The sequence below is a fragment of the Callospermophilus lateralis genome, chromosome 3, assembly GCF_048772815.1.
Source record: "Callospermophilus lateralis isolate mCalLat2 chromosome 3, mCalLat2.hap1, whole genome shotgun sequence".
NCBI lineage: Eukaryota > Metazoa > Chordata > Mammalia > Rodentia > Sciuridae > Callospermophilus > Callospermophilus lateralis.
The window spans coordinates 129,708,697-129,780,785 of record NC_135307.1 but is presented as its reverse complement, the minus strand read 5'-3'; the positions used below and the strand labels follow the sequence as shown (position 1 = coordinate 129,780,785).

Genomic DNA, 72,089 nt, shown 5'->3' with positions numbered 1-72,089 from the left:
GCTGATTGTTGCACCTAACATTAATGTAACTGATAGCCTTCACACATGCTCATTCATACACAGCAGCTGTCCATTAGCACTGATTGATAAATTGAATCAATATTTTAATATGTTATTTGCTAATATTATAGTATGCTATATATATTACACATACATCATTGTATATAATATACATTTTATTTTTATATTGGATACAAATCCCTCTATCATAAAAGTTACTAGAAATTGTATTTTTGAACAGTTATAGAAAGTAACATCTATTTATTAAATGTATTGTTTTAAAATTTTAACAAGAAAATAATATTATAGCTAAAGATCTGTGCAAAGATATTATGGGCATATTATGCTTTTACATGTTATTATGATATAATATGACAATTGTTGTAATTATTAGCCCTTACCAAAACCTAAACCTAAATTCTAAAACAAAACAAAACAAAGATTTATAATATAAAAACAGATTGTTACTTATTTTAACAATGTTATATTTCCCTATACTAAAATTTTAAAATTAGTTCATTTGTTGATACACTATTTTGCTGTTTCGTGCTTATAGTAGAGTAGTTCCTTATAAAAATTAGAAGCTCAAAATGTCATTTGAGAAAGAATAAAATGGAGTGTTGTTATTAGGTTATTCCATGATTTTAAATGTCTCAATTTAAAGTTTTTATTTTATTCACCTAAAACAGATCATATATTTTAATAAATAACTGAGAAGAATTATACTGGGTTTCTAGTAATTTTTGAAGATTTGAGTAAATTTTTCCCTTTTAGCTTCCTAACAAGAAGGTAGAGAGAATCACTTTACTTCTTAACTAAAACTCACATTTCAGAGGCTGAAAAAGCAATTAAATTTATATTTCCTTTAGTTTTGGTTATCACAGTTTTAGCAAAGTGACATAAGCTCATCCATCCTAACTGCTCAGAGACTCTTTAGTTCAGACTGTTGGATCCACTATCAGAGAATTAATAGCACAGAGGGTAATGGAGCAGATGCAAGAAAAATGACTCTGTCTCAGTTTTCTGTGACCAGGGTAAATTGTCTGAACTCTGAGACACATGGCATCAGGAATCAAGATTCTGTTTGCTTGATCTTGGTCATGTTCTGAAACATGAAAGGAAACATGAGGACCTATCCCACTGAGATCATTATAAGAGTCAAAAGTGTAAGAAGAAATCAAGGATCTCAGCAATTCCAGGGTCTCAGGTTACAGTTTAAAGCCAAATGCTGAGCAGAAAAAAGGCAGATTAGGGTAGCAAAACTTTTTCTTGCCTTTCTCAGATTCTGCCTTGGCAGGAGGGTATAATGTGACTCTGTTTTGAAATCACATCCAAGGGAAGAAGGACATAAGGAAATGAGGATTAAACAGGATCCATTAAGCACTTGTTAACTAACTCCCTTTCTTTGATAGAATATGAACATTGAAATATCTAATTTTTCAATGAGATGACATACGGACACCACCTGGATTTCTAGAAATTGTAGTTACTTGTATTAGTCTGCTGGGCCTTCCATAAAAAAAAAAAAAAAAAAAAAAAAAACAAAAAACAAAAAACTACAGACTAGGGGTCTTAAACAATGGAAATGTGTTTCTCAGAGTTCTGGAGGCTAGCAGTTCATGATCAAAGTGCTAGCAGGGTAGATTTCTCTCACCTAGATTTCTCCTCTATATGCATTGAAGGGCAGGGCGGTGGATGAAGAGAGAGAGAGAGAGAGAGAGAGGAACAGAGAGGAGAAAGACCTGGTGTCTCTTGATTTTATAAAGACACCAATCCTGTTGATCAGGGTTGATCAAGCACCCTTAAGATCTCATTTAACCTCAATTACTTCATTAAAGGTTCTATCTTCAAATAAGTCACATTGGATGTAAGGTTTCAACAAATGAATTTGGGAAAGATACAATTCAGTCCAAATGTAGACTATACATTCCCCAAATTTAGATTTGCTTAAACATTAGAATGTGAAGAATGCTAGAATGCTTTAACTAATTTTTGTTTCAAAAACCATTTTGTTTGCTATTAATATAGAAATACCAGAGTTCTTTTGGCTAGTATTTGCCTGGCTGTATCTTTTTTTTTTTTTAACTGTGCTGAAAACTGAACTCAGGGGCACACTAACACTGAGCTACATCCCCAACCATTTTTAAAATTTTGAAACCAAGGGTTTCACTAAGTTGCCAAGGCTAGGCTCAAACTTGTGATACTCCTGCCTCTGCCCCTTAAGTAGTTGAGATTACAGGCATGTGCCACTTGAGCCTGCCTTAATGAATCTTTTTTCACATTTCACTTTTCACGTTGCTATCCTTCTGGGTCCTTAGGCTGAGGACTGAATCCAGGCCTTCAGGTTTGCTAGGTGAGTGCTCTCCCATTAAGTTGCATCTCCAGTCCTGCTTTTTCTTTTAGATCGACTGCATACCCATCTTTATTCTATTATTTTTGGCCCACTATTGGAAGTTACATACACATTCATATTTTAGGGGTGCATATAATTCTCCATTCTGAAAAATTCTCAAGTTATTTTGTTTAATAAAACAATAAATACTATTAGAAACAAATATTGAGTGCTAAACAAAGAAAATATACCAGCACAGCAGAGTCCAAGTAGACCTCCAGGGATGAATTTGTTAAGTTGCTATAACAAAAAGACTACAAACTGGGTGGCTTACAAACAACAAATATTTACTTATTGCTGTTTTAAAGGCTTGAAAGTCCAAAATCAAGGTACTGTCATATCCAGTGTCTGAGGTAGTCCCTTTTCCAGATAGTATCTTCTCTGCATCCTCACGCTGTGGAAGGAGCAAGGTAGATCCCTGAGGCCTCTTTCATAAGGACAATAATTTCATTCATGAGGGTAGAACCCTCCTGAACTAACTGCTTCCCAAGGCCCCATTTCATAATACCAAGACCTTGTGGGTTAGGGTTTCAGCATATAAATTGGAGAGACATATTCAGATGTAGCATCCAGGAAGTACCTGTCCCATGCCAGCCAGGGCCCAGTAAAATATGGTGGTGGTGAGAGGATATCTATGAAGAATCCTTTAAAGAACCCATAAAAGGACCTTCATGTGAACCCACCAAAACAGGTGGTGTTTACCATCCAGAGGGAACAATGACCAGCACCAGTCAATCATGATAGTATTTTCTCTTTACCTTTCCTCCTTGCCCAGTTTCTCCAGCCCTAAAGAGTAAGAAATATCAGTCACTTGAGGAGAGGAAAAAAAAGTTTTATAAAACCTTTTATACACACACACACACACACACACAAGCAAAGAGAAAAGTAAAATTAAATCTCCTGTGATTTTGTCTTTTCTCTTCCTATTTTTCCCCTGAACTATTACATAGAAAACTTGAAGCACCATAGCATTTCACCAAAATATACTTCCTTTGCATTCCTAAGAGATATGGAAATTACTTTTTTAATATATTCACAATGCTATTGTTATGCTTAACAAAATATAAAGCAATAGAAATTTTGGACATCCTGAAATGAGTCTGCTGTTAATGGTTGAAAGTAAATGGTTGTGAGATCTGTCCAAGATTCCGTTAAAAGATGGAAAAACGTGATGCAACTAAGTGGTTTGGTGAGAGGAAAATAAAGTTGTTTCCAGACTATGCTAAGTTCAACACACCAAACAAACAAATCATTCATGTTTGATCAGAGTGTGCTCTCTGTGTGACTTGTAATTGGTCTAACACAAACAAAAATGGGGCCACCAGGTTGAATGTGTACATTTTTGATCCTTCAATAGGTCAGAGTGCTCTCTATCAATGGGGTTAGCTTCTAGGCATTTCTCTGCTAAAGGCCTCTTCCTTCCCCAATTATTCAAGCCCTCAACGAACTACCATTTAAAATGAGCAGCTTGCTATGGATGTTATTGTTTGATTCTTACTCAATTATCTATAGCTTATTCTTTTTATTGTTTGATTCTTACTCCGTTATATTGTTTGATCTTTCTAACTCTTGAGTTTTTTCATCTATAAAACAGAGCTAAACCTATATACCAGACAGAGCTGTATTAAATGAAAATTTTAAAATGTATATAAGAATATATTACAAGGTCTGGGCATGTAGCTAAGTGGTAGAGCTCTTGCCTGGCATGTGCAAAGCATCCCTGGGTTCAGTTTCTAATACTACGCACACAAAAATTTTAGCAATCCTTGGAGCATAAGTGCTCAATTTATCCATTCATCCATTCAGCAACTATTTTGTATTACTTTTGATTTAGTGGGCTAGGAAGACATCATTCAGCAGGAACTGATCTTTTTAGGAAACTTACTTCTCCAAAGAAGGTGAAAGAGACTACATAAATCTGCTAACTCATCACTCAATTATAATTGTGATCATTTGAAAGAAGAAACAGAAGAAAAGATGACAGAGGAAGCTGAGCTTATCTGAAAATCTGAAAGAGTTTTCTGAAAGTGCTGACAGTTGACCTTTTCTAGTTCATCCAGAGGTGTATTGGAGATAATGCAATTTTTAATATGCATTCCTATAAATATAAGAGGAATGCAAGGCATTTCTTTCCCCTTCAGGACTGGTGAGTTGGAGGACGTCCCATGTGGTTGTACAATTCTAGATATAATAACAAAATAAACCTGAGGTTGTACCAGTTTTCTTCTGCTGTTTTTGAGCTAGGATATACTTGTAGAAATCATATTCCTTTTATGCACAACCATTCATCAGCAGGACTCCTGCACTTTTTGGGTCTCCTTTTGGCCACTTATTTTAAAGTTTTGTACTTGTTAACACTGAAAGGAAGATGTTCCTTTAGGTTATCTATAATTCTTTCTTGTTCTATGTTCTTTTCAGAAAGCATCATTTAGTTACATATGTTGATAGAATATTCTCTGTTAATAGCTGTGGTCCTAAGTTTCATAACCAGAAAGAAACAGATAAATGGACAATTCATTCATTTATTCAATCCATATTGAGCCTTCTACAATGTGACATACTGAAAGCTAGAGATACATGCCAGGCCTGGTGATGTAGGATTGTAATCCCAGGGACACTAGAGGCTGAGTCAGGAGGCAAGTCAGCCTCAACAACTTAGACACTAAGCAGCTTAGTAAGAACCTGTCTTGAAAAAATAAAAAGGACTGGGGATGTAGCTCATTGATGAATTGCTAAAACATCCTTGGGTTCAATTCCCAATACCAAAAATAAAATAGTAGAGATGCAGTAGGAACCAGACTGCAGAGCCTCTTAACAATAACTCTAGGGAGGCAGGGCACACAAATATGTATAAAATAAGACAAGTTTATTTTGATAAGTGCTACCTGGGAATAAACAGGGAGATGAGTGCATGACTGGAAAGTATTTTAGATAGGAAGTTCAGACAGATGTCTCCCACCAGGTGGTGTTTAACAGAGAGATGAGATAAACAACCATGGGAAAAGATAGAAAAAGGGCACTTGGGGTTCCCGGTTGCTCCCTGGGCTCTGACCCCATGAAGTGTCAAAATGTTACAGAATTAAGTCATGAGTTATAAGTTTCATGGTGTTGGTGCTGCCAGTGTTGTACTGGGATGTGCCCAGACTTCATTAGCCTGTGGTCCCAGGCTACTGGGAGTCTAGATGCATGATGTAGTAGGGACAAGAAGGGAAGGTGTCTCTCTGGTTTATCTTGTTAGAGCCAGTGTATGAAAGATAAGCTAATAATTGACTGAAGAAGATATGGCTGGTGATGACTATTCGTTGTAACTTTATCCTAACAAATTTCCCCTAGTTGGGTGATACCTTTTCATTCATCTGTTTAGAAGACAAAGTGTCTGCAAGTCTCTGATGGCATAGAGATGCAACAGATTTCACTTTGTACTCAACAAATCCCCTCTCAAATGTTTTGCAAATAGTTTATCACTAAAAGTTTTGATTATGACCTTTTCTGTGACTTTATGAGAGACTATAACAGTACTTGCTATTGCAAATGAGAATGAACAAACACAACACCCAAGACTGTGTAGCCCTTTTATTTTCCTGCTTTTCTACCAGGTATCTCTGCATGAGTATTGTAGATAGGAAGTTCAGATAGATGTCTCCCAAAGGAATTTTACCACATATCTTTGGGCAGTTACCCAAATATATTCCAAAGGTATCCCAGAGGACCACCCTCTTGACCTTCTAATGGCCTTGCAAAAATACAAGGCCTGCATGCTTACATCACCCCCACCTCCACAATGTGCAAAGAGCATCATCACGTGCCTCTCTCTCTCTTGAAAGGTGACTAAATGACAAAAAGGGTGATTTTCCTCAGCCTATCTGCCTCTCTTAAATATATACACAATGGAATATTACTCAGCAATAAAAGAGAATAAAATCATGGCATTTGCAGGTAAATGGATGGAGTTAGAGAAGATAATGCTAAGTGAAGTTAGCCAATCCCAAAAAACCAAATGCCGAATGTTTTCTTTGATATAAGGAGGCTGACTCATAGTGGGGTAGGGAGTGGGAGCATGGGAGGAATAGATGGAACTCTAGACAGGGCAGAGGGGTTGGAGGGGAAGGAAGGAGGCATGGGGTTATTAATGATGGTAGAATGTGGTGATCATTATTATCCAAAGTACAGGTATAAAGACACGAATTGGTGTGAATATACTATGTGTACAACCAGAGATATGAAAAAAATGTGCTCTATATGTGTAATAAGAATTGTTATGCATTTCACTGTCATATATAAATTTTAAAAAATAACACAAAGGCTCATTGGAAACAGAATTCTACTTTTCTCAGTTCTCTAGTGCCATCTGGAGGTTTAAATTAGAGTCACATCCTGTAATTCAAAACAGGCGTGGGGTGAAAAGGTTCAAGTATGTAATTCATAAAATAAGAGTCCTAATCATACCTATAAAGGTGAAATGAAGCACCAACTGAAGAAATTTTTATGCAGGTTTGACCACATATCTTTCCTAATGTAACATCAAACAACACTGTCAATCATTGTTTAAGTGGTGGGAAAGAATGGACTATGTAGAGAGGCTGTCTAAAGAAAATCTCTCCACTTACTTTGCATAGACTCTAATTTAAATTGCATTATCCCAAGTTCAAGTGTTAGGAGGACAATGGGAAGACATTTAGAGCATTTCCATATAAAAACATGAGTTCTGAGAAGATTTGCTTTGGTTCAAATACTAGCTCCACCATTTAGAAACTGTGTGACCTCAAACAAGTTATGTAAGTTCTCTGTCCTCTATCTTCTTTCCAAAATGGGTTTTAATAGTCTGTACCATGTAGGGTTCTTGTGAGTTTTAAATGGCATAATGTGCATAAAAGTGCTTACCACAGAGGCACTTCAGCAGCATTCAACAAGCCTTGGGATTTATTAGGTGGGACCAGACCTTTCTGTGTACTTAACCTAATGGCCTATGAATCACAAGGTTTTCTGGTCTGAGTGTAGGAGTAAGCTCTAACCAGTGAAAAGAATGAGGCCCATGTAGCAGGCACTTCCTGAAAGGCTGGGGTTTACTGGAACACGCTCTCTCTGGCTTTCACCAGGGCATGAGATCAGGCTAGCCTAGGCAGATGGCTTTGCTTCTGAAAACAAATTGTCAGAGTTCATATTCACTCCCAGAAATCCCATCAATGTAGATTCAACCCCTGGGTCCTCAATGTGATGGATGCTGAGGAAGATACGTTCCCTCTCAACCAGAATTATTTTCTTGCTTTATAATCTAGTTATGGACATCATACATGCACATTCATAATTCATGTTTATTTTGAAGAATGTCATCATGGGCTGAGGTTATGGTTCAGTGGTAGAGCACTTGCCTCACATGTGTGAGGTACTGGATTATATTCTCAGCGCAACGTATAAATAAATTAATAAAATAAAGGTCTATCAACAACAAAATAAATTATTTTAAAAAGAAAGTCATCTCTGTTATATATAAATTAAAAAAGAACGTCATCATAGATAACAGGTAGAAATTTCTGGGTACACATAGGGCAGAGGGAGGGAAAGAGGAGAAGAAGAGAGAAAAAAAAATCCAGATGTTGGTGAGATCAAAATGAGGACCATTGTCCACAACATGTTGACCCCTGAAGCAGTAACAAGGTTAACATGCGACTAAAGAACATACTACTATGGACATTTTTTTTTTCATTTTCCAATTCATATTAACACAAATTAACTTCTGAAACAAGGGAAAATTCTAATTTTGGCAGTGATTATTATTATAATATCAGTAATACACTTTGATAATTGTGCCACATTTTACAGCTTAAAATACCTTTTCTTTTTCATATATATATATATGAAAAAGATATATATATATATATATATATATATATATATATATATATATATATATATATATATCAAGTGAATTAATATATGCTGTCATGTTTTGGATATGAGGTGTCCCCCCAAAGCTCACATGTAAGACAATTCAAGAAGGTTTGGAGGAGAAATGATTGGGTTATAGCCACAACCTAATCAGTAAATTAATCCCTGATGGGGTAATAGAGGCACATGGGGTGTGGCTGGAGGAAGTGGTTAATTGGGGGCATGGCTCTGGGGTATACATTCTGTATCTGGAAAGTGGAGTCTCTCTCTCTCTCTCTCTCTCTCTCTCTCCTTCTTGATCATCGTATGAACTTCTTCCCTTCACCACTCTCCTGCCACCATGTTCAGCCTCACCTTAAACCCCAAGAAATGGACTAAGACCTCTGAAAACATGAGCCCTCAAATAAACATACCTTATATACAAACAGAGATATGATAAAAATGTGGTATAAAGGTGTATTAAGAATTTTAATTCAAAAAAAAATAATAAGAGAGCTCTTGTATAATGGCATAATTTGGTATGAACATACTTTATATACAGAGTTACGAAAAATTGTGCTGTGGATGGATGATTATGATTGTAATGTATTCCATTATTGTCATGTGTGTAAGAAATAAAAATAAATTAATTAATTAAATAAAAAATTTAAAAAATAAACTTTTCCTCCTCTACAATTGTTCTGGTTGGGTCCTTTTAGTCGCAGCAGTAAAAAAGCTGACTAAAATATATGCAAAATACTTTGAATAGTACTTGCCACACAGGTAAGTCTACGTAAATGTTTAACAATAATATTAGTAGAAGCAAATGATCTCCAGTACACTTGGGTCTAAGAATTTCTTCACAATCATGTGCAACCTATAGAAGTGATTTTAAAACACATTCAATATGAGACTCTTTCCTCTTCAATAAAGAAAGTGAATTATTGCCTTGAGAAAATGAAGCTCTTGATGATCAATTTGTTTGCCCAAAACTGAATCTTGATCAATCTTGATACTATTTTCCTGAAATATACTTCTAAGCAGATGTAATTGAATTTATTGAATCATCTAAATTAAATGGGGTACAACATGAAATGATTTTTGTTTTTCTCTAGCATTTGGCTTTCAAACTTGATTAGTTGTTTCTCTCTTTTTCATCTTTAGATGTTTTTGGTAAATCCCATAGCTTTTTCTAGTCACTTTCAGGTACCAAAGTGATGTTTAAAAACCCACTCTAGTGGTTCATTTTAAATCTCAGTCACTCACACAATCTTGTATTGCTTCCCTTCTGCTCTCCAGAACCAGCCAGGCACAAGACAAGAGACTTCAGAATGATCTGTACTCCTCAGCTCCCCTCTGCTTCTCAGTTCCTCTCTGCCCCTCTCCTTTTTTGCTTCTACTTTTGGGCAGGAGAGAATGAGCTACAAATGAGAGGCAAAGTCTTTATTTAACTGATATCATTATAGGTATCTCGTGGCTCTATGTAGGAGGATGACTATTTTGGGGTCCTTTGTGTGTTAGGAGACTCTACAGGTGGCTCCTCCGGGCACATTTTCTTTATTTGAGAGAATCACTCCTGCTTAACCTCTTGGTAAACCTCCTCCATAGCTCTTGGCCCCGTAGGGATGCCCTGGTCCTCATGTTTTCTGGTCAGCCCCCAGCTCCTTCTACCTGAACTGTATCCCTTTTAATGAAGTCCTTTGGAGGTGACTGAAGCCCAGCACTCTCCCATGGTGTCCACTTCAAAGGAGGAAACTACCCACCCCAGATATGGAGGAAGTATTCCAGGACCGCTCCTCTGCCTGTCCTATTGTCTGCCTCCTCAGTTTCCCTTGCTTAAGTGCACACAGAGGACAGGCAAAAGCCAGATTGCTGCCTACCCAGCTGTCTAGCAGGGGATTGAGTCTCTTCACCACACACTTCCCAGACATTATTGAATGTCCAGATCTCTCCAAGTGACTCTTAGAGCAGTTGTCATTTTCTGTGGGCACTAAGAAGCCATATCCTCAGCTTCAACTCTGAAGGCTCTGTTCTCTTCCCGACTTTTGCTCTTACACCTGCTGAGGGACGTGGCAAGCTAATGACATAGGGGCAAGTACTGCCATCTCTTAGCAGCTCCTGGGCAGCTCTGGTTTTGGAATATGACAACATGTTACACCTCCTATTCCAGCTCAGAGGCTTCAGGCTGAAACTGTCAGAGGATAGAAAGAGCCTCATACAGTTATCACATTAAAATCACAGGTGTCATAAAAACTTTTTAAAGGTCTTCTTTTGTTACAAAAGCCTTTCTGTGGGCAGCCAGGGTGGATCAATAGGGAAAAGAAAAATTGTAGCCTTTGCTACACATCTCTTGGTGGGATTGGCTAAAAAAATGTGTTATCGGCAGGCACAATTTTATTATAATCAAAATGTTTACAATTATTGTGAACAGTGAATCAATTTCTGTTTTTTGGTAAATTATGGCTTTTTAAGAGGGGGAAAAAAGAGTATATGGATTGGCATTCAAGAACAAGTCATATTTGAGTAGCAGTGGCTATCTCCATGTTGTAGCTAGGTTTTGTCTTGTTTTTAGTTTAAAATAGAATTTACAAAATACTCTGTTTTAATAAATAGAAAAATTGACCACCAAGTAGCTCCTCTGATAGGTGCACTGCATCATTACAGAATCATGCACCAGTGATCAATTGGTGATCTAATTATAGCATAAAATAGCCACTGGGACATGCCTTCTATTGTCAAAGCATGATTTTCCAAAAAATTTTGAACATTACTCTCATATAAGCATAAAGGGAACATGTGTTAATGAGTCATTTAACTCAGTGAGGAAACCAGCAGCATCCACAGGGTAATTTAAAGAAAAATGAGAAGAACAGGGATTATCTGGTATATTAGAAAAGAAATATCAAAATAACATACTACCTAACTAGTTCATGTTTTGCATTTCCATCAGACAAAAACTAGGAGTTAGCTTGCAACTCCCGAGACTTGGCCTCAATCAACAGAAAATAATAGATCAAGCAAAAGTCCATCTTCTAGAAAATCAAATAGTCCTCAGGTGGTCCTGTTAGACACGGTTCCAGCGTAGAACACTGAAAGGACAAACGGTTCTGGTTTTCTGTTTTTCCACATTTTGGATAATTTTGAAATAATAGTATATGTTTGAATACGTTGTACATCATTGTTATGTGGTGTTCAGTAATATAATCTACCTAAAATTTGCAATGACTGAGTTATTGTTTTCTCAGGTATGATGTTTATCCTTGGTTTTGTGGCTAATTCCACAGCTTCTTGGAAGCATATAACCTGCAATTTTTTGTTTGTTTGTTTGTTTGTTTTTGCTGTGGGGAGTGCTCCCTCATTTGGTCTCCTTCTCCTCCTCCTTTTCTTAGTAAACTTTTTATTTGAGAGAAGAAATTTTAGGGAAATAGTAAGTTGAGACTTCTCACACAGCCCACTGCTGGGAGCCATCAGCCAAGTAGGTATGACAATCTCCTTGCCAGCTTACTCCCATGCTGTCTAGTGGAAGGACTTCTGAAAGGTGACCTTGCTCAAGGACCAGGACAGTTTAGCATAATAGGAGATTAGGGTGTTCCCCCTTTAGAATAGGGCGTATCCTGCTGCTGAGTTCCTCTTGAGTGCTTAGGGTCAGACAGTATATTTTGGGAGACAGAAGCCCATGCGGAGTGGATTTGGGCAGAGAGTGGATTTGGGAGAGAGTGGATTTGGGCAGAGAACGTGGATTCCCCCAGAACGTGTTTGTAGACGGCCGGTGTGAGTTCGGGAATAAAGAATTGCTGTTTGAATCTACAAGCTGTGTGGAGACTCGTGATTTGTGCCCAGCCAGAGACTGCGGCAGCCCACATACAGTTTCCTCTGTTAGTAATATCTTACATTAATAGGGTATATTTGTCACAATTAATGACCAATATTAATGCATTATTATTAATTATAGTTCACACTTCATTCTGATTTATTTAGTATTTGCCTAATAGCCCCTTTCCCTTCCAGAATCCCACCCAATATTCTTTCTACATCTAGTTGTCAGTCTCCTCAGGATCCTCTTGGCTGTAAGAGTCTTTTCTGTTTTCATGACTTTGACACTGCTGAGGATTGTTAGGTGTTTAACAGGATATCCATCAACTGGAATTTATCTATTTTTTTCTCATGATCAGGCTGCTCTCCTGGATTTTGGAAAGGAAAATCAGAGATAAACTGTGATTCTCATCATCTCCTATCAGGGCAAACACCAACATGATCCTATGGTTGCTTGTGTTAACTTGATTCACCTGAGACAGTGGTTATCAAGTTTCTCCACTGTAAAGTTCTTTTCGCTCAACTTCCCTTACCATACTTTATGAAAAGAAGTAGCTCTGTGCAGCCTACAATCAAGACATGGGGAGATTTGTTCACTTTTCTTGAGTCATAGTATCTGCATTAGTCCATGTTCTCAAGATTTATTATAAGGAGTGAGAATGTAATTCTGTAAGGTGACAAGTCAAAATTCTCAGTGTGGGTGGCAGGCTCCAGACCAGGAAAGCCCATGGTTCAGGTGAAATCCAAAGGCAGTCTGCTGGAGAATTTGCTCTTTTTTTTTTTTTCTTGAAACCAAACTCTTTATTTTATTCTGGCTTCAGCAGATTAAATGAGAAATAACCTTGTAATAGAGGACAATCTACTTTACTCAAAGTTCACTAATTTAAATGTTAATCTCATCCAAAAAGTTGGATGAGATTTCCAAGTTGACACATAAAATTAACCATCAGAATATCTACATAAATTATTTAGAATTCTTCTGCTCTGGAAATTTGGGTTCTCTTCTCCATTTATTTATGTAGCCATTTATATATGGCAGAGTGGACTGATATGTGCACGTTATACTTTTGGTTAAAATTCAGTAGTACTTTATTTTGTTGTACAAACTAGTTCTCTTTTGGTTTCCTGATGGCTCATGTGTCCCTTGATTTACCCCTCATTGTGAGCTTTATGTTGTTGTTGTTGTTGTTTATATTTTAAGCACTTCCTTATTTCTGGCACTACAAGATGCTCTGGATAATCTTGTATTATTTCTCCCTCCACTATAGAATCATCCATTTTTTGCAAGGATTCCTGATTGATGATTCTTCCTTTTGGATAATAGTATTAGAAACTAGTATCTGAGTGCCAGATGTACTTGCTACTCAAGTCAATTACATCTAGTGCCTCTCAACTAACAAAGCAAAGAAATACAGTATCCATGAGGGATTGGTTCCAAAACCCTCTGAGCATTTCAAAATCTGTGATGCTCAAGCTCTTTATATAAAATATGTAGTATTTGCCATTTACCAACTGAATTGAATCTTCATCAGTTGGAATTTGCCAAATATCTTTCTCATGATTAGGCTGCTATAACCAGATTTGGAAAGGGTGATTAATAGTAAACTGGAATTCTCATCACATTGTATCAGGGGCACACACCATATGCAGGACTCATGGTTGCTAATTATGCACATCTTCCTGAATTCTTTACATCATCTCTAGTTTATTTATAGTTTCTTATACCATGTACATGTTATATGAATAGCTGCTACACTCTATTATTTAGGGAATAATAATAAAAAATGTCTCTACATGATGCCAAGTTCAGCTCTTCCAAATATTTTCTATCTGTAGTTTGTTGAATTACTGAGTGTAAAACCTGCATATACATAGGACTGAATGTATATATGGATACTAACACGTGTATACACATATGTCTATGAATATTCATGGATAGAAAGCTAAATATGAGTTCATACTGATGTCTCCAACTCTAATTAATTATCTATGGATAATTCAAGCCTCTTCCCTTTGCTGCTCTGGAACTTTCCATTTGAGCAAGGAGACCTCTGGCCCTGACGTGCCATCATACTTAACAACCTCTTCATTTCTTGTCCTAAAATACATCAGTCTTAAACTAAAAAGTTTTTGCTCATTCAAAACAACAGCAACCCAAAAAAACTCTCATTTGCCTCTCAACAAAGATACTGAATTTCATTTGGAAAATTTCACAAACCCTTGAAAGATTTCATAACATGTTTCGGAAAACTTCACAATGGACACAATGGGACTAACACATGGATGAATCCATAATATCAACAAAGTCCACTTTTCAGGTATTCATTGTTATCTTTGTTCTTTCTCTTCTGCTTGTGTGAAATCACCACTCTTGTAACTTCATTGGCTTCTCCCAGTATATACAATTTCCCTTCTCTTTTTCTACTGGTGACCCTTTTATTATTTATACCTATTATATTTACTAGAATTAAACTATTTTCATTAAATTTTAACCATTAAATTATTTAATAAGTCACTTTTGATAATAATTAGTTATAAGTTGGTATGATACATTAAAACACTTTTATTATTTAAAAATCAACTATCAAGGTATCATTTACATATGATAACAGGCACTCATTTCAGGTGTGTAGTTTGACAAGTTTTGACAAATGTACACACTCATGTAACCACTCCAGTCAAGATAAAGAACACTTCCTTTTTCCCCAAAAAATTCCCAGGGTCATGGGCCTCTTTGCAGGCAAACCATCCCCACTTTCCTGATTACTGTCACCATCAATTAGTTTTCAGTACAGTAATTTATGAGTGCAAATCACAACCACTAGAATACAAACAACCTGGAAAACATGAGACCCTGTTATCTGAATGATAGCCAATACCAACTCACTAGCACTGTTCTGGGAGCATCTTAATATATTATATAATAACAATATAACATTAATATCTTAATTTTAGGATACAATAGTTCAGAATGTGAAATGGAATTTTAAAATAATAATTAGTATTACATCTCTAATTGATAAAACATGTGACTTGGGTTGTTTCTTCACTTTCATTTCTAAGACTGCCAAACCAAACATTGATGTGCCATGAGCAATTTGTATTTCACATTTTGAGAAAACTAACTCTGGGAGGCCCCTGGCTTTATAAAGCCACTGGCATTAACTTTTCTAATTAAATGCTAGTAGTATGGGTGGCGGCGGGTGGGAGGTGGAGTAAGCAACAGTGTAGGTACATGTACATCTTTTTTCTGGAGCGAAGGCATAACACACATCAAATCAATGTCAACATGACCTGAAGACTGGATAGGGCAATTAGTCAAGTATAATTTATCTGAAATGGGAGTGTAGTTAAGATTCCCCTTCCAGGCATTTGTGCAGATTTTATCCCTGGAGAGCATGAGTCAGCAGGGGGCAAGGCCCAAAGATCTGGATCCTAAATGAACATCTCAGATGACTCTGATGCAAGTGATCCACTGATCTCGCCTTGAGAAATACTACCTGAGATCATTTTAAAGACCTCACTTCATCTGAAAAAATCTTTATTCCATGAATTTCAGGCACACCCTCTTCATAATGGATGGAAGCTGTCAGTAGGTCAGGGAATTTCTAACAGGTGTTCCCTTCCTTGATGAAATAGTGAACTCACTGGCCTTCAAAACCCTTTCCTATTTAAGAATGTTGCACATCTTGTGAGCACTCCTTATCTCAGATCACCATTGTGCCTGGAAATAAAAACAAGTTGACACATGGAGAAATTGCTGTTCTCTCCAGAAACAATTCAGCCCTCCACAGCACCAGAAAAAGAGGGACACGAGAACAAAAAGAAGAAAGAGAGGAAATTGACTTTCAGATAGCTATGAAGGCAGAGTTTTCTCTCTTGAACATATTCAGCATGTGGTTCAAAACCGAGGGAATGAACCATGGTGGACGATACACTGGATGCTGTTGGGTAGAAGGAGGGCCTGAAAAAGAGTCCAGCCTACAGTCCATGAAGCTATGGTAGTCTCCAAAAAGCATGTTCAGATAGGGTGTGCCCAAGTTCTTATGAGGAGAGTGTACTGAATAGAGGCCATTCACATACTCTCAGTGACAGGAAATGGTCAACAAAGAATAGGTCACAAATAACTATAGGAACTCTCCTACAAGAGTGGCCCTTCAAGAAAAGCTAATAAAACTGGAAAAGACAGTATTGTGAAGGGTTCACTATTTACTTCATGAGAAGCAGGGATATTTTTAGGATGAGCCATCTTCTAGAAAGTATTTGCAATGAGTAGAAAAGATCAAGGATGCCCAACACCTTTCCACAATGATACATCTCAGGATATCCATTCAAAAAAATATTTCTTGGAGTCAGCATGCTAATTGGACAATGTACATTAATTTTTTTAAAAAATAACAAAACAAAGTGTATTCTACACAATAATAACCAATACTCTGAAACTGCATTACTTTTGTTAGGTCTTTCTTTTAAATTTGATTATTTTTCCACTTCAATTTTTAAAAATAACTTCAAGTAATTCATACACATAATTTTAAAAGCCAAATAATACTACAGACTTACAAACAAATAAACAAAATTCTGCAATCCCTTTGACTTCTTTTTGATACCTTCCAGAATATTAGAAACAAAAAGGAAACTTCTCTATCCCCAACCATGGGGTGGGGGCTCATGAGGGTGATCTGAATTAGTTCAAGTGTTCATTCCTGAGCAGATCACTGAAGTCAGGGGTAATAGTAATGGGTTTATACTTTTCAGAATACACACTGCGAGCTGAAGAGAGCTGAAGGAAGGCCAATCTTAATGGCACCTCCTAGGTGCTATCCAATGAACGCACCTGAATGGAACACCAGGGTCCTGGGAACACTCCCTACCTCTTTCCCATGGCAGATTAAATAATGGTTCCCTGGGTCCTAATCCTGGAATCTGTGGAGATTAATTCACATGGCAAAAATGACTTGATGTGATTAAATGGAAGATCTTAAGATGGGAGATTATCGTGTATTATGTGAGTGTTGTTCTAAGAGCAAGGCACAGGGGAGTTTTGATACAGAATAATGCAAAGTGAAAACTGGAGTAAGAATCCACTTTGCTCAGTTTGAAGAGAGAGAAAAGAACTATAGGGTAAGGAGGGCAGGGGACATAGTTTTAGAAGCTGGAAAAGATAAGGAAAAGACCCTCTCTTGAGTAAAAGAATAAATATTTGCACAGTTCACTGTTCAAGTGGAAATCTCTTCCAAAATGGCTGTGGATGAAACTTGTCCTGCTGCATTGAGATAAGCAGGACTTCTATTCCACACAGAAGTCCTTGGACTGTAAATTGACATTTTGTTGCTTGATATTCTTAGGAATATGAAGAATGAATGCAGAACAGAAATTAGCCACAAGATGGAGACTTCATGCTAGTTCTAGAAAACAGCCTAGTTCCTAGAATCTTTCCATCTAACAATGGCAGAATGAAACACCGTATTTAATTTCTATTCCAGCCTCTGACTCCCCATCCACAACATGGAGAGCCTGCCGCACAGGATCAGTTCTCAAAGGATTCATATCTAAAAACGTTTTCTCCTAATTCCCCACCTGGTATTCTTCAGTAAGCATCGCATCACTCTGTTTCCTCCATCTTCTCTGAAAAGAGATGTTGATTCTCTTACATTCTGAAAATCACATTTATTCATGTAAAGTTTTTTTTTTTTTTTTTTTTTTTTTTTGGTCTTCTTTGGCTTTCCATCTCCTTCCATTGTTATGTATCAGACAGCAAGCTTATTTAAAATCATTTTATAGTGCTATAATCCTTGGCCTATGCTTTGTTATCCTTATGATAGAAAGATAAAACTCCATTCCAACCAACTAATATCAGTAGCTACCCTTAAATGCTGAGCTGAGTGCTTGAATCAAATGTGGTCTCCACCTTCAAGGAGCTTTGAGTTAAGGGGAGGAGGCAAACAAGCAAATGAGATGATTGTTGTAAGTGAAATACATGCTCTTTCCATCAGTAGAGAAGGGGGTGGGAGGCATGTGCAATAGAAGACTCGGGTGATCCTTGTGGAAAAAGATAACATGGGTTAGACCACCAAGAAGCCATGAAATCTTATGAGCCCATGACCGGAGCAAGTTATGTAGCCAAGAAAGAAAGCAAACAATTGGGGAACAGAGTTGTGTTAGTCAGAATATGCTCAGTTGTGCAGTGGTATCAGATTACTACAAATGGTCAGTGGCCTAACAAACAAAGGCTTACTTTTCAGTTGTGGTCATATCCAACAAGTGTCAATGGAACTTTACCCCACATAGTCACACAAGGACCCTGGCTGAGATACATACCATCATTCTGCATCTCCATTAGTTGTCATAGTAGAGAAAATTGTCATAGTAGAGGAAATGAAACTGAAATATTATTCATGGATGTTCCAAACTCTTCCTGCCAAAATGGGTATATATTTTCATCACTATGCTCAAAATACCCCACAAGAACAACTTAAGGGAAGAAAAAATTATTTTGGCTTCTGGTTCCAGAAGGTTAGTCCATGGTTGGCTGAATCCATTGCTCTGGGTCCAAGGTGAGGCAGAAGATCATGGCAGAAGGGTGTGGCAAAAGTTAGCTACTTAAGACATGGCAAAAGGGAAGCAGATAAAGGAAAGTGGGGAAGAGGCCACAGGGAAGATGAACTCTTCCAGGGAATGCCCCTACTAACCCACCTCCAGTCACACCCACCTGCCTATAGTTATCACCCAGTCAGTCTGTTAAAACCAGGTCACAGCTCTCACGATCCAATCACTTCATCTCTGAACATCCCTGAATTAACATGAGATCTTTTGAGGGGACACCTCTTGTTCAAACCATAACAGCATCACTCCACTCATATACTGTTGGCTAGAACTGGTTACATAACCCTAACTATAAATATAAAGGAAGCACCTGGACCATTTGATACATACTACTTTCTCAGCCACAAGAATTCAAAAATTGACTACTGTGGGTTTTAATGTAGAAAACCTGTCAAGTCTTGGTGAAAGAAAAATGACTCACCTCAATTCTGAGACCATCAGAATTCTGTTTACCAACCATCCAGGCTTTGTCAGAACTCAAATGTGAGAAGCAAAGCTTTTCCATTGCTGTCCATGAGATTTTTAATTAATTCCGCAAAGAGGCTAGAATGACTTCCAAGGACCTCTCATACCTCCAAGCCACATGATGAAAATCAGATCTGGGAGTTCCCGATACCAGTGTAAACAAAGGAAATAAATTCCTGGGTATGGAAACAGAGATTGGAAGTGAGAGCCACAGATGGTATTTTAGTCAATTTGCCTCGCGTGATGAATGTAGCTGACTAGAACATCTTAGAAAAGGAAAAGTTTATTTTGCCTCACAGTTTCAGAGGTCTCAGTCGTCAGCCAACTCCATGGTCAGCTCTGGGCTTGAAGGAAGGCAGAAGTTTGTGGCAGAGCAAAGCAGCTCAGTCCATGACATACAGAAACAGAAAAAGCTTGCTCACCAGGGATGAAATATAGACCCCAAAGGCTTTCCCCCAGTGCCTTACTTCTTCCAGCCATACCCTACTTGCCTACAGTTACCACCCAGTTAGTCCAATCCATTGGATTAATCTGCCAATTACGTTACAGTTCTGATAATGTAATAATTTCACCTCTGAACATTCTTGCGTTGTCTCACACATGAGCTTTTTGGGGACACCTCATATCCAAGATATAAGAGATGGTTTGCAGTATTTCATATCAGTGAACCTTCCAAAGAATTTATATTTCTCCTATTTTGACATAACAAGGAAAAGCACCAGGATGGCAAAAGACTCAAACTTGATTTGGATTACAATCAAATAGCTGAAAGAACAGAACAATTCTGTGCTAGGACACCAGAGCTCCACCTGTGACAAACCCCAGGGAACAGGTATGGTCTATTTATTACTTGCTTCCTGCCCCCCATGAAAAGCAAAGTACAGGAACTTCATCACAGGAAGGTAGGCATAAAATGCTTGCCTGCCTTCTAATGAAGCAAAGTAAATTTATTTACAAATTCTATTTTTTTAAAAAAAAACATGATAGCATTAAACTAGGAAAATGTTCAGAAGTCTTCTCAAGTCAAAATAAGATGGTTGGGAAAATATTAGTCTATTCAGATGGACTATTCTGAGCTAAAGAATTCTTTATGCCCACAGTTATGCCCACACTGAGTTTGCTGGTGGTGAGGTACATGCTCAGGCATACAGTGAGTATCGTATTGTCCAGATCATGCCAGGACAATAGGGAAGACTCACAGGCATCTGGGAGGAGGCATGTGTGTCAGGCAGATGGGAATCCAGATTGCCTAGTTAGATCAGGGTTAGCTGAAGAGTGGAGCCAAAGGCAGGGCCAGATGCCCTCAGGAGTTTAGACCAGATTTGGAGAAATTCAATCCAAGTAATTCCTATGGGATAAAGGTAACAGCAGTTTATTTAATAAGGCAATTCTAGAATGTAGATCTAGAATGTCCCCCAAAGGCCCATATGTTTAAAAGGCTTTGTCCCCCACCCATAATGCAATTGGGAGGTGGCAAAACCTTCAAAAGGAGGGGCCTAGAGGAAGACATTCAAGTAATTGGGTGTATCCCAAAAAAAGTGTTTGACCCTGATCCCCTCCTCTTTCTCTCTTTCACTTTCTCTCCATGAGTAAAGTTGAGTTTGTTCCATCTCGACACAGGCCTAAAAGCACCAGGCCAACTGATCATGGACCTCCAAACCTGTGAGTTAAAATAAACCTTTTCTCTTTATCAATTGTTTGTCTCAAGTATTTGTTATAGTAATGGAAAACTGTTATTTGTTGTATTTCTTATAGTAATGGAAAACACAGGGATAACAGGCTGAATGTTAGGATCAGTATACAGAAAGAGTAGAGAAGATGCCCTTTCTTTCTGGTCTTGAGGGTAATGTCTTTAGGATGAAATCCTGTAAAAACTGACATAACTTTCTACAGTTATCCTTTTCACCCACTCTTTGCTACTGAATAAGGCAAAGTCTAGGATCTATCACAGGGAATACTGTTCCCAATTAGGAATTATAAATGTGGAGGGAAAATTCAAGCTTTCAAATTTTAAGACAAATTTCTTCAAGTCCAAAATGGTAGAAGACATCTTAATTGTCCTTGCTCAAGTCACTTATCATCACTAAGTCTCAGAGTCTTGAAAGTAAAATGAGGTTGTGCACTTCACACACACACACACACACACACACACACACACACACCCGTTAGTAAACCATAATTTCATCACTGGTATCCTTGAGTCTTTCTTATCTATCTGATTCTTCATCTGCTAAGAGGTCAGACAATAAGGTATTAGTGATCTGCTATAGAACCAGGAAACTAAGGCTACAAATACTTGACTGCTATGCATATCTTAAGCTTGATTCTGAATTATGATTTTGTGGTACAAGTGTTCAGAAAGGCAGAAATGCCAGGAGATACTTGTAATAGTTTGATTTCAGAAATTAGTCATTGTTACGGTTTGGATATGAAGTGTCCCCTGAAAGCTCACATGTGGGACAAGGCAGGAATATCCAGAGGTGGGGTGATTAGATTATGAGAGATGTAATCCAATCAGTGGGTTGATCCATTTGATGGATGAATGAGTGGTAACTGTAGGCAACTGAAGATGTGGGTACTTAAAGGAAGTAGGTCACCGGGGGCATGCCCTTGAGGATTATATTATCCCTGGCTCCTTGCAATCTAGTTTTCTCTGCTTTCTTATTGCAACCTCCTGAGCTATCTTCCTCTGCCATGCCCTTCCACCATGATGTTCTGCCTCATTTGGGCCCAGAGCAATGAAGTTTCCCAACCATGGACTGAACTTCTGAAACCATGGGCCAAAATAAATTTTTCCTCCTCCAAGTTGTTTTTGTTGTGCATATTGATCACAGTAATGCTGACTAACACAGTCACGGGATTATGTTCAAGATTGGCAATTATGAGGATAGAAAAAGGCTAATATTTGGAATAATTAAGAGTTTGAATGTGTTATTGTAGTTAAGGAACGAAAACAAAAATGCAGCGACAGGACATTGTATGACCAGGGAGTGGGATATCATTCATAGTAGAGAAGACTAAGGTGGTGAAAGGGACTCAGAGAAGACTTGGGAGTATGTGGCTGAAGTGGAGTGGCCCTGACATCAGGGGCTTCTACCTGTGCCTTGTTCAATGGTTTCTGGCACTCACTACCCAGGGTTGAGCCAAACTTCACAGGCTAAAGGCACCATCCTCCACAAGACCACCCAAATTTTAGACACCAGCATGTTTTCAGGGGTTCACAGGCCACTCTCACTTCTGACCAGCTGGTTACAAATTTCAGGGGTTCACATGAATCTTTCAGGTTTAATGATTCTTCAGAATAACACACAAAACTAACGAAAATGCCAGAGATTCATGATTGCAGTTCTAGTAGAGCAAAAAGAGATCATTTGGAACCAGCCAAAAGGAGAAAGAGACACATGAGATGAAGTCTGGAAGGTTCTGACACACAGTCTCTGTTTCCCTATCCTCATGGAGGCAGAATGCATTACCTTCATGGCACATCAGTGTGTGACATTATACAGAATATTACCAACCAGGATCGTTGAGCTGAGGTTTTGTGTCCAGAGTTTCCATTGGGGTTTCATTAAATAAGCATAATGGTGTGAATCATTAGCAATGCATTCAAATTCAATCTCCAAATCCCTGTTCTCCCTGGAAATTGAGCTGATATTGCCTGGCTCAAAGCCCCCACCCTCTAATCACATGGTTGGTCTTTCTGCAGGACTAGCCATTATCCTGAATCATCTCTTTAGCATAAACTATTAAGTGTGGTCCAAATGGCCCTCCATGAATAACAAAGATGCTCTCCTATCACTGGGGAAATGCTGAGAGTTTAGATGCTACCTTCCAGGTCAGGGAAAAATTTAGATGTATTCTTTATTACACATCAGTTAAAACAAGGACAGTGACCAGAAATGGCTATGGGAAGTACCAATTTTCAACATTATATCACAGTTATAATGATGAGTTTTTGTTGATATTGTCAGATAAAGTCAGAATGTGGGGCCAAAGTGGGACCAGAGGCAGGATGGGGAAACCGAGACCTAACTCAGACTAAGTCTAAGTATGAAAGGACCTGGGAGAGGGTCCTGTCCTCTGGTCCAAGGAATTGGAATTTCTGGGCTCTTTCAAACGCTGTCATCTTCCATGTTCTTGTGGAAGTCTGTTGGCCTTTAAATCCCCACAATGGGTTCCCAGCTTCTCTTCTCTCAGTTCCCAAGTGCTGACCTCGCTCTTTAATTTTATTGTTGTAGTTGTTTTTCATACTGGGGACTCAATCCAGGGGTGTTTTACCACTGAGCTATATCCCCAGTTCTTTTAATTTTTTTTTTTTTGAGACAAGGTCTTGTTAAGTTGTTGAAACTGGCCTCAAATTTGATCCTCCTGCCTCAGCCTGTTGCTTGAATTGCAAGCATGTGCCACCATGCCCAACCTGACCCTGCTCTTGAAACACACATTAAAACAGTTCCTTGCATCTACTCAGCCCAAATGGGAAAGTTTCTTTTTCTACTCCTACTGTCTCAAGGCTGAGGACTATAAGAAGAAACTTTTCTCCACTTGTATTTTGTCCTGGGCTGGATCAAAAAGGGCACTATTTTTATTCTTATGTATCAGACAAACACTATAAGGAACAAGGAGTTATAGCTCTTCCCTCTAGAACTGCAACTATAGAATTAAGGGGGAGCTTGGAGATTTCATTCCAAAGCGACAGAAATCTTGCCAGTCATTTAACTTCCATTTTTTCATGCAGATAAATCTCTCACTGGCCCATACAATAACCCCATCCCCCAATATACCTGATCATGACTCTACGGTCTGAAGAGACTCAGGCCTGGGCTTGGTATTTTGTGACACAGAGGTTTTAAAGAAAGATTGGTTGTGGGCTAAAGATTCAATGAATTATTCACTGTAGAGTCAGAATTCTGATATGATCTGTGTTGACCGATGTTCATTTGAAATGGTTTGTCATGATCGCCGTTGTCCAGGAGCTAATGATATCATTGGAGCAAGTCCATTCTGTGATTGATAGTCTATGTCTTTCTCAGACTTCATCTTTTTGTCTGGTTTCAATTTGTCTCCTTTTGCTGTATTAAACCTCTGACTGTGACTATAGCACTTTCCTGAGTTCTGTGACCTCTTCTATTGAATTATAGAAACTCAAGTGGTAAAGGGAATCCCTGAAGTTGAAGCCAGCTGGTCAGAAGTAAGAGTGGCCTACAAGCCCCTGAACTTGTGATTGGTGTCTAAAGTTTGGGTGGTCTTGTGGAGGACTGTGCCCTTAGCCTGTGAAGTTTGGCCCAACTCCATACTATTGGTATCAAAAGTCACTAGACACTGAAGGCTAGCTCAGAGAGACACCTGTCCAAACTCCTACCTATTTATCTGCACCTTGGCAAGTGGACACAATTGCATCACTCCCTTTAAGAAGATCATTAAGCACGTGGAAATTTTGGACAGAGGTCAGAATATATGAGATTACACTGAAGGGTTGAGGCTGGCCATTTGGGATTAGAAAGATCCAGAAAGATATGCTTGAAGGATTAATAAAAAGTGTGAAACAAGGCTATAATCCTCTCAGTTGATTATTACTTCTTATAGCCAATGCTCTTCAGGAGATTTTTTTCATAAAATTAAGATAGAAGATCAGCCACATACATAATTATAATTTCACAGTACAACATATATCATGCATTACATATCGTACTTTCAGAATAGAAACTTATATTCCAAGTCTCTAACTGAGCAATACTCCTGACTTTCTTCTTGCTCCGTCCCTTCCATAGCTCTAAGTGACCACACAGCATGGCAATCCCGTGACCTTGTTGTGGTCCTCACTTGGTTTTTCATCCACTGAGCATCAAGCCACTTCCAGGAAAGACTCAGGAATTTTCTTCATGTCAGTCCACAAGGAAGTGCAGAGAATCAGGTACCAAACAGCAAATGCCTGATGAGAGAATAAATGAGTGAGTATGCTAAATTCATTTCTTGTCATCCTGAAATATTCACATGTACCCGCTGTCCCAGCTGTGTCACCTTGTCCCAGAATAAGCCAAATTTGAGAATTCTACTTTGACCTTGAGATGAGGTTGACTTGGAAGGCCAGATCAGTGAGGCTACTAACAGTAGGAGAGGAGTACAAATTTTAAAAACAAAGAGTTCAAAAGATTTCTGCAGAGAGCTGACAGAAGGGAGAGAGAACAGGGGTGAGACTATGCAGCTTTCAGAATAATCAAATCCTGAATTTTAGCAAACAAAACCTCATTAATCCCCCCACACACACCCGCATCTCTGCTAACCACCACCTCTATTTTATGGCCATTTGGAGATCATTTGAAGCCCATTCCATAGCTGTTCTCTTGCTGAGCTTCCTTTATGCAGAAAAATGATAATGCAGTTAGGATGCTTTCAAAAGTCCTGGGGGAAATTAATTTGTTTACAGGATTGTGCATCATATGGTTAAACCAACAAGGAAAAACAGACAGTCCTCTTTCTCAGCCCAGCTGAACTCCTGACTGATGAGGTCAGGAGGCAGGCGACATGGGCATGGTCCCAGTGAGCTCCAACATGAGCTGTCTCTTTGAAACTGTGGTCATCCAATCCAACATCACAGGTCTCAAAAGCTCTCACTGTGGCACCCTTCTCAGTTACAATAGCGAGCTCTCTGCTCCAGGATTTGGTTAGTTTTTTATGGGCCTGATAAGTGCATCACAGAATGTTATTTCTTTGTAATCCATCCCTATTGCTTCCCCCAGAGGTTTCTTCAGAAAAAAAAAAAAAAAAAAAAAAAAAAGTCCTAATGGACCTTTCTCTGCGTTTTGCAACTACCTAAATGGTTTTCTGGTGCCTTGGTGCTATTCTTACACTTTGAGCTCTATACCAGAAGTGACCCAAACCATCCTTCAAGTAAATGACTCTTGGGAGATTAAAAATTGTATTGAAATAAATACAATTTAAAAAATAATTAAAAATTGTAATGAAATTAATGATAGGCCTATATCATCTAGCAGTAATGCTATAATGTGAAGTTTCCAAATGATAGTACTTCGTTGTACATTTTTATTCTGTATCATAGCTTCCAAGTCTGAATTATCAAAGTTTCCAAATTAGTAGAGTAGAAATTTAATAAGACCTTACCATAATCAGTGACAGTTGGTCTTCCCTTTTTAACTTCAGGAAAGATACCACTTAACAAATTTCATCCTTCCTGCAGTCGGGCTGGGACCACATGTTCAATTACACAGCACAGTCTCACTCACCAATCAGCAGGCCTCCCTGAGCTCTGGGAATTAATCCCTGTATCTCTGGGCCTGGGCAGGCGGCTTCCCACATTCAACACCTGCAGCAGGAAGTTCAAACTCCCTGAGTTAAATTCTATACATGTCCCTGGATACAGTCCAAACTTATTTAAAGCAGGAAGGCATTTTTAGAGTTTTATTTGTATTTGAAGCTGGATTAAAGAGCACAGATAGTGTGTCTGTCATGTAGTTAATAAATATATTTTTAATGTTGTTATTATAGTTTGGATGTGAGGTACCCACAAAAACACACATGCCAGAAGGTTCAGAGGAGAAATTATTGGATTATAATAGTATCAACCCAATCAGTGAATTAATTACCCAACAGGGACTAACTGAGTGGTAATTGAAGTGGTAGGGTATGGCTGCAGGAGGTGGGAATTGGGGACATGGCTTTGGGATATATATTTGTATCTGGTGAGTGGAGTCTATGCTTCCTATTCACCATGTGAGCTGCTTCCCTCTGCTACACTCTTCCATCATGATGTTCTGCCTTACCTTGAGCCCTGAGAAATGGAGCTGGCCTTCTGTGACCAACATCTGAAACTGTGAGACCTCAAATAAACTTTTCCTCCTCTAAAATTGTTCCAGTCAGATCTTTCAGTCACAGCAGTGAAATAGCTGACTAAAACAGTTATTTATTAAAAAGTCTCCATATCAGGTTAGTTTTAAAAATATAACTAATTTCAAGCATTCCCACCAAGCTTTTATGATGATGCTACAATAATGCCTAGAGTCATGACAGTAATGGCTATGACAATAGCTCATATGAATTCAAACCATTTTGGCCACGCTTCTATGGTGGAGTTTAACACGACTATTATGGGCATAATGCCAGTTTTTAGGCTCCTACCACGCCTCAGGTCCTGTGTTAGGCCCATCATACATAATTTTGCTAATCCTGAGAAAATTGCAAGGTTATTTCCATTTTGCAGGTAAGAAAAGACTTAGGGGTATGCAGTAATATCTCCAAGGCAATCCAATCTAGCAAGCACCAGAACTGGTATTTAAAGATTTTATGACTTAGCTATACCCCCAAAGCTTAGGTGTCCCTGAAAAGCTCATGTGTGAGAGACAATGGAAAAGGTTTACAGGTGAAATGATTGGGTTATGAGAGTTTTAACCTTATCAGTGCATAAATCCCCTGGATAGGGATCAACTGGGTGTAACTGTGTGTAGGTAGGATGTGGCTGGAGGAGGTGGGTAATTAGGGTGTGCCTTTGGGGTATATATTTTGTCCTTGGTGAGAAGAAAAATCTCTCTCTCCACTTTTCATGTCCTGAGCTGCTTTCCTCTTCCATACCTGCTCACCTCAATATTCTGCCTCACCTCAGGCTCAGAGCAATGGAGTCAGCCATCTTTGGATTGAGAAACCATGAGCCCAAATAAACTTTTCCTCTTTTCCTTTTTTAAAATTGTTCTGGTCAGGTCTTTTGGTTACAGCAGCAAAAAAAAAAAAAAAAAAAAAAAAAAATCGGACTAAAACAAATACCTATGTTCTAAACTATAACAATCCCATGTTCATTGCAACACATCAAGCATTTTGGTTTATAAGCTAGATTCTTAGGAGGAGCAGAGTAAATGTTAGACTCAGTTGTCATTCACTCACACAAATAAAGTCTACATTTTTAAAAGAAAGATGCAAAGTATAAACTGATTTTTTTGTTTTTTAATGTAGTATTGTAATAGTAGACTCCCAAGGAGTAAACATTTAACATCTAGTAGGGGTAAGTACTATTTTAAAAAATTAATATTATAAGCTGCCAGTGAAGAATGTTGGATTTTGCTCTTCTAGCCAGGGTTGCTGAAGGGACTCACCAAATAAAAACAACATATGAGAAGGAATGTGAAGGAAGAAAAGTAGGAGCAACTGAATATGTGAGGAAAGAACATTTCAAAAGGGAACAGACATGCAGAGCCCTGAGGCCAGACTCGGAGTGCTTGGCGCTGCAATGTGGCCAGTGGGACCAGAAAGAGAGTTGACATTTTTTAAGTATGTTTTTAAATATGACATACTTCAAATTTTAAAATAAAGTCACAAATAAATAAATCCAGGTCTGTGACACAAGTAGGTGCCGATCATGCTCAGAGGTTCAGTCAGTTTGAATAAAAGGTTATATTTCATTAATATATTTGCTACTTAACATTTGATGTTGGGAAATTATGTGGCCTCATGTTTTAGATAAATCATTCATAATTATATCAGATTTGGGTTTTTTGTTTGTTTTTGTGGGTTTTTTTGCTGGTAGTAGAGATTAAACCTCACAGTGCCACATCCCAGCTCTTTTTGTGTTCTTCATTTCGAGACAGTGCTTGCTAAGTTGCCCAGGCTGAGCTCCAACTTGTTATCCTCCTGCCTCAGTCTCCTGAGTCGCTGGGATTACTGGTGTGCATCCCCAAACCTGGCTTTTTCTGACATTTGTGAATACTTACTGTGCCAAGCATGATTCTAAGCTTCCTTCAGGTATTCATTCCTTCATCTTATCTTTACAAAAACACTTCAAAGTACGTGTTATTATCAATCTCAGTTTTTAGATACAGTAACTATTAATTCGCTGGTACTGCTATAACAAATTATCATGTTTTAAAACAGAAATTTATTCTTAGGTTTCTGGTGGCCAGAAGTCTGCACTCTGAAGTCTGATAGTATTGCTGGGCCAGATAACAAGCTGTCTGGGCCATTCCCTCTTGGGGTTTTAGGGCAGGATGCTTCCTTGACTTTCCCAGTTTCTGGTAAGTGTTGGCACCTCCTTGTTTTGTGACTGCATCACTTCCATCTTCAAGGCCAGCACCTTCCAATCTCTCTCTGCTCTGTCTTCATATCACCTCCTCTTCTGCATTTTGTAGTAAGATTTCTGGCTTCTTCCCTCTTGTGAGGTACATGCAGCTGCATTTAGGGCCAACTCAGATAACCCATATCTATATCCTTGATCACATCTGCAGACACACACTCCCTGCTCTAGTCACCTTTTTGCCAATCAAGGTTATATTCACAGGTTCCAGGGATTAGAATGTGACTAATTAACGTGCATAAGGGACGTTTTTCAGCCTACCTCTGTGATACTCAGAATATTCTCTGCATCTAAACATCAGCATAGTAGTGTTTATATGTATTGTGGTACACTTGAGAAAATTTTATTATGAACGGAATCCCAAGATCAAACCCAAGGAGCTGGGATTACAGGCATGCACCTGTACATTACAGTTCAACAACACTCAGTTCGAACTTTCATCATTTCTTGATGGTAAAAACACTTCCTCTTAGTAAAGGACTGTGCTGTGGTGGTAACAACTGGTCTTCATTTACTGGGAGGGGCAACTGTGGCAAAGGGCAACCATGGCCACCAACCCATTTACCCATCACTACTATTCAAAATGAAGAACAGAGTATTGCATAAGGGAAATCTCAGCCAGTCTGCAGGGTTTCCAGTCTATATGCAGTGGAATTCTTGAGGAATAAAAAAAAAATTTTTAATTAAAATTGTTCTCAGTCTCAACTAATTCAGTTGTTGCTCAGAAAAATGGAAATAATCTACTCTTGAGTATCTTCCCAGCATAACATTCTCCAGACTCAAAATATATTTCCCAACTTTAAACAAAAGTTCTCAGATTTGCCAACACAATATAACATCCATGTAACTATAGTCCAGAAGTGAGAAATTGTTCTGAAATATCCAGATTTAAAAATTTGAGAAGGAAGCAGGAGCTTGGCACTGCTGATGGGACACAGTGGACTTCACATGTATGCTCTAAGATGTGCCCAGGGATGCTGATGTCTCAGAATAGAATCCACTTAGCAGGAGGAAAAACTCTTTAATTGATGATGTAGGAAATGAATGTTTTTGTTCCTGTAAACTAAGCCATCAAATGATTTCTGTTGAAACCTTCTGGGATTTATAACGAAATTGTATTCCCTTTCCCCTTTTTCTTTTTCTTTTTTGAACTCAAAGAGATGCACATGCTATACAATTAGTCTTGTCCTGCTGCTTCACTCTCTCTCTCCCTGTGTGATTTTTCTTTTCCCACCATATGAATCTTGGAAGCAGTTGGTCTGGGAAATGATAGTCGCAGCCCATTTTGACATTGTTTAGATCCTTTCTGAATTTTATAAAGTAATCCAATTATAAGTGTTTGAGGGATTTTCAGTCATTTTATCTATAGGCATATTTGAGACATATTCTGTCTTACCTTAAAATCACCCAATGCATCCAAAGCTTCTAATCAAATTACCAGAGGAAGTCAAATGCAAGGAGAGTAATTAATCTCCTTGCATCCACAAGGCAGCATCCTCTGGATGCCCACTTTCTGCCTGGCCCTTTGGAGCCAGGACTGGCAGAAACCTTGAAAGGAAATGAAGAGGTGAGGCTGAGTTCTCCCACTGGGGATTAAGGAGCAGCAATCAGAGCCTCACCCTGATCACATGACCAACTCGAGGCCAAGGAGACTCGAAAGGGCATTTTAAAACATCCCCGACCAAAGAAATCATAAGGAGATCACAGACAAATGTGACCATGTCAAAAACTCCTTTTAAGTTATTGTAGATTTCAAAAGAGCCAGAAGAAGAAAGGATTTTGAATGTCCCCAAAACAAAGAAATTATAAATGTTTCAGACAATGGATATGCTAATTACCCTAATTTGATCACTACACATTAGATATATGTATCAAAATAGCATAAACATGTACTGTTACTGTGTATCAATTAAAAGTAATTTTAATGTAAAAATAATTTTTAAAATCTATTTTAGCAATAATAAGATGCGTTGACTTAATATAAACGTAAAAAGGGCAACATTGATTTGATATTTAATTTTTAAAATAATATTCCTTCTCATCCAGTAATTTCACTTCTGTAAAAGTAACTCTAAAGAAACGATTCTCAAAGCAGAAGAAAATCAATGGCAAAAAGAATATATCTGGGAGAATGAAATGGATGCTCAAGAAATGGGCAGAGTCTAGATATTCACTCAATGGCCTGTTGGTAAAGTATTTTTTAAAAATAACATGGGGTTTGCACTCACTTATTTTAATAAATCCCCATAGTACTTTGAAATGTGCTACCATCTTTCTCTACCTTCCCCCACAAAAGAAATATAAGCCAATCCCATGCTAACACACAACAAGAAGGGTAGTGGGGAAGAATAGAATTCAGTGGATTAGAAAAAGGGGAATGGGGGCTGGGACTGGGGTTCAGTGGTAGAGTGCTCATCTAGTGTGTGTGAGGCCCTGGGTTCAATTCTCAGCATCACATAAAATAAATAAATAAAACAATGGTATTGTGTCCAACTACAACTGAAAAATAAATATTTTTTAAAAGCGGGGGAATGAGGGGAAGGAAGGGGAGATGGAAATAAGAAAGTAGAATGATTGGACATAACTTTCCTATGTTCATATATGAATACAGGACCAGTGAAATTCCCCATCATGTTTAACCACAATAATGGAATCCTAATTAGAATAAGTTATACTCCACGTATGTATATGTCAAAATACACTCTACTGTCATGTATATCTAAAAAAATGAATAAAAAAGCGGAAAAAAACATATATATATCAAAGAAGAAACAAAAATGCTCAAAATACTTTAAATGCATAAGATCAATATAAAATATTTTACATTTTCAAGTAAATATTTCTAAGTCAGGGTCTTAGAAAAAGTAGAATTAAAATTCTTTCAAATGTTTAGAAATCATCCATGTAAATATGTAAAGATCTCTAAAACAAACTGATACAACTCAGTAGATCTAGAAAGAATTCTTCTGTAAGTGCCATTTGTCCATTTGATAAGCACATATTTTATAACAGTGTTCTTGGTAGATTATCAGGCAAAATTGCCTCGGGCATATTGACACATGACCTGGTCTCAAAGACCCCAAGGTCTGTTTCTGAGTCAAGGTCAGCTCCAGCACATGACTTTCTGCCTTGTTCCCAGGCCCTGTGCCCTAGATCTGAACACCTGCTTGGTAGCCCCTGTATCCCAGGGTCCTGGGCTGGGGTTCTGGTTCGTCTTTGTATAGCAGATAATAAGAGCTATTGTAGTGGCACCCCCTCCTCCACAGAAAACTTTAATTAAGCTTCTCCAGAAATCTTCACCATAATTGATTTTAGAACTATCAGCAAGAGTCTCTACAAAAAGAGTTCAATGTAGTTAAACTTCCTATTTTCCTAATGCTCTATTTTACTTAGTCACTGACCTGGAAGAGATCTGCACTCCAGGTGCTGAACTCCCCTTTTCTTAGTTTTTCACAAACATTTATCCAGTATAGTAGTTTGGAAAAGTGTGTTTGCAAATGCAAAATGTGATTTAAAACAAACAAACAAACAAACAAACAAAGATCCTTTAACAAGGCCTGAGATGGAGCTTCACGGAGATGTCTACATTTCTAAGATAAGAAAAGTTACCAATTGGGCTCCCTACTAACAGCTGGTAGGGGAGGAAAGAAAGGGGAGAAGAAGCTCTTCCCTTCTCAAGCACTGTCCTTGAAGGGTTAACTTGCCCAGAACACTAAAAGAAAAGGCTGCTTTCCTGTGAAATTCTGCAGACTATGAACTTCTGAGCCCCTCCCCTTACACACTGGGTATAAAGTTCTGAAACTACCTGAACTCAGGGTTCAAGGGATTAATTGATTACAACAAAACTGTGCCCTCTGAACCTGGCTGCAGTCAAATAAAACTGTTTCCTGCTATCTTCAGTGCTCTGCCTCATCTGTCCCCTACAACACTATCTAATGATTTGTTAATCAAGTAATGGAGGATAGAATAAACGGAGTCTCTCCCCACACCTGAAGTTGCTGATGGACTTGCTCTCTGCTCTGTTGTCTGGTAAATAGCTCAGTAATTTAAAAATTCACCCCTTTGTTGAGTTCTTAGTGCATACTATATATGCACTAAGACACTTCTGTTTTCATTCTTGCACTTCCCACTCAGTTGGTGTAAATCTACAATTAACTTTACTACAAACAAGCCACTTCTTATGGTAACTAGCAAATAGAGATTGATATTGTGAAATCACAGTCAGGTCTCGGACTTGGGGTAAAGTCTTTGACTGAGAATCTTAATCCATGGCTAAGAGGGGAAGCTAAAAGTGACAATGGAACAGGGGACCATTCTGCCTGTGGCTGGGGAAAGGGAAGTGGTCCTACCGACTTTTGCCCCAAGGATTAGCATGGGCTAGGCATCCTGTTTTACAGAGGCAATTTACTTTCGGGATCTCTAATCTCTATCATATTCTTCCTTACCATGAAACTCTAGGAAATTCCTTCATTTCCCTTAGACTCAGTCTCATAGAGTCATCATGCTCATGAATGTGACCCCACTTGATAAACATAAAAACATGATGAAATATTAATTTGGTTATTTTTAACACCATGCTCAAGTATTTGGGACAAATCTTTCAGAATATACAGTTCTAAAAAGATGTCATGGCAAATATTCGCTGCAGGCCCTGGACCATGGGACAAAAGCTAAAAGCACTTGATAAACGTAAAAACATGATGAAATATTAATTTGGTTATTGTTAATACCTTGCTCAAGTATTTGGGGTGACCATACCATTATTTCTGCAATGTACTTTCAAATAGTGTGGGGGGTGGGGAAAGCATATAGAAAGAAACAGAAAAGAAAAAAGTCAAAAGGGAAAAATTAAAACCAAGCCATGATGATACCTCTCCTGGACTCTGTTATGTGAACATTGGCATGATCCTTGCTGTCTCTAAGCCTTTTTCTTGAGAGGTAAAGTTGGAGAAATTAAGCCCTGTCTGTCGTATTCCTTAAGTGTTTAATGAATGCCAGCCAAGGTAATAGATGTAGAGTGTTTTGCAAACCATAAAACCTTGAGTACAAGGGGCTATGGCTGGGTTCCATGGGCAGTGCAAGTCATCCCTAGATCACCTGGCCAAGCTCCCCACCTTGGGCTGCCCAGACTCTAGCCAATCAGTGCTTCTCCGGCCACCTTAACATTATATATGCATGATCAGCCTCTGGCTTCTCCCCTGCTCCCAGCGCCAGCTGCAGGCAGGCAATCCTGCTCCTGAGAAGGGGAGGACAGAGCAACTCTGCAATTACTGTTTAGAAACCTCCAGTTGCAACAGACCCTTGCCTGCCAGCTTCCTAGCTCCCTGGCTGACATCAGGGATCACAGGCAGCAGGTCTGTTCCCATGAAAGCCTCAAGGGCATCCCAGCGCTACAGAAGCATCAGGAGAAATGCCAGCCAGCACTACCTCTACCAGGAGTCCCTGCTGCTCAGGTGAGTAGGTCCCCTTTATCACCTGGGCAGAAGAGGCAGGTGTGTGAGAAAGGGATGCATGTTTGTGTCACCTAAGCCAGGGACAACAACTCTCTGGGTCGTGCTTGGTTCTTCAAAACAAACTCAGAAACTTATTCCTACAGGTTTCATACAACTAAGATGGCAACATGAGCCAAGGAAACAGGGAGAGATGGTTCTAAGCTGCTGGTTCTCAATGAGGGGATCAGACTCCCAAAACCTGTATCCCAGACTGGCTTTATTGCTGCCAGTTCCATAAATGTGCTTTGTCTGTTCTCTGTTTACTCAATCAGCAATGCTGAGAGAAAGCAGATAATACATCTGTCACAATAAATAAGATGTTTCTTGGAAAAGGCTTCTGAATAGTTAGAAGTGGGTGGAAGCGCTATTTGAGTTTGTTAAATATTTATAATGAATATTTTGTTAAGTATTATGACCTCTACTTACTTTAGAGAAATTGGAGGAAATTCTCTATTGAGTAAGCAGAAACAATATGAATGAAAATAATAAAGAAAACATTTTCTAACAGCTACAGAAGAATCTTCATCTCCTGAAAAGATTGCATTAAGATTAGCATTTCAATTATTACTGGAAATGAACCTCACTACACATCAAATATTGTTCTTCTAGAGAGTAACCATTTCCCTGACATGTTTTGCTCATATACACTCATTTAGCTAATTTCTTGTTCATAGAAACTGCTGCCTCTGTTATCTCAGGTTTAAAATGAATCAAAGTGGAAGGGCAGAGAAGGGTCTTTGGGTGACTAAAGTTTGACATTTATATATTTCATATGCAGAATTGGGAGCTAAGGAGAAATCTCCAAAATTATTTCAATGATCCTATTAAAAAATTGTTTTGTCTACCAAAATTGCTGCTATTCAGGAATTGCATCATATAAATAAGTCTCCTCTTGCTTCCTTTTGTGTCTTCTGATGGTTTTTATCCTCATTATAATTATACATAATAGTGAGATTTATTATGACATATTTGTACATGCACATAAAATAATTTGATCAAGCTTATTCCCCAGTACCTCCTCTTTCCCTCCCCTCTTCTCTACCCTATTAGCTTTCTCTCCTCCATTGGTCTCCCTTCTATTTTTTCCAATATTATATTTCATCCTGAGAAATTTTTCTCTTTCACTGACCTCAGAAGTAATAGAATCTAAGAAATGTGTTTAAGTGGGCTGCTAACACTGCCAAATTCTCTCTCCACCTTCATGGATCCTTACACACACACACTTCATACAGTTAACCCTGGGGCAGTCAGATGCTGAACTTTCCCCAGGAAAGATGATCTTCACTGGAAGCAATTCTACTAATCAGATTTCCTCCTTAATGCCCTGATCTATTCAGTAACTTGGATGACAGCTTTAATGCTGATGAAACAGGGGACAGCAATGATCCGGAACAAATCTTCCAGAATATACAGTTCCAGAAAGATCTCATGGCAAATATTCGCTGCAGGCCCTGGACCATGGGACAAAAGCTAAAAGCACTGAGGTAAGGTCCTCAACAGCAGTTACTAATTACTGTAAATATGCTTTCCAATAAGCCTCCAGTCCCTGCCCATGGAAACAAGGAGACAGATCCACATGAGAAAGGTGCCCTGGTGGCTCTTGACCTGACCCAGAGAAATCACAGAGGTGTCTGAGGGGTCTGCCTGGTCCATATAGCCAGTGTATGTGTTGGGGGGAAGGGTGTCTATATGGTGTATATATATATATGTGTCATTGTGTGTGTGTTGGTGGAAAGTTTTTGGTCTTCTACCTCTACTCCAACAGTAGGTTTTAATATTGTCTCCAAACTTATAGGAGACAGGTACAAGTCAGAATGAAAAGAGATGTTCATTTTAGTTTCCTTGCTATTACTTCCCCTAGAGGGGGAATACTCTCCATGGGAAGCCACATTATTATACTTAAGAGTCATTTCACAAAGTGTGTTTGTATAATAGTTAAGTGCTAAGGATTCAATGACGGATTTCCTGAATTCAAATACTATCTGTCAATCTCTAGTCATTGGATATTGGGAACTTTTCTTAGTTTCTCCAAACATCAGTAAAGTTGAAGTGTTTACAAGGAATAGCCTGAAGAAATAATCCCAAAAATGTCAACTGCTAAGCTCTCAGAGTACTATTTAAAACTCAAAAGACCCTGGCTGCCCTCAGACCTATTGAACCAAACTGTGGGGGAAGGCCCTCACGTTTTGGGCAGCCACCTCCTCCAACTCCTCTTTCTCTTGTTCTTCTCCTTTCTCCTTTCCTTCTCCACTTCCTCCTCTCCCTTCATCTTCCACTGCTAGAACTAGAGCTTTCACTCAGAACTAGAGCTTCTCACAGGATAGTCAATGCTCAACTGAGCTACACCTCTGCCTTCCCTGGTATTTTAAATATGCATTCAAGTTGATTCTTTCACAAACTCAAGTTTGAGACCACTGACAGCAATCCCTTGAAGGATTTGCACTATATCGAGTAGGCAGTAAGAGTGACTGATGACTGCTTATGCTGATGCCAGGGATCCCAGCAAGGGGAATTAGTAGGATGGCCTCCATCACCTATGCCAATGAGCTACTGTGAACTAGCAGTGCATCCTTGTAGCAAAGCAGTCACCACCCTGGCCATCAGGCAACCACTGTGTGGACAGAACCACTGTCACACCTTGCTCTTTAATGCCATTTTCTAGATGCCAACCAGACATTCCTTTCTCTCCATACCTACCATCTATGGAGCTTACACTTTCCCATCAAGTAAATCACTCTTTCCTTAGGATTCCATTCAACGCACTGTTCTTCCAGTTGGACTAACCTGCCCCTCAGGTGGCTGCAACAGTTAACTAGTCATCCATAGTTTTCACCCTCAGAAGGTTCCAATTAATTCTCCTTAATCAGCTCTCATCATTTCTACTCTTGGAGGTAAGGATAGCCCTATGTTCACTTTTCAGCTCAGAAGACTGACACTCAGAGATGTTAAAAGACCAATTAACCTATGCATGGCTTCTGAGTGCAAGAATTGAACTTTAAACAAGATTTTCTTCTGACGTCAAGTCCAGGGTTCCATGGTATTAAAACACAGGAATTTTATCAAAGTGATCATTGGAGAAATTAATTTAAAAAATAAAAAGAGCATATGTTTCACTAAAACTTTAAAAAAATCATTTAGAAATGATGACTAATTGTTACCTATATGATAGGAAACTAAGCTTTTTTAACCTTAAGGCCAGAACAGAGAAAAGTATTGCTTTATTGTCAAGGCACTTCAGAAACAAAAGATAAAACCAGGCCTTCCACCATGATGCTTGGATGTATGACTCAGCAAGAGCTCCAAGCAGGCTAACGCCAGCCACGCATCAGCCAAAGGTACGGCAGCTTGCCCTCTGAGCACTTCCATCTCTCACCCCCTGCCACACACATCTCTTTTCCATCACTTTAAGAAGCTACTGGAGCAACACCTCACTAATGGGACCTGCTGAGGCTTATCCCGGCACTTGAGTGGAAGCTACAGAAAGCACTGATCCCTGACTGTGTGAGAATTAAGGGTGCATCATCTAACACAGATAAAAAGCCACTGTCTCAGAGGACATGGCACACTCCTGTTTCCCCTGAAGGGAAATGAGTGGTCAGATGGCTGAGATCAACATAGTTCTATGACCCAACCTAGGTCACATCCACCCCTCCTTGCCACCTCTGCACCTGATCACCCCCCTGAAAGAGCACATGCTATCCCACTCTTTCTCAGTCATTGTATAGTTAGATCTTTCATCCTTTCTAAGTGACACACTCTTCCAGGACATTGACTATGCTTTATACATGTATTCTACTGCACTTGATCCAAAACAAGTATACAGAAAATTTTTGTAGGAAAAACATCATAAATAAATACACAAAATAAATTATTATTTAACTTGGATGGGTTCTCATCTTCTAGATGTATTTACCATGCAATTGTATTGAAGATGACCCCAAATATGGTCATGGTGTCCACATCAACCTCACCCTTATCTGCTGTTCTTATTTTGACCAGAATGAAGCCAGTCCCTTGGATCAGCTGTGATAATGAGGACATTGCATTGAGAAGGCAGACGCCAAAACCCAGTACTCAGATTAGGTCATGTTTTGGAGAGTCACCTTGGATATGGAAAAGGGAGCTGGCTAGTTACATGTGTCTCCTAAGGGAGGACTCACAACTGGTGGGTGTTACTGGGAGGTTGTTGGAAGACACACAAAAGAACATCCCAATGAGTAAACTTGTCAAACTGGCAAACTGGCTGATTCTGAAGAACTGAGTTCTTTATCACTGAGTACAATCAAGCAAAGGGTAGTTGACAGCCAGATAAGGAGGATTTTTGCATTGGAGTCACATATATCTAAGTTGCTTTGAGGGGAAATATTCAGTCTGTCCTACAGCACTAACATTTCTTTTCTGATCCTTTTGCTCATTTAATTGTGAACTTAAGCAGCTATTCCAAGGAATTCATTATGTTTTTATGACTCAAACATTTAAATTGAGAAATCACACCAGCTCAACAAAATGATCAATAATGTGTCAATAGTTTGATTGGAATGATTCAGGTTGCTCCTGGCTATCTAAACGCAACATTTTCCTCTCATTAACCAAACACCACCCTTTTCTTGAAGCCAATTCTCTGAAGCCAGGTCTGATTATCACTTCTGAAGACTTGACTGAAAGAGAAAGGTTGATAGGTTGAAGAAGCCAAGATACTCCACCCTGCTACAGATTTCCAAAGCTAGTGATTCCCAGCCAAACTCCCGAATCAGAGAAGGACTTTAAGAAATTCAATTTAACTAATTTTGGCATGAATTCATCATTTTAGGTTAATTCATCTATTTAAGTGCTAAAGAAAAACAATTGGAAGGAGTTTTCTGGTTAACAAAAGTCAGGAAATGAAATATTAGTTTAACTCCACCCTCCCACAGCATCCTACCCTGAAGGTTTGGTATCTATTTCTATTACATCTTCACATATTTTTCAAAAACTAGGTGATAAAATTGTGTTCACTCTCATTTCCCTTTTCTCAGACGAGCAAAGGAGATTGTGCTAAAATTTGAAGGGAGGCTGACCAGGACCCGAGGCTACCAAGCAGCAGGTGCAGAGGTAAAGCACAGGCACATGGGCACAGCCATCCCTTCCTGGGGTCTCCAGGGCTAGGAAGCTGCACTTGCCATTGGACATAGGTTGTGGAGGGCAGGATGATAAGCCAGAAAATCTAAATTCCCCCAAATTTGATTTTAGTCCCAGATGCCATCCCTTATTAATTGTGTGACCCCGATAAGCTAAGATCATCAGGAAAAGATGACTTCCCTGTGAGAATAATCTAGTGTCCATTCTGACCTAACCCCATCCACACAGGTAGGTACTGTTTGCTGTGTCACTGTGTACAGTTGTATCACTGAATCCCTCGCAATGAGAGAGGCATATTCCAGCTCTCACTTTATAATATAGTGTGAAGGGTTTTGATTGTTATTTTCCCCACTGCAGTCCCAAGCAATTATTTAAACTAAACTTTAGTATACCTTAAAAATCATGTTTATAAAGATATTTCATATATCTTTTTAGAAAACAAAGAAAGAAAATCACTTCCATGGCCCCCACCCCTAATATAGTATATTTTTAAAAATCTCATATGTCAATCATTGCATAAATATGTCCTTTTCACCTCAGAGTAATTGTAACTTACACACATTTTTGTTTTGCTACTTTTTCCACTTAATACTTTAAAGTTTACCTATGTTGCTTATGGTCCTTGTTAGACTTAACCGTTTTTAATGACTGTTTAATATTCCATCAGATAAGTGTATATTAGTTTAATTAATCATTTGCTTGCTAGTAGATATTTAAATTGGTTCTACTTTTCATTATTATTAATAACTCTGCAAAAACCATCTTTGCATATAGTTTTTCCTCTTTTTAAATTTTTTTTCTTAAGGGATCCCTGTAGAAAAGACTATAATCCCTTTTTTTTTTTTGGCTTTTGGTAAATATTAAAAAATTATTTTCCAAAAGTCTTTTTCATAAATATTGTCTCACCCAATGCAATAATTTATTGGTCTCATATGAATAAATGTTGAGTATTGCACTTTTAAAAAGTTTATTTTAACAGAAAAATTGATAAATATACTCTCACTAAATTCTCTGAAACAACATATTCTTAATAAAATTTAAATTAAAGATAATCATAAATTTACATTTAAAGCTGCCCTGCTTTTGCAGGTTTCATGTATTGAAATTCTCAAGCAATTTCACAAGCAAAGCCACTGATTGATTTCTACTGCTTCTTATACAAATGAGCCAGTAGCATCCCAAAGAAACAGAATGACTTCCCTAGCAGCACAGAGTAAGAGAGAGGAGGAAGTGGAGCTAGAACTTAGGTCTCTGGCTTGCCACGCCTGTTTCCTAGACCATATGTGGGGGGGCGGGTGGCGGGGGGTACCAGGGATTGAACTCGGAGCACTCTACCACTGAGCCATGTCCCTAGCCTTATTTTGTATTTTATTTAAAGACAGGGACTCAGTTGCTTAGCATCTCGTTTTTGTTTAGGCTGGCTTCAAAACTGAAGTCCTCCTGCCTCAGCCTCCTGAACCACTAAGATTACAGGCATGCACCTGGCTAGACTTTATGTTTTAAAGCAGGACACAGACCCAAACACTTTCTAACCCCAAACTTCTTGCTAAAAGATGTCTGAGAGCCCCTGACTCTGAACACTATTGGGGACATAAATCAGAAAACCTTTTGTTTTCTGATTTTGTTCTTTGTGCTCGAGGAGATAAACCATACGAACCAAATACAGGTAATGCAAGGTAGGGCATGATGAATGTTATAAGGCAGACTAGGGAGTTTATAGACAGGACAAATTTATTTTGGGCTACAGAAAAATCTGTGTGACAGCTTCATGGGAGTGGCCCTATTTGAGTTGGCTCTGGAATCATGAGCAGAAGATGAACAATTCCAGCTTCTGATAAAATTCAGATTTTCATTTCCAAGCAGCCGTCTGGCCTTAGCAGACACATTCAGAATGACATTATCATACATGTCTGTATCAGGACCGTGTGCTGTCTTACAGTTCAGAATGTGGTAATCACATTTGTAACCCTTCTTTGTGCAATGATATCATTTGCTTCCAACACAAACCCAGATTGTTTGTGTGTTAAAATGCACAACCTGCCAACTTTGTCCAAGAGCGCAGCCAGTGTGAGGACACATTTTGCTTCATTCTTCTTCGAGAAAAAAAAAAAATTCAAACTTTTAACAATTGCATCTTAAATCCACAAGATAAATTTCTAGACCTTCTTCCTGACAACTTCAACCTGGGGAAACTAATCCTGCTCAAGATACAAAACACATATTGGGTGTGGCTCATTTTCATAGTAGGCTCTAAACTCTTGGGCCTTAAACAGAAATACAGGTGTGGTCACTTGGTGATTGTGTTATCTGTATGGATTCCTGGTCCCCGCTCTCAGAGCTACCTTAGGTCCATGGCAGGTTCAAGTGGTGCCTTTAGACATCATTCGAAGTCTGACCTTCGTCCCTGCATCAGGAATGCTATAAACAAGAGGAGCTACATCCTTAAAGAGTATGCACCTCAACCCAGACACCACAGCTTAGAGCCCAGAGCAGTTGTCCACCCATCTGTCAGAGAAAGACAAGAGTGCTACTTTGGTCCTAGAGCTGCTTAATGGCCTATGAAGCCATCATTAAATGTACCAAAGGGTATGTTTGGGAGTCCCTCCTCCAGCTAGGACCCTAGTGCTACAGGAAGTTCTTTAATCCTGTCGTCTCCTTTTTAGCTCTGGCGGAAATTTGCTCGTCTTGCCTGTAACTTTGTGGTCATCTTCATTCCCTGGGAAATGAGGATAAAGAAAATTGAAAGTAAGTAATCTCACCTGGAAAAGGGGTCAGGGATGCAGGATCAGTCATCAGTCCACAGCCTGGGAATAGTCTGGTGTGTGCCAGTCCCCACAATGTGCAACTGGGGAGACTTGCATAGCAGGGCAAAGCAAGAAGACCTGGTCTGTCCCCAGCAAGACAGGAATAATCCCCATGCTTCTTTGCTACATTCCAAGATAGCTCTGTTTGTTCTCTCCCAGTTCATTGAATCAGACACATCAAACCCCAAAAGATAAAGTGAAAAACTCTGAGGATAAATAAGATGGTAATGTAGGGAATTGCAAAATACAAAAAAAAAAAAAAAAATCACATTTTTATAGAAATAGTTGTATTTAAAAAATATGCTTTAAAAGTAAATAAAGTCATATTTAAACACACACATAATAACACAGCACACATAGACTTCTATGAATAAAGTTGGCAATAATTCTGAGATAAAGAAAAATGTAATATTGGACTATAAAATATAAAATTTCTATAAGGAGATATGAGAAGATTTAATATTTGGAAGATTATGAGTTTAATGCAATTCCAGTAAAAGTCTCAATGTATTGCTTTAAGTATTTGACAAAATAATCATAAAACTTAAGGAAGAAAAACATTGAAGAGATCAATTAAACAAAAATTTGAAGGAAAAATACAAATGAAGTTGTGTGACCAAAATCTTAAAAATATGTTAGAAAACCAAACAATCAAGACAGCATAGCAGAGTGCAGGAATTATTTACTGACAAATCAAAGTAATAAGCAAACAAAAAAAAATCAGAAGCAGAAATACAGACCTTTAGCATGTGATAATTATTATAGTCTAAATTACTCCATAAATATTGCTGGAATAGTTGATTCAATTGTCTTAAAGAGTAGGTTTAATTCCTTTATTTTAAAATTGTATTGTATATTTAAATATCCAATTGGAAATCATGAAAGAGTCAAAGAAAATATCAGTGATGTGATCCCAGAATGGAGACCCATCTAATTTTTTAAAAAATATTTATTTTTTTAGTTGTAATTGGACACAATACCTTCACTTATTTATTTTTATGTGGTGCTGAGGGCCCCGTGTGTGCTAGGCGAGCGCTCTACTGCTAAGCCACAATCCCAATTTCAATTTTAAGAGTGAAGAAATTATCAAGGAAGATACTGTAATATTTAATGGCATAGAAAAGAAATGTTATATATAGGGGCTGGGGCTGAAGCTCAGTGGCACAGCAATTGCCTAGCACGTGTGAGGCACTGGATTTGATCCTCAGCACCACATAAAAATAAATATAATAAAGGTATTGTGTCCATCTACAACTAAAAAATATTTTAAAAAAGAAATGTTTTATATATATATATATATATATATATATATATATATATATATAAATAAATAAATCTAGGGCTGGGGTTGTGGCTCAGTGGTAGAGTGCTTGCCTAGAATGGATGAGGCCCTGTGTTCAACCCTCAGCACCACATAAAAATAAATAAATAAAGGTATTGTGTCCAACTACAACTAAAAAAAAAAGAAATATTTTAAAAAATAAATCTAAAGTTAGATAAAAAATATGAAAAAGTATTTTTAATGTTTAAATGGAATCAAGCAATTTCTTACTTTTTAATTTAAAGTGAGATATATTTGCAAAAAATTTTTACAAATTTGCAAAATGAAATTTTCAAAAAATTTCCATGAATCCTTCTCTTGGTTTTCCCAATTGTAAACATCTAACAAATTGGTTTTTATTTTGAAATTTAGCCAAAAGTTCCCTCAGAAAAATACTTGGAATTCTCCAAAGGACCTCGAATAGAAGAGAAATATATCAAATTCTCAAAAGATTCTCACACTTTTTAACATACATTTGTTATTGTAAATTTGATAGAGCATTTTAGATGAATATGTCATTAGGTAAATTATTATTTTTGGTAAACTAAGGATTTTTTTTCTTAATATAAAACTAGTAGATATTCATGTTCATCTTGACCCATCTAAGTAACCATTTGGAGTAATGTTCTTATGTGCAAGTATAGCATTTTTTTTTACTCTATACCCTGAGGATAACAGGAAAAGTTAATGTTGCTTTATGAAGATTTCTTGCACTGTGAGGATTGAGCTTAAATGGACTATATTGTCTTACCTTTCTCTAGGTCATTTTGGATCAGGCGTGGCCTCCTATTTCATATTCTTGAGATGGTTATTTGGAATTAATATTGTGCTCACAATAATGACAGGTGCTTTTATTGTCGTCCCAGAGGTAAGAACTATTTCAGAAGAGAAAATAGTACCATTGTTTAAAAGGGGAATGTTACAATAGTATAAAATGACCTCTCTTATTACTGTTGTGGGAAGGATAATTCATGTGTGGCAAATCTTTTCTATAAAGGGCAAAACAGTTAAGCATTTCAGGTCTTGTTGGCCATTCAGTCTCTGTCACAACTACTCAAATCTACCAGGTAGAGCAAAAGCAGCCATAGACAGCACATAAAATAATTAATGTGGCTGTGATCCCATAAAACCTTATTTATGCCAACTGAAAGTTTAATTTTATATAATTTTAATTTATCCCAAGATATTATTTTTCTTCTAATTTTCCCCCAACCACTCAAAAATGCAAAAACCATCTAAGCTCTCAGGCTCTACAAAAGAAGTGTCAGGCTGACAGTTTGCCAACCCCGTTAAAATAAAACACATTATTCAACTAAATTTCATCCTAATAAAGTAAATGGGGCCATTCATTTCCTATGCAGTCCCAAAATCCCAGGGACCTCACTGATCCACCCACAAATACTACATCTAGTCCAGAGAGAGTGCACCCAGCAGGTGCACAAAGAAAACAGCCAAAGAAAAACTAATCACCCATGATTAACTTTCCATTCATGTGAACAAAGCAAAAAAACAGCCCCATAAGAGCTCTTACATGTGACACCTCTACAGATTCATGGGAATCCATCCCCCTCCCCGCTTTTCTCTGCTCCCCTCACCTGGAGGACCACATGACATCTCTTCCTCTCTCACCAGCTGATCGCAGGCCAGCCCTTTGGAAGCACAGCCAGCAAGAGCATCCCCCGGGAGCATGTTGCATCTGCCCAAGACCTGGATACCGTCTGGTCCCTGGGGGTGAGGTTGACGCTTGCCACACTCTTGCCTTGAGTAAGGCACTATTCTGAGACCTGGGAATCAGAAATGACACAGAGTATTTTCTTTGCAGGGCTACCTCCAGTACTCAGTTCTCTTCTATGGCTATTACGGCAGGGAGAGGAGGATCGGGAGAGCAGGCTACCGGCTGCCCTTGGCGTATTTCCTGGTGGGGATGGCAGTGTTTGCTTACAGCTTCATCATTCTTTTAAAAAAGTATGACTGCTCATATCCCCAAGATTCACGTGAGGAATTATGATATGTGTGATCCTATTTAATCTTGTCAATAGCCCTGCTAATTTAGGGCATAAATGTACCTATTTTTACAGAGGAGGAGACCAAGACCAAGGAGGTATGCTCATTTTAACCAGTACTTTTTGAACACTTACAGCTTCGAGCTAGGTGTTGTGTTGAGACTGGAAAGACAAGGGTCATACAGACTTACCAGTTTATGCAATTTTAGACAAGTAGATGCCTTAATAGAGATGAATAATATGATCCAGGTGACCAGAGATTTCAGAAAGCAAAACATGCTCTGTTGGATGTATATTTGTGACCTGGTTATAGATTCTTATAGGTCAGTTTATCTATGATGTGACACAGTTGGAACTTCAAGCTCATCCTTGACCGGAGGCACAAAGCAAAAGAAAGTGAACTGGCCAGGGGTTGGGAGTCCTGCACCACCCCCACTGGGAGCCCCACAGCAACTTGTTTCCCTCTCTGCACTTCATCTGTAAAATGGGCAGTTTGGCTTGGAAAATCGCCAGGTTTCCTTACAGCTTAATATCCTATTAAGAAATTATGTTAAATTAAATTAAGACATTAGAGAAAAAACATTTAAAATAAAAGGGAGAGATACTGGGGTTGTGGCTCTTTGGTAGAGGGCTTGCCTAGCATGTGTGAGGCACTGAGTTCTATCCTCAGCACCATATAAAAAAATAAATAAAAATAAAGGTATTGTATCCATCTACAACTAAAAATATTTAAAAAAAAAAAAAAAAAAGACATTAGAGGAACACAGACTAACAGTTTCTGAGCCTGGAGAAGAACTTGGTCCCCACCATCTTGTCTCACATGCACTTCTTTCTAATTTGTGCTTCCAACCTGTGGCAAGTTACCAAAGTACAGACAGAGGTGCTTGGGCCACCGCAGTGGTGGGACTCCTTGTCAAAATGGACTCACACACTAATGTGTCAATGCACTTTTCGGAGTATTCAGAAAGGTTAGCTGAGGGCAGGAAGTCCACCAGGCTCTTTGTCTAAGGAGCTACCTCAACCCAGATGAGGCAGCTTTTCTAATTCACATAAAACTCCAAGTCAGTAAGTAGCAACAGCCCAGAGAGGAAGATCATAGTCCTGAAGCTGTCCCCAAGTACCCGTTCTGATTCCTCTTTTGCAGGATGGCCAAAAACTCCCGAACAAGCCTTGCTAGTGCTTCCAATGAAAACTACACCTTCTGCTGGCGCGTGTTCTGCGCCTGGGATTACCTCATCGGAAACCCAGAGGCTGCAGAAAGCAAAACCGCTGCAGTCGTGAACAGCATCAGGGTGAGTGAAAACCTGTCCAGGCTGCCCTGCAGCTAGCGCGTCGTCCTTACCCACAGAGCGCGCCCCCTGCTGGAGAGTCGCTCCATGGCCTCAAACTTGCAATCCTCCGTCAGGCACTGGGATTACAGGAGTGCGCGCCACTGCCTCTGGCTAGAACATTTATTTATTTATGCATTTGTTTGTTTGTTTATATTTCATCCTTTAAAAATTTCAGTTGGTATATTTTTCATAATTCACATAATGGATTATTACCATGATCCATAATATAACCTGTAAATGAAACAATATGTAGATGTTAGGGATATAAGCATTTATTTTTAACTTAGAAAAGGAGATCAAAAGCAGTCAAAAACCTGGGCCAGTTGAACCACTGCAACAACTCAATGGCACCCTATTTTGAGAAAAATATATTTCGGTAATTCATACTATCACAATCTTCCCATCTCTAACCTTTCTTCCCAATTTCCAATTTCCCTTCAATTGACTATTAAACAATTTATATCTAATTCATTGATATCAATAGAATCTTACAAAAGAAAGTATTAAACCTATGATTTAAAATACTGAATGTTTTTCATGATTTATAGTTAACAGTAATGCTAAGCTCCTAATGCTATATGTATTCTTCCTTAAAGGAGGCTATCCTGGAAGAACAGGAAAAGAAGAAAAGCAAAAATCTGTAGGTATTAACATGTCCTGTGCTAAGAGTCAGTGATGCATTTTGTTTCAACTTAGTACAGAAATTTACTAGATTATCCATATTTTATTTTCACAAGTCAAATAGGTCTTCTTTCTTTGTGATCTCGGTTCCCCTAGTACTGTGGTCTGTGGGAACCCCATACTTTCCTATAGCAGTATTTAAGAGTGCTTCCTCCTTCCTCAGAGCCTGTGACAAGGCGAGAGATCTGAAGTTAACTAGCATCCCACCTTTTTACTTAGATAATAAAACTCTTATATTTAATGCCAACTTCCAGTTTGCTGAATGAAACAAATCTACAAAAACTGTTAGGACTAATTTTATTTAGAAACAAATCTCTGAAGTTCACAAGACACAAATAGCATCCTTTGTGTTCACAAGGCCGTCAAGATGGTTTCTTCTAGGTGAGGTTCTTCATGGGGACTTGAGAATATGTTAGTGAGGGAACAACACCATAACCAGAGAACAAATGCAAGACAAGGGTGTTCCCAGGAAGGGGCAAAGGGGCAGTGGCTCTGTCTGCACTGAGATTAACATGTGCATTCATCTGGTATCCTTACTGATTGGTTAGTCCTCATAATTAATTTGTGAAGAACCAAAGAAACACACCAGCCACAGGAATAATGGCAGGAAGCAAGAGGTGGTATTGAGAAAGGTCTGAGGACATTATGGCCCTGCTCTTGTTATTCACTCCCTGAACGTTCCTGGCCTTTACCTTTTCACCTGAGAAATGGGAGAATGGGACTCTAATAACACTTTTCAGAAGCTGGAGAGCTCCCACCCACATCAGAATCACCTGCAGTCACTGGAAATGAAGGGTCCTGTGGCCCAATCCCCAATTTACCAGATTAGAATCCCTGAGAATAGAGCTCTGAATATATATCTTTAGCAGTTCTCACAACATGATTTAAAGGGTTCCTCAAATTTGAAAATTGTAGTTATCTTAAGTTCATTCCAGATCACTGAAGTCATTATTAAAACAAGCAAAGGAACTAAGGAGAAACCTTTTCTCATCTCTCTTCTACAAAAAAAAAAAAAAAAAAAAAAAAAAGGTAGCCATTCTGGGATATACAGCATGCTCTAACAGGACCCAGAAGAAGAGGGTAGAGAAAAGGGAAAACTAACATTTAATTGGCTACTTCCCTCTGCCCCACATGCATTTTCTAGTGTAGTCCCTGAAAGGGTCACCAAGTACTGGAAGGGAAAATCAATTGCAGGGCCACATTTCACCACGTGGGCAGCATGACCCTAGAAGTGATGAGGTGTGGTCTAGAGACTGGAGGGAATAAAGAAGCACTGGGATTGCCTCCGTGGACCTAAGTCTCTCAGGGATTTCTGTCTCCAGGGCTCTGTGATTTTTTTTTATCTTACTCCTCTGCCACCAGAGTTGGTAATAATATCATAGTATGCCATGTTTTTATTTTTTACCTGGGAAGGTGACATTTATCACTGCAATTTGGTAATGAGTTCCTTCATTCTGCTGATGAAGGGCAGGACACCTATAGAAGAGGGTGTCTTGCCCTGTCCAAGGTCCCCAGCTGGTGCAACTTCACAGAGAGGATGATGCCCTTCTTTTGTATACCTTCAGATCCTCTTGAACACATCTCTTTCTCCCATCCCTACCCCAGGTAGAGCTTTACAGGATGCTGCTGGCCATACGCATGTTCCCCTTGCTTCTGCCTACTGCTTGCTGCCCTGGAGTCCTCTGAGGAGTACCCACAAGGTCCCAGTCAACACTCATACAGCCATAGGCTGGAAGCAGTGCTGACCATAGGGAATGGGATAAACGCTTCTCTCTTTCTCTCTGGGTGGACTGTTTGGAAGGCATTCTGTAGGTCCCTAAGGAGGTCCTGCAGTTGCCTCCAACTGGCCAATTCTACCACACATCCTTGTGTCAATGGCTTTTTTGTCCCACTTTCTGGTGTCCCCTCCCAAATTAACGTGTACAAATAGGCCTCTGCCTGGGGTTCTGCTACCAGGGGAAACCAGGTTGAAATTGGTCCCAAAGTTGACAGATTACCTTAAAAATAGGCCAACCAGAGCCAATAAGTCAGTTGTCCCCCATTGTGACAAAAAGTAGATGGGTTTAGGTTATACTAAATTCCAGAATCACTGTTGATTCTGAAATCTCCCATACTATAAGAGACGTGTGACAGTGAGAGCTAACGAGGAGAGAGATGAGTCCCATGTCGCATCTCAGAGTCATTTAGTTGCTTCTTTATTTGCTCACTCATCTATCAAATATTTATCGTGTGCTTTGATGTGCTTAGGCTTATTCTAAGAGCTGAGGATATAGGAACAAAAACACTAAAAATTCTGGGAGCTTACATTACAGAAGAGAAAGACAGCTCATAAGGCCCCAGGAAGGTATGTGGTGCAATGTCAGATTAGACATATGGAGTGACAGAAATCATCTCTCCCTTCCTCTGCAGAATTCATTTATTTCAATTTCTAAAACATGAATGGGCAAACCACAGGACTCCAAGTTTAAGTAGCAGAGATTGTTTTGAAAGCCAAATATTCGGATTCTAAAACCAGTGTCATTTGTTCATGTGTTTTAAGCCCCCAAATTCTGGCAGGTTAAATTTATAATTCATTGTTGATCTCATAGAAAATGAGGCATTTGAGGTGAGGGGAAGTGATAGTTCCTCAAGGTGGAGGACCCTCTCAGCAGGGAATGTGTTTCTTGTCAGTGCATCATGGTGGTCTGGTGGTCATGGTGCCTGCTTCTCTCCACAGGGCAGTGACCATCTGCCTGAGGATCATTGCAAACATACTGGTTCTTCTCTCACTGGCTGGGAGCATTTATCTCATCTACTTTGTGGTGGACCGGTCCCAGAAGCTGGAGCAATCGAAGAAAGAACTGACCCTTTGGGAAAAGAATGAGGTACTCAGTGCCTGTTAGTTACCTGCATTCTGTCTTCAAAGTAGCTGCTCTTCTGCTTCATTCGTGGATTATGTAGAACTACCTCTAGGGAATAATTCCAGCCTTCTCCTAGAGCATGGACCTCAAGGGCTTTGAGCCATTGAGTGGCAACATCAAGCCTTGGATAAATAATTTTATTGGTCTCCATAGGGGAAGATTTTGATTCAAAAGAACCTTCAAGTGTTTGCTCAAATCTTTACCTTTAAATCTATAGGTTTTACATACATACATACACATACACATACACACTGGGAATTGAACCCACTGGCACTAAATCACTGAGTCACATCCCCAGCCCTTTTTATTTTTTATTTTGAGACAGGGTCTTGCTAAGTTGCCTAGGGCCTTACTAAGTTACTGAGGCTGGCTTTGAACTTGCTCCTGCTTTAGGCTCCAGAACCACTGGGATTAAAGGCTTGCATTACCATACCCACGCCCAGCTGCTCTTCTCACTTCTGTTCTTTCACATCTGAGCTTCAGAGGTTGACGCCACCTGCAGGCTTGCCTTGTACTCTGGTGTATGTGTCAAAATTGGCCTGGTGCATGCTGTTGAATACTTAAGTAGTTTCTATATTTCTTAATTACAAACAACACTCCTAGAACCAGCTCCACATAAATGGCTTGTATATTGAACAGTTTTCCCCCACTCTTTTAAATATTGCCATAAAAGAAAAATTACCAAATAGAAGGTTATGGACAATTTTACAATTCTTAATATTGGTTGGTTATGAGACTATTGTTCTAAAACGTTGACTCACTTTACCTGTAAAGATTTGAAAGGCAGAAATACCACAGCAAAAAAAAAAAAATTAAAAGAAACTTTTCAGACCACTTCTATGAAAAAAAAATTATCACCATTTAAAAAGCAAAGTGTGTAAGCAATAAGATGATCATCAGTTTACCCCACATATATCTATCCATGTACAATAATATATCAAAATCTAAGACTATACTAGGTACCTCTCTCTTTCTACTTTATATCAATAAGTAGGTTATGTAAATGTGTGTATTTTTTACAGATAGATGGATATATTTTTTAAAGATATATTCAGAAATTATGTCTTATTTTAGCTCAAACTCTTGTACACCAGCTAAAATGCCTCTTTCTTTTGCTATAAGTACAGAGAAACAAGAGCCAGGCATAATTCTCTGGGTAATTAATCTTCCATGAACAGGAAGAATATTAAATTACCTCTCCGCCTTCCTTTTTCTATTCGTAATAATCACAGTTATTTCCATCTTCCATCCCAGGTCGGGGAAGTAAGTATAAATGAGATGAGATGGTAATTGAAAAATGTGGTAGAAATGCTAGTGAATCCTCAATGACCCATAGGAGTGTCCTCAGAATACTAAAGGAATGTTCCTAAAAAGAATAAACCCATGATAAAATAATAGTGGTCTTTCAAAAAAGATAATTAACAGAGATTTGGAGAGATTAGGAACTGCATGATCCTGAGGATACCCACGTTCCAAATATTAGATTAAGAGACCAAATGGAGGTGAGTGAGGTAGGTTGGGGGACCCTGGGAATGCAGGGTCTCACACATGCTCTCTTGGCAGGTGAGTGTGGTGGTCTCTCTGGTCACCATGTTGGCACCATCTGTCTTTGACCTCATTGCTGCCTTGGAAATGTACCACCCGCGGACCACGCTGCGCTTCCAGTTGGCAAGGTATGGCAGCCCTGGCAGGCTGTGCCACATTGTGACTGACCCACCTGGCCACTGCAATGGGAACGTGAGTCCCTTGTGAGCCAGAGCTTGCTTATTTTTCCCATCTTATCCCAGAACTTTAACAGGGTACAATAGGAGAGAAAAGTGAAGACGCAGGGGAAGAGGAGGGCCAGGAAGGAGAACCAGGATGACAAGGACAGAAGGAACGGATTAAAATGTAATGAAGAGAAGAGAGCAGAGGAAAAGGAGAACAAGGAGAGGGGAGGAAAGAGGGATGAGGAGAGGGAGAAATAGGCAGAATAAGCTGAGAAGAAAGAGGAGCAGGATGATGGGATGTGTGTCTGGTTTTCCTCATTGTTGAACTGCCCCCAGAGTCTGACTATGAGTGGCGGAAGAGACCCAGGTTGTTTTTCCAGGTGTAAAAGGAAGATTTGAGCTTTGCTAATAATTTCCCAAAAGCACAGACTCAAAGAGATTCTTCTGGATTTGAAGATTCTAGGGCTGTGCCGGGATAATCAATGGCCATAAGAACAGGTAGCAGCTGGTGTATCCAAGGGAGCGTCCTTGGACATCCCCCTTGGGAGTCAGAACAAACAGGTTCATTTCTAGCATGACTTCACCATTGTCTTCCTTAAAAAAAATCTGCTTCTGTTCCCTGGAGCATGGTCTCCTCATTCATAAATTAAGCCCATATGTGCAGGTGAGGAAAGATGAACATGGTGAGGGAGGCAGTCAGAGCCCTGCTTTCTTGCTCCCACCTGCACCCCTACCAGTTTCACCCAGTTTTCTCCTGTAACCCCTAATAACATTCTCCACAACTAATTTTCACAAACCACTTTGAAAAGATTTGCTCCCATTCAGGAGTTGGCAAACACCTGGAAAGGATGTTATAGTAAATATTTTAGATTTTAGATATCTCTGTCACAATGCTAAGCTCTACGGTTGTAGTAAGAAAGTGGCCACAGAAACGATATGCAAATGAAAGGGTGAAGCTGTGTTCCAGCACTTTTCACAAAAATAGGGAAGGGTAAGGTCTGATTTGAAGGCCATCACTTGCCGACCCCATGAAATACAACTGTCATTTTAAAGGTGAAAAACAAACAAACAAACAAAAACTGACTAGAAAGAACAAAGGGCTTGCCTGAGCCTCGCCTCTCAGGGTAGCTCTGCTGGAGAATGAGGCTTTTAGTTCCCTGGCTCCTAATCTGGTTCTTTCTGCTCCATTCAGCACCTCTTAGGCCTGAACAAGAGAAGTGTGTTCCTCAGCTACTTCCTCACCAGCAGGCATTGGGGAGAATCAATTCCATTATTGCATTTGGTCTAACAGCAATCCTATTATACAGATTGGCCTCGTTATTCATGTTCAAAACCAGAGAAACAGAGACATTGAAAGACTTGCCCCAGACAAATCAGGGCTAATTTTGATAATAACAGCAAGACATATTATTTTAGTTCCATTAACTCACCAGCAGACCATGTTACCTTTCATCCATGGCATAGTGAAAACCAGAGCCATGGGATGCAAAGATTGAGGAGGTGGGATTCATTCCACACTTCCTTCAGACAACTCTTACTATATATACTCTGAGGGTCTATTTCCTGCATAAGGAAATATAAGTGCTGAATTTAAAAAGTCCTGGCACTGTACCAAAAGAAGTCCCTTCACAATTCAGAGAGAAAGCCTTGGATATTACATGGTTTTCCCCTTGTGATGCCTCTGCCCGCACATGGGTGGTCACCTCTACCTTGAGGAGGTAAAGAAAGTCTGCGGGGATGGTCGACTCAGGGTTCAATTTGGTCCTGGTTTCTGTTTTCTCAAGATAAAGCTGTTTTCCCAGTAACTGACATTGATTTCATGATTCTCCATGTGCTAAGAAACCCCCCATCTCATTTCTCCATATAGATTTCCCATAAGAAATCAAAGCTGCATCCTGGGCTATTCCATGATAGGCTTCCCCAACTTTTCAACTCTGAACAAACTGACATCAAGTCTTTGGTCCTTGGCTGATGGAGACTGTTGCTGGAAGATTCCATTCACTTCCAGTGGTCCACATGGTACAGCTGTATCTGAAGCCCATCTGTGTTTCTAAGGGGAGCACAGAGATTCAGAGATTGCATCTGATTCTTTCTAACCTGATCAGACTGAATAGTTACTCAGCCTCTCCATGTTTTAGTTGACTTGTGTCTTAAGTGAGTTCATCTGGCTGTGAATTTCATAGAGCTGTATGAGGATCATATGAGATAGTACGTGGGAAGAACCTTTATAAACCAGAAAACATGGCACAGGACATGTATTTTATACTACCCTTTAGTACCCCACTTCCTAAATACACACTCCCACTACACTAGTGTTCCTAAAATGCTGATCCAAGGATGGGCTACAGTGGAAATCATCTGGAAAGAGTAAATATAAGACATGGAGACCCCACACAGAGCTACTGAAGCAGGGTAGATTCTGGAATTCTGTATTTGAATAACCTCAAGGTGATTTAAAAGATAGAAGCATGACAGCCATTGTCTTAGAATATCCCCAGTAGTCTAGAACTATTGGGTAGGTCTACCCATGGACTTGTTTGTTGCTTTCAGGGTCCTTGTGCTGTATTTGGGAAATCTCTACAGTTTGATCATTGCCCTCCTGGACAAAGTAAACAGCATGAGCATTGAGGTGAGTGCCCAGATGGGGCTAAACGCCTGCTCCATCATCACCCTCCCCACTCCACCTCGTCTCCCTACACCTGGGTCATTATCATAATTGTCAGCATCACTGCTTATACTTGCATTTCATACATCATATCCAAAACTCAACTCAGCTGTGGTCTTCTCAAGATGAGGATAGAAAAATTATTCCCATTTCCCAAATAAAGAAACTGAGGCTGGGATTCATAGCTAGTGAGGAACAGTGATTGCAGCTTTTGATTCCATATCTCTGTGTGCCCTATATCCTTGAATCTAATCAGGAGAAGCTGTTCACAGCTATTACAAATGATCCCAGAAAGAACATCTGGCCAAGAGGCTTATTCTGACAATTTGCAGAGAATAATTATCTCATGGCAAACAGTTCTCAGTGAGACTCACCAGCCTAGCCCAGGGGGTTAACTTTCCCTTTCCAACCTGAGGACTGAGGACCCCTTGAGTGGTGGGGGGAGGGGATGCCAGGGAGGAGGAAGAGCTTTCTGAGGGTTGTTTGTCCAGAATACATCATACTAGCATCAGATCTCAAAGCTTGTAGACAGAAGAAACCACAGAGTGTCATTTTTTCCACATCAGGGTTTTGAGGTTACATAGACCTAGGTCCTTACCTGCTACTCGAAATGTGAGCTTGAGCAATTATCTTCTAGTCATAAACCTGGGGTGATAATTTTTACCTGAAGAAGAGATACCATGTGCTATGGAGCAGGCAGGACACCAGGGACCAACAAGCACTATCCATTACATCTCTGTGTCCCATGATTGGGGCCAACTCTATTTAAGTGGGATGAGAAGAAGAGAGAGAGAATGTAATTATTCCCAGGTAATCCAATGATAACTTTGGTGTGGTGTCCATTATGGATTCTTATTTATAAACAGGTGCTCAGTCTTTTTTTATTTCTTCCCTTTCCTCCCTTTCTCTCCACAGGAAATTAACACCAAAAATAACAAAAGTCATTGGATAGATTCCTTCTTCGCCACCAAGGCAGCCCCTGAAGAAGGGAAATGGTCCACACCCTGGTCTGGAATGGGCTTCAGAACAAACAGCACATGGGTCTTGGAAGATACCAGTATTCCAACTTACACCATGCCACTCACCAAGGCCAACAAGACTGCGCTCCACACTCTGAGCCTGCAAGGCCAGTGCTGGGAAACATATGTTGGCCAGGTGCTTCCCTTTGTCCCTTACAAAGTCATTTTGCCTCCAATCTAGCAACTCTTGGAGGCATTATTGCACCGATTTTCCAGAAAAGGAAAGTAAAATTCAGTGAGATTTATGCTTTTCAAGGTCTAAGCATTAATAATTATAATTAGTGCACAGATTTGTGCAGTAGTAACTATGTTCTGGGCAATGTCATTATGAGAGTTTTACTGTATCACCCTTTAGAGGCACAGATGAGGCCCAAGGACGCAGTAAAGAGCAGGATAGAGACTTGAACCCAGACATCTGCTCCAAAATCTGTGTCCTCAACCATTTTGCCTTTCATCTTTGATATTTAACCTTGTGCAGAGCGTCTCAATACTCCATTATTATCCCATGGAAATGAGTTTCCTGTGACTCAGAACCATAGAACTCAGATTCTTTCCTAGTTTTCCTGTAACTCTGGCTGTATATGTCAGAATCCAAATTCAAATTAAGCAATATTTATTAAGCATCTATTATGTGCCAGAAGCCGTCCCCTCTACCCACTGCACCCAATAGAGATGCAAAAATGAAGGTGCCTCTGGAGGGCTCACTGGCTGCTCCAGGACAGAGACGAGAACATTGTGGAGGAAGAGATGGCTGTGGGGGTGGGGGACATGGTGGCAATTGAGACTCTCTCCTACCCCATGTTGCAGGAGATGCTGAAGCTGTCCATCATTGATATGCTCTTTACAGTGGCAAGCATCCTACTCATAGACTTCTTCCGAGGACTTTTTGTTCGCTACTTAAGTGATTACTGGTGTTGGGACCTGGAAAGCAAGTTTGTAAGTAAAATGCTGTGTCCTTGGGGAAGTTTCTATGGCTAAATGCATCTTTTCCTGATGCCAGGGACATGAGAAATAGCCAGGAATGGCTGAAAGGACATATCAGGGAAAATACACGATGGAAGATGGGAGAGGTCTGAGTTTCACCCTGCTTCTTAAATTTCCCATTTGCTGAGTGACCACACAGGCAAGACTCTCTAGTGTCTGTCAGAGCAAAGAACTGGATTATAAAAAGGACTTTGCAATGTTCCTTTTTATTATTATTATTATTAGGGATTGAACCCAGAAGCGCTTAACCACTGAGTCACATCTCCAAACCTTTATTTGTTTGTTTGTTTGTTTATTATTTTGAGACAGGGTCACACTAAGTTGCTGAGGTTGGCCTTAAACCTGTGATCCTCTTGCCTCAGCCTCCCAAGTTTCTGGGATTACAGGTGTGCACCACCATGTCTGGCATTCAACTTTTATTTTTAACATGGAAATTCTTTTTCTCTTCTAGCCTGAATATGGGGAATTCAAAATAGCTGAGAATGTGCTACACTTAGTCTACAACCAAGGAATGATTTGGTAGGTATTAAAGCTTCTTGTCTTCGCTCATATGCCATCTGGACTAAGATTTTTATTCATTTGGATAGGTCATGACCAGAAAAAAAAACAGTGATAGGGTCTTGCAAGGGAAATAGTCCACACATGTAATAATTTCATTAATGGTTTTGTAAGGATTTTGTGGTAAGGAATGATGAAGGGAATAGTCTGATTCTAAGCTGCTATTGATTACAACAATAACAAAATTTGCATAGGAATCAATAGAATAAGTTGCTGAGCAGGACAGGGAGAGGCCAGGGGGAGGGGCTGCTTCTGCCCAGCGAGGGCTTCTAGAGTGCTGGTGCTCACAGCTGGAAAACCTGGGGTCAGTCCTACCCTCAGCTTCCCCTCTGCTCCTGGTTTTCACTTTGACAGGAGCAGGGCCAAACCACAGACTAACAGACCCACCTCAGAGGAGAGGCAGAAGATGAAGGTTGGAAGTCTGTTCACCCAAGCACCTCCCAGGCAAGGCAGCCCTGCTCTTAAGACACTGTCAACCCACAGGGGTCATCCAATGCACAACAATGTGTGTTGGGGTGCAGGAAGAGCCCTGTAAATTATCCCTCATCCTGCTTTTACCTATTGGACCACAAGGAGTGCTATTTGTTCACATGCAAACGAAGAAAAAGAACCTTGGATTTTTCACACATTCAGAAAACACAATATCTCTTCAAAATCATTCACTAAAATACTAAAATGTCTGGGGAATTGAGAGCCATAAGGTAATATTCCTACAGTTAAATGCTGTGTTCTTATAGTCCACTATATTTTGAAAAATGTCTTCACAAATACAGTACATGTAATGTGTACTCAGTATTGCTAGATATCAGGCATTTTTAAAAGTAAATGATTTAATTTTTATTGTAACACTATGATTTAATGGGCCATCATTGTCTGCCTGTTGGAAAGATGAGACTGAGGCACAAGGAAGCCACGTATCTTTCTTAACGTCAGACAGAATGACATTTCTGCCTGCCACAAGAAATCAAACATTTAAGTCTTTTACTTATTAAACATGCCCTTTTACCTATACTTATTTTCCTACTAGTAAAATTGCTTTGCATATTTACCCTTCCTTTTGTAATTACAAAAGAGTAGATGTACTAAAATGTGTCAGGATGTTCTTCAAAAGTTGGTGCTCAACCTATATGATTAAAATTGAAACTCAGTAATTCATTAACATCATCTTCACTGTAAACAGGCAAAATCTGAGATTACCCCAAGGTGTAGGTATCCAGCATTCCCTGTCCCAGTGTTCAGACACAAATAGTGGTGCAAAAGGATATATCAAAAATAGGATCACCAACCATCTGCTGGGACTTATCTTTCCTCTAGAATGTGGAAGTTGGGTTCTCAGACCTTCAGAGGTCTTCCCCAATCCTTTAAGTGTAGGGTGTAAACCCCAAAGTCTCTGAACCACTTTCCTCTCTGGGGCTTCCAGACCACAGACCTGTAAGATGCACTGGAGAAGAATGTACACAAACTGACTTTCTTCATGGTTCTAGGATGGGAGCCTTCTTCTCCCCATGTCTCCCAGCATTCAATGTTCTCAAGCTCATTGGGCTCATGTATCTGAGGAGCTGGGCTGTGCTGACTTGCAACGTGCCCCACCAGCAGGTATTCCGAGCCTCCAGGTCAGTAAGTACAAGATCTGCCTTGGCAGAGAATATACATGATCCATGTTGCTGTGCTCAGCAAGGGTCTTCCCACTTTTTGCTTGTCAAAATTCTGCCTCTGCTCTTTTTTAATTTTCTTCATGGAGCCGTTTCCTATGCTTCACCCTCAGAATTGTTTGTTATTCCTCTGTACCTCATGACACATTGTGTTAGTCAACTTTTAACCACTGTGACCAAAGTACCCAACAAGGACAACTTAGAGGAAGAAAAGTTTAATTTGGCTCACAGTTTCAGATATTCAGTACATGGTGGGTTAACAGCATTGTTCTGAGCCCAAGATGAGGCAGAACATCATGGTAGAAAGGCATGGATAAGGGAAGCTATCCATTCATGGCAGGAAGCAAAGAGAGAAGAGAAGGTGCTATAGGGCCCACCTCCTTCAGCCACACCCCAGCTACCTACAATTACCACCCAATCAGTCCATTCAAACTAGGATGTACTGATGAGGTTAAAGCTCTCACAATCCAATCATTTAGCCTCTGAATATTCCTGCATTAACACAGCAATTTGTTTGGGGGTGGTAATATCTCATATCCAAACTATAACATACATTTTTAAAAACTGAGGATTGATAATCATTTAGGGAAAGAATGCACAAATCATAAATTTTTATCTTGATGGATTTTCACAAGCTGAACATAAATATGTGATAAGTACCTAAATCAAATTACAGAATATGAATGATGCTCAGAACACCCCCACTTATACTCCATGCCAATAACCCCTGGCCTCTAATGGCATGGTTGGGTTTGCCTAGCTTTTTGCTTCATGTAAATGGAACCACATATAGGATGTGCTCCTTCATGTTCAGCTTCTTTCATTCAACATTGTGTTGGTAAGGGTCATCTTACTGAGGAAATATATCCCTATTTCTCTATCCATACTACTACCAATACACATGTATGTTTCCAGCTGTTACCTATAGATGAATATTGAATATTCTTGAATATTCTTATGTCTTTTCTTGGGGATATGCTCAGCAGTGCAATTGCCTGGTTGTAGGGCATGCAGATGTTCACTTTTAGTAGAGAGCACCAGAAAGCTTTCTTGAGTGGCCACACCATTCTATACTTCTGCCAGCACTATGTGGAAGTTCCAGTTGTTCCACAACCTTGTCAATACATGTTATTTTTCTGCTTCTCATTTTAGCCATGTTAGTGAATTCATAACACATTTTGAATACCAGATTATAGTGCAGCTATGTTACTTTGACATTAATAGTTTGTGTAGGGGGGTGTATCTACATTAGTGATTTTCAAAATGTTTAACTATGGTGTGCATGGCAATGTATTCACAGTTTATGTGGTGAACAGTACACATATATGCTTACATTCAGATATATGTTTTAATATATTTACAAAAATTTGTTTTGTATGTGTGTCCACATTTTCTCTGTGTAGTGGGGGTAGAAAGAGAGAAATTTTTATAAATTAATATTCACTTTCTTAGTCCATTTTGTGCTGTTATAACAGAATACCTGAGACCAGGTAATTTATATTGAACAAATTTATTGACCCACAGTTCTGGAGACTGGCAAGTCCAGGGTCAAAGCACCAGCAGGTTTGGTGAGTGGTGAGAACCAGGGAGCTGAGTTAAGGCACCTTAAATGCTGCATTCTGCAGAATGAAGAACAATATTCCTTATATGGTAGAGGAGAGGAAGAACACAAAAAATTAAAGGGGGACTGAGCTTACTTTTTTTATATCTATATTAATCCCACCCATAAAAGTGTCATCCTCAAGACTCAAGTCACTCCCCAAAGGTCCCACTTCCTAGCACTGCCACAAGGACAACCAAATTTCAATATGAGTTTTGGAGAGAACAGACACTTGAACCCTAACAGCTTAGTGCTACATGCTATACACTATGATCAAGACTCATTGTTTAGAAACAGACCAAGAGTGCTAGCTGAGGGTTACTAGATGGACTGATTAAGTTCTCTTTTCAGAATTATGTATGGGGCCTTGCACATCCAGTAGGTTTCAGGTACCCTCAGGGGTGGCCTGGGCGGTCAAGCTCGCCGATAGCAGCTCAGGGCTCAGAGACCAGGGACCAGAGCTCAATCAGGCAAAACACTTACCCTAAACAGCCAGAAGCAGACAGGTAAAGATGTTGAGTGTCAGTCTATTCTAAGTGAGAGAGTCAAGAGTCAAAACAAAAGAACCAAACCATTCTGGAGCATAAGAGACACAGTTCAAGGGTGAGAGTATGAGAGGGAAGCATTAGGTAAGGCCCCGGTGGATGGACAGTGGTTCCAAGATTCTTCCATAAATTGAGCTTACTGGGTAAGAGCCATGGGTACATAAGTGGGCTCATTGTCCTCATGGTTTGTGATGGACGGGTGCTCTTCCAATGTTTATTAGATGAACAGACAGGGCTGGCAGGTCTGTAAGGTTCCTTTTAGTACTGAGTTCCAGATTTCTGAGTTGTATGTGGCCCTAGGGCCTGCTCCTTCCTAGGTAGCTCTGATGAAACATCTTCCTGTCTGCAAAGAGTTGGGGGTGACAGTTTCTGTGTCAGCTCTTTTATGCATCATCATTATGGAATGAACTCAATCCAGTGCATTCGGTTTCTTGGCAGATCCAACAACTTCTATTTGGCAATGCTCCTGTTCATGCTATTCCTATGTATGCTGCCAACCATTTTTGCTATTGTCCGATACAAGCCATCTCTAAACTGCGGGCCATTCAGGTAAGTTATTTTAGTTCATTTGACTATTCCTGGAGCCACTTTGAGCTATAGGGAAATTGAGTCACAGTGAATCACATTTTTCTCTTGGCTCACAGAATAGGCAGACAGAACAGAAGGAGCTCAAATCTGCATCATTTGAAGCCAAGATTGAAACTCTTTCCTTGATAGCATGCTGTCCTTAGATTTAGTCATCTCTATGCCTATGTTAAAAAAAAATAAAGCTCCTTTAAAATAAAAAAGAGAGCCAGGCACAGGAGTGCACATTTGTAATTCCAGTGACTTTGAAGGCTGAGGTAGGAGGGTCACAAATTCAAGGCCATCCTCAGCAACTTAGCAACACCCTCTCTCAAGAACTAAAAAGGTGGTACAATGCCCCTTGGTTTAATTCATAGCATCACAAAAACAATAAATATATAAGCTGGTTAGTTAGAATAAAATGAGGAAATAATATTACTCCTGGGCTAGAGTGAAATTCTACCTGGTCAAACCCCAGACAGTTTTATTAAAAGATAGTCCATATCACTTTTTATTCTATATTATCTAACTATCTCCAGACAGAAAAGTATAATACCATTTCCACCTAGAGTTTAAATCAGTTTTGATACAACATATATATAACAAAGAGTCTATCTTTGTGTATGCTATAAAACACATGCATATGCAATGTGATTATTAATCCTACATATTTAATTATCTAATGGCTTCATGAGTATCTTGAGAATGTTATCTATCTTTTCCATTTGGATATTTACCTGTATCAGTTTAGATGACCTTAAGTGTCTGCCTCTAGGCATTCAGACATTTTTCAATGTCTTGTCTTAGCATCTTTCTGCTAAAAGCAATAAAATCCAGAGTTATGTTTTTCTTTCTCACAGTGGACAAGAGAAAATTTATGACATTGTGTCAGAAACAATTGAGAACGACTTCCCCGTGTGGTTTGGCTCTGTGGTTGGGTACATCAGCAGCCCCATAGTCATCCTGCCAGCTGTGTTGCTTCTGTTGTAAGTACCATCCATGCCTGCCAGCCTCTGCCACAAAACAACACCACTTCCCAATAAGTATAAAAAACTAATTAGTTCACTCATTAATCAGTTACCAAGCCTGATGATCTAAGCACGGACTCTTGAGTCACATCCCAGAGTCACATAACCACTGTGCTGTGGAAACACAGCCAGTGGTTCTCAGTGAGAGAAGGGACGTTTCTACTGCTATCTATGGACTCATCCTCAACTTTTGGTCAGTTACTGTGGCCGTGAAAATGGAGGAGCTGAACACCATTCATATCAATATCTTATTTAATTAACCTTAAAAATGAACTTCACAATTCATCTGTGTAGCTTTAGCTCATATTGACTTAAACAGAAACCTAAAAACAAGTAGAGCCAGTATTCACAGCTTGAAACATCATTGCAAATGCCCCTGCCCTCATCTCTTCCCACTTCTTGTTGCTATCACCAGTGCAGCATTCCAGATCAATAGAGGTTGTTGGAGAAAGCAAGAGAAAAAAGAGGACAGTAGCTCCTTTCCAGTGCTCATGGGCTTGGGAACTCCCCACTAGATTTTGACCATGGCGGAGGGGTCAGGGAATAGCCTACAGGGGTGGCCCTGGGAGTTTTTACTTACACCAACCACCTGAGCTGGGAAATGTGTCCTGAAAGTCAAAGAGCCCAATTGCAGTGCACTCACCAGTCTGTCTTCTGTTTTAGCATGCTCATCTATTACCTTCAGAGCATTGCACGATCACTGAAGCTCAGCAACCATCAGCTCAGAATGCAGATCCAAAAAGCAAGTACTATATAAATTTCCCTATCATGAATGTGGGTCAACCATCAACCCTCTCTCCAGCACAGAAATGAAAACTGTTTGCCCTTCGGATGTCTATGACTCTTGGATGCCCTCTGTAGCCCAAGTCCACCACCTCCAAGATTTATTTCTCAGGATTCCCAGAGGCAGTTCACACAGGTCAGGAGCAAGCCTACTTGTCCTTTTCCTTCTCTGCAATGGGTCTTGGGCACTTGAATGCTCCTCATGGCCTCACCTAGCCAGCCCTCCATGTGCCAGGCACTTCTGCAGACTCTGCTAGACTGCCAGAGAAGAGAAAGGGTCACTTTCCATCCTGGGTCAACTTGGACATCTCAACCCAACCATGCTGTCTTCTCCCCAAAGGCTCACCTCTTTCATATCCTTTAGATTCTGCATATTATTGACCTTCTCTCATATCTGCAACTCAGACCCTCTCAGAGCAGTCAGAGACAAACACTCCCAAACTGTCCACAGTGTCTCTCCCTCTGCATACTCAGGGGCTCCCTCAGGGTCAGGGCGAGGGTGAGTCCAGGAAGAAACCTAGGAGAGCAAATTTAAAGAAGCTTTCTTGAGGTTATGCTAACCTTGCCCTTCCACTGTCCCCAGAGTATAGACACTTTTAAATGAAGTGCCCTGGATAATTCATTTACTTTACCTTCATCCTGACCCCAAGCAAACAAAGCTCCTTCCACCCTTTTCAGTTAAAAAAAGACTTCCATAAATATTAATTCATGTAAATTTATCAAATTAGCTTTATGAAAAGTCAAATTAAAAATTCGTCTGGACTTGCAAAGGGCATTTTGCCAATATATATCTCCATTGTTGTTGATCCATGTTTTCTCTTTTACTTGGGCAAGCTATCATGGACTAATCGTCCCTAATCAATAAATCCCAAATCTGGAATGCTCCAAAACTCAAAACTTTTTGAGCAAAGACATGATGCCACAGTGGAACATTCTACATGGCAAAAATTCTTTGTTTCTTGCATGAAATTATTTAAACTACTATATAAAATTACCCGTAAACCCTGTGTGTAAGGTATACATGAACCATAAATCAATTTCATGTTTGGATTTGGGTCTCATCCCAAAAACCTCTCAGCATGTATACACAAATATTCCAAATGTTAGAAAAACCTGAAATCAAAAAAACTTCAAGTCCCAACCATGTCAAATAAGGGATACTCAAACTATATTGTCTGAATCTACACATGGTCCATGAGTTAGCTGTCCCTATATAAGACCAATTAAGTATGATACTTTGACTCTTAGGTGTCTGCATTTGTTCACTCAAATAGTAGAACCAGCCCAGGACACTCTATTGCCAGGGTTCAGTCATGGTGCAAGGTATCAACAATAGCACATAAATCTTTTTCCTCTGAAAAACAAAAATTTTTACTACTTTGTGTTAAGTCCAAAACAAATATAATGATTATCATTTATATTTTAGGCAAGATCTGAAGATAAGAAAAAGGTTGCTCAAATGGTGGAAGGTAAGTATATTTTAAAAATGCAAAAGTCTGATATCTCAATTGATGGGCATTTTTAAATATAGCAGTAAGGTAGTGTAAGGTACACCACTAATAAAAATTCCCGAGAGCCAATAGTGGTTTTCACAATTAACCTAGGCACAAAAAATAAAGAAAGAAAATTTAGGACTATAAATATCTGTTTAAATAATCAAATTTTACATCATGCCTATAAATAACCCCAAAACAGAGAAATCAGAGGAGGTTCTGAAGTAGGAGAGAGAAAAAAAAAAAAAACAGCACATGTGGAACAAAACCCTAAGGACATCCTTATCGCCTTCTTTTTGTGCAGTGTTACCTTGTTTCTTCCACTGTTCCATGTCATCCTCAATGCTGTCCTCCCAGGTCTCCGCCCAGCCTCCATAGGTCCTGTCCTCTTCATCCCAGTAACACCAAGTGATGCCAGCTGGGCAGACCCAGAGTAATGGATTCCTGAGTAAGGATCCAAATCCAAGGACTCTCCAAGAGTACACCTTCTCTCCCCAGGTTCTCCAAACTCATTCCCATCTTAGCTCACTGGGAAAATGAGAAAGAACTGTGCTCCAGAAGAAATGAAAGCATGGGGAGCAGATTTTTGGTGTGGTCATAAGGGAGGCAAGTGGGCAGGTGCAGCTCAAAAATAAGAGGGAGGAGGTCTGCCTCTTAGGACCACTAACAGAGCACGCCTTGAGCCAGAAGGCTTATCTGGCACCCTTAGACTGGAATAGCCCATGCTGCCCCTCAGAGCAAGAATGAGAAAGGGCCCAGAAAGGTTCCCTTGGCCAACTTCTGTCACTGTTTTAATACTGAGCTTATTGGAATATACCTAGTCCCCTCCAAAGAGATGCCAGTGAGAGTCATGAGGCCTAAGGGATATGCCTGCTGCATTCACCTTTGTGGAGAAAAGCCACTAAAGAACCATTAACTATGGAAAGTGACCATGGCTCATGCTATAAAACTTCACCATAATTGTCAGGAATTACTTGCTAATTAAGAATAATTAAGTTTAGTTCAGGTAATACCTTCAAAAGCCAAGATTTACACTGACTTTTTCAAGGTAACAATAGCATCATTGTTCATTTTCCTGTTCAAAGCCACATGATTTTTTCAGAATGTCACATGAACTATTTGCAAAAATCTTAATAGGCACATAAGCATTATTATGTTCATCGTGTAGATGAAGAATTAGAGCTCTGAAGTTGTTAATGGAGCTGTCTTTTCTCATGGAGGCATCAAATGGCACACTGTAGAGTCTCTGGGTCCATTCTGTTCTTTTTAGTCTCCTTGCTTTGACTTTTCGTGATAGGATGATTTGAATTACAGATTGTCTGTTGCCCATGGGTTGGGTGTATTTGCAAATGCACCCAATTGCTTTGTAGAATCAATCGTTAGCAATCATGAAACTCTTACAGCTAATTTAGCCTTGTGTTAGTCAGCTTTCTATTTTTGTATGACAAATACCTGAGATAACCAACTTATTCAAAGAGAAGGTGGCTCACAGTTTAGGAGTTTCAGTCCATGATTAGTTGGCCAGTAGCATGTGGTCATGCCAAACTGTTCACCTCATGGCCAAGGCACAAAAGAGTGGAAGAGAGTGGGATCCCACAACTTCCCTCAAGGGTATTCCCTGAATGACCTAAAGACCTCTCATTAAGCCCCATCCTCTGAAGTCTCTACCACTTCCCAATAGCACTGTCCTGGGGAGCAAGCACATAGGGCCACTGGGGGACATTTAAGATATACATAGTATAGTATAATAAGCCTGATTGTGTCATTTACTCACAGGACATGTTGTTATATACCCTGTCTTAACCTTTAGCTCGAATCCAGACCAAGGAGGAAAGCACCAAGAAACTTCCAAAGGACAGTGACCTCGTCAGCCAGCTGTCCTCAGCACACATGGCAACACCCCAAAACAATGGCAATGTGGTCAGTTTTGACTCACTGAGCAGCAAGAGCAGCAGGATAGAAACAATTACCCAACCCATGCTCCAGAGTCCTAGGATGGGGCACAGGGAGCCCTGCTCACCTCTTCCTGACACCTCCCAGTCGAGGCCAGAGCACAATTCTAACAGGTGAGGCTTAACCGAAGGCAGAAGGAAATCTGGCATCCTTGAACATGATGTCAGCAATGGCTCAGAGGCCACAGAGATTGTAGGCAGAAGGGCCATTAGGAGTTTGCAGGCCTCAACACTTTCAGGAGACCAGGGCCATTAAATTCCATTCTGCCAGAGGCTGGCTAGGAGCTCAACAGACTGTGACAGCTGGTACTGGGAAGAAATAAAAGCAGTAAGGGAAGGGGGTCGGAGTTTTTCAAACAGGACAAATTCTTCCTCCTACACTCTCTGTAGGATAACCTTATAGGCAAATCTTCCTGCCAACCTTGGATACATATTCCTATAACCTAAGAAAACAAAAAGCCTCTGTAACTGATTATCTTCTTCTTTTTTTTTTTTAGTTCCAGACTGGCCATATAATTTGTAAGTCAGTACTGCAGCTTTGGGCCATCACGGACTCAGCAAGGTCATCTATGAATTTAGGGGGGCTAAAGGGCTCAACAAAGACCCTGCTTCCTTGATAGAAGTAGAGTGTTAAAAAGACAAAAGGACAGGCCTATGCTGACCCAAAATCATATCAAGAATATAGCAGAGTGGAAGCAATATAGAGAAGAGTTTTTCATTTGGGTTTTTTTTTTTTTTAAAGCAATGACTAAGTTACCAAAGAACATGAAGCCTGCTATATGAGGGGTTGTCTCTCATCTGTGCAGGCTCTTGACAAGGAGCAGGATTCAAATTCTCCTGGAAAGGCCACTGGGGGGTCAAACTAGACACAGGTGGGAATCATGTCTTTATGGGGAAAAACTTTCTGATAGATATCAACTCCTCCCAGTGGAAACTCAAGGAAGTTCCAGAGAGGCTGGATAGCTGCTTAGCAGAAATGAGAAGGAACATAACATGTGCTCTGCCAATATCAGTCCCATGACATGCTACTAAGCAGAATGAGAGCTCCATAGTAAGATACATTAGGAAAACAAAACATTGCCCTACACACTCCCACCCATGGAGATTGGCAGTACATGACAATGCATTAGGGTTCTGAGCATTCCAGCAGTGAAGAAATCTATTTGGTCCAGTTATCCAGAATCTATAGGTCCAGTTTCTATACATATAAGCCACAGAACCCTCATGAACATTCTGGAACTGGTCATAATGCTGAGGGAACCTAGCACTTCCCTAGCTCATAGTGCTCAGGTGGGGGCTAGGAGCCACTAAGGTGATAGCTACTTACTGACCTCTGTCTTACAGGTATCAACATGGTTTGTGTGCAAGCACAGGTGACCTTCACAAGAACAGATCCTGCACACCTGTGACATTGACACGGCACATTGAGGATGTTCACTCAGAACCTCTTTTCAGGAAAGACTTTAAACAAATCAACACTCCTCTCCGTAGATCTGGGGTCTCTGCCTTGGTGGCACATGGTCACAGACCTCATGCCCCCAGATATTATATCATTAATGAACGTGACTCTCACAAAAAATCCCGTCCAGCTTTCTGTTCAGAGAAACATTTCAAGATAGATGCTTCAGGTGACATTGTGGAAAGGTACCCCAGGAACACGCAGCATTACATATCCAGGGCCCCTCACCAGCCTTGCTCCCCACAGCTGAGTGAAGAAGAGGAGGAGATGTTGAGGAGAGAGCTGGTCAAACAGTCCTTCCCACCTCACTCACTGACAGACCTTCATCAGGCTCCTCACTCTTATATTGGTGAAAGGTCAGAAAGTGAGGCTCTAGATCTTGCACACCAGGGATGGATGCACTACAGTTCTGAGAATAATGGTTTTGAGGGTCACCTTGACAGGCCCATGTATGTGCACAAAAAAATGCGCTCCCATCATTTCCAATACCCACAGCATCCGCTGAAGCCCAGAGTCAAGCCCAAGTTTGAGCCATCCTTCACAGAATCTGATTCTATATCAGCAGCCTCCAGTAGCGACCAGCAGAACAGCGGCACTGACCAATACCTACAAGTAATCCACAGCCAAGGCAAGTTCTCAAGATCTTCGGGCCAACTCGGCAGGAGAAAGGCCAAGTCCAGGCAGGCACTGATGACGGATCTGAGTGATCTCATTTGTTCAAATGTCTAGGCTTCCTCCAGTGACCTATTCACACAGATGGCCCCCTTCTGAAGTACTGGGACTGCACCTAGTCTTACCACATCTGGTGGGTATTAGAAGGCTCCATAGCATATTCAAGCACATCTATGGTTTCTGGTGGAGGCCTGGAGACTCACAGGGCTACAACCATATATTCTATAGTATCTGTACACGAGTGTGTGATTTCCTAGAGTCTTTTCAGGCCATCATTTCAAGAAAATGTGAGTCCTTTGCCTTTATTCAGGGTAATTGCAAATCATAAACTAGCCAGATATCTCACTGCAACAGCAAAAGTCTCCAGAGATGTCTGCTCTTTCCTTTAGTGATTTGAGTGAACTATATATATCGTGCCGTTTTCAGCATACAAATGCCAGCAATAAGCACACAGAAATTAGGTAGCTGCCCTTAAAGATTTTACAATGCCTAGCTTGTAGGAATAATCTGCCTAGTAATAATCCACTTAGTAATGATGACAGTAACAAATTTATCAAGAGCTTCTTTTACACCATTTACTGGGCTGTATGTCTGTATTAATTATGACACTATGGACTAAACATAAGTCAAAGTTTAACCTAAGGATTATTGGTTCATTTAACTGGAAAGGAGGGGGATCAAAGCTCACTCACAGGCGCAGTTGGAGCCAGGTCATCAAACTTTTTCGAGAAGATCTGTTTGTTCACCTCTCTGCTCTGTTGCTGTCTTGTTAGGGCTTGACACAAGTGACTGCATTTTTGATCCTGACAGTTTCACACTGCAGTAGCCAATTAAGTGGCTTGAAATGACCTCCTTTTGTCCCACTACCAGTAGGCTTCCTCCCTATGGTAAGTGGAAGATGAATTCATAGCCATAGAAAATGCCAAGTTTGAAGCATTGAGCCATATTTTGCTACCAAAAAAAAAACCTCCCTACTTCACAATTTCTTTACCTTTATGGGCTGATCCCTTTTAATCCTTTGACAGGCATTTTGCAAGTTCGGGCAGCTGTATGTGTTCGGTTTGCCATGTCAACCAGGATTGTGCCCCTATTTGTATTTCCATATAATTCTTTCCATACTAAATTGTGTCTTTTTAACATTTCTGTCTCTTCCAGCATACCCTGAGTGTCCTCAGAACAAAAATGGTGTTCATTAGTTTCTACATTCCCAGTAACTGACATATAATGGATATTTGTTTTTTATTGCTACTGTCAATCAAAATAGCAAGGGACACTCTCAAAGGATTAAATTTCTTCAGGAATAGTGGACGTTGCGATGGTAATACAAATAACACAGTAGACTATGAAGTGTTTGTGGCAAGGGGAAGTTTTTAAAAGCAAACTGATTTCATAGTTGTTTGAATCAATTATCTTTGGCTGCAAAGATTAAGTTTGGGTGAGGCTGTTGAGAAAATGGGCATCTTATCTGCTGAGGCACAGGGTTACTTGTGAAAACTACTAATAAAGAAGCACGAATATACCACAGTGGATTCCATATATATATGGAATATATATATGATACACACACACACACACAAACATCAACAATTTAAAAAATAAATAAATAAGTAGAAGGAGGACCAGTGGAATAGAGAAAGGGGTTAGGGGTTGGGGGAGAGGACCCGAGGGAAACAGGAAGTACTCCGGACCTAAATGGAGCAAATTATATCCCATGCATATATGAATAGGTCAAAATGAACCCCAATGTTATGTATAACTAGAATGCACTACTAAAAGCATTTTCTAAACATCTCACCAAAAGCACTTCTATAACAAACTTCTTTCAAGTGTCAAGAGATCAGAACAACTATTCATTAAAAATGAAAAGCAAATTCCTCCTGATAAGAACTGTCTGGTGAACATCTTAGCAAACTAGGGATGCTTCCTTTGTCACTATTTGTGTTTCAGAATTTGTGAATGCCAGAAATTTTTGAGATGAGCTTTCTGCATATCTTTGAAAGACCATTTTCTCTAGCCTAAGGTAGAAATTTTCAAGCTACTCCAAGTCTATACACGTGTCATGGGAAACATTATATATGCTTATAGGAAGTGGATTTAATAAAGCATGTGAGTATACATTTAGTCTTGGAAAATAGAAACTGGGAATTTACCCTCAAACTCCACTTCACTAGCTATGTGGCTTTAGAGACTCTATGTAATCCTCAGTTTCTTAACCTGCAAAATGAAGATAGTACTCATTACCTCATAGTTCTGCAAGAGTTAAAAGGCATGATACATAAGGTGCACACAGAATAGGGGCTGACCAGTAGTGTTGAGTAACAATTACTTATGGCTCAGCAAACAATAACCATATTCATTTAAATGTTTACTTGTGTAGATTCACATAACATTTTCCTGAGCTAACAATAATATGATGCTGGATCCCCTTGCCCCATAAACACCTGTTTGAAATTAAACTAGGATTAAGATCTGATATGGACAACTTTTGGGGGTGATTGAGAAGCCCATGGGAGAGGCTCTGGTCAATGGAATCTATAAAGCTC

The 72,089-nt window shown here is 39.6% G+C and overlaps 1 protein-coding gene across 1 annotated transcript; it reads left to right on the top strand.

Annotated features, from left to right (window-relative positions):
* The first annotated feature begins 34,577 nt into the window (after nt 1-34,577).
* Tmc3 (transmembrane channel like 3) lies at nt 34,578-69,603 on the top strand. Its single transcript, XM_076848756.2, has 22 exons — nt 34,578-34,666; nt 36,043-36,189; nt 39,721-39,796; nt 42,487-42,568; nt 44,710-44,816; nt 45,581-45,679; nt 45,771-45,913; nt 47,096-47,243; nt 47,879-47,922; nt 50,680-50,827; nt 52,427-52,536; nt 55,123-55,201; nt 56,153-56,392; nt 57,064-57,192; nt 57,692-57,759; nt 59,283-59,411; nt 62,034-62,144; nt 63,020-63,145; nt 63,851-63,929; nt 65,397-65,439; nt 67,274-67,529; nt 68,760-69,603. Exons 1-22 carry the CDS (start codon nt 34,578-34,580, stop codon nt 69,601-69,603), a joined length of 3,297 nt encoding a protein of 1,098 aa, XP_076704871.2.
* Nucleotides 69,604-72,089: the final 2,486 nt, after the last annotated feature.

Bases quoted from the DNA above. Each gene is read 5' to 3' on its own strand.
- Tmc3 (XM_076848756.2), top strand. From the start codon at position 34,578: ATGAAAGCCTCAAGGGCATCCCAGCGCTACAGAAGCATCAGGAGAAAT. The intron at 59,412-62,033 runs GTCAGTAAGTAC...GTTTCTTGGCAG, and splicing joins CAGGTATTCCGAGCCTCCAG to ATCCAACAACTTCTATTTGG. The intron at 65,440-67,273 runs GTAAGTATATTT...CTTAACCTTTAG, and splicing joins GGTTGCTCAAATGGTGGAAG to CTCGAATCCAGACCAAGGAG.